The sequence below is a fragment of the Artemia franciscana genome, chromosome 2 (assembly GCF_032884065.1).
Source record: "Artemia franciscana chromosome 2, ASM3288406v1, whole genome shotgun sequence".
In the NCBI taxonomy this organism is placed as follows: domain Eukaryota; kingdom Metazoa; phylum Arthropoda; class Branchiopoda; order Anostraca; family Artemiidae; genus Artemia; species Artemia franciscana.
Genome location: NC_088864.1, coordinates 20,654,365 through 20,726,453, shown reverse-complemented (window position 1 = coordinate 20,726,453; position 72,089 = coordinate 20,654,365). Strand labels below are relative to the sequence as shown.

Genomic DNA, 72,089 nt, shown 5'->3' with positions numbered 1-72,089 from the left:
TAAAAACAGCGTAAAGAGCGAGGCGTTGAGGAGGAAACAACCCCTTTCATATACGGAACAATTTCTGTTCGTTTTCATTTTTAATGTCGCTCCTTACTTGCAGTTAAAAAACTTTTTTTTATTTGATTTCTGAAGGTTTTCTAATTAATGCATGTTTTGGTTTTGGCTCACCGTACATGAATAATTAAAACGAAATTTGCATATATATTTTTTTTTGGCTAAATGACTTTCTCATAGTTTTGATCGGACAATTTTGAAAAAAAAGGGTGGAGAGGAGGCCTGATTGCATTCCAATTATTGGTTCCTTAAAAGACAAATAAAAATTTTGTTTTTTTTTAACATTTTTATTAGTAATAAATATATGTAACTTAGGAATTAACTTTTGTAACGATCTTCTATATTTTTGTTGCGCATACGAGGGGGTTCGCCCCTTCGTCAGTGCCTCGCTCTTTACACTAAAGCTTTATGTTTGACCCAATTCTTTAAGAATGACCCCTGAATCACAAAGGCCATAGAATAAATAGTTGAAATTACTAAAAATACTTTAGCCTAAAGAGTGAGGTATTCTGCAGGAGATGAATCCCCTTATATACGTAATAATTTCTGTTCGTTTTAGGTTTTAATGCTGCTCCTTACTTCCAGCTGAAAACAACTTTTTTTATTTATTTTCTCATATTTTTTTTTAAATAATGCTAGAAAATCCTGCGGCCCCTTCGTGGAAATTTTCTTCCTCGTGACAAATTCTTACATGGAAAGATCCTCCCATGTAACCTCCTCCCCGGCCCCTCCCCCTTAACGTGAAAAAGTCCCCTGAAAAGGTCTGTACACTTCCCAATAACCATTGCTATATATGAACAATGGTCCAAGTTTGTAGCTTGCAGCCCCTCTCCGGGGGAAAGTGGGGGATTAAGTCGTCCCAAAAGACATAATTATAAAGTTTTTTGACTAAGCTGAACAAAATGGTTATTCCAAAATTTGATCCGATGATTTTGGGAAAAAATGAGCGCAGGAGGAGGCCCAGGAGCCCTCCAATTTTTTCGGTCACTAAAAAGGTCACTAGAACTTTTAATTTCTATTAGAATGAGACCTCTTGCAACATTCTAGGAGCACTGGGTCGATACGATCACCCCTAATAAAAATTAAATTAAAAAAAAAGTTTTTTTAAATGAAATTAAGGAGCAACATTAAAACTTAAGACGAACAGAAATTACTCCGTATATGAAAGGGGCTTTACCTCCTCGACGCCCCGCTCTTTACGCTAAAATTTGACTCTTTATCTTAACCCTACATTTTAAAACAGTAAAAAAATTTAGCCTAAAGAGCGGGGCGTTAAGGAGGAATAGCCCCTTTCATATACGGAGTAATTTCTGTTTGTTTTAAGTTTTAATGTTGCTCCTTACTTTCATTTAAAAAAACTTGTTTTTTTTTATTTAATTTCTGGACGTTTTTGAATTAATGCATGTTTTGATCTTGGCTCTCCGCACATACATAATTAAAATGAAATTTGTATATTAATTAATTGCAATTAATTGGAAGATTTTGAAAAAAAGGAGCGAGGGAGGAGGCCTAGTTGCCCTCCAATTTTTGATTACTTAAAAAGGCAACTAGAACTATTAATTTTTTACAAACGTTTTCATTGGTAAAAAATATATGTAACTTACGACTTAACTTACGTAACGAACTTCTATATTCGTAAGTTTTTATTGCGTATATGAGGGAACCCTCGTCGATACCTCGCTCTTTACACTAAAGCTTAAATTTTGTCCCAATTCCGTAAGAATGACCTCTGAATCACAAAGGCCATAGAATAAATAGTTGAAATTACTAAAAATACTTTAGCGTAAAGAGTGAGGTATAACAAGGAGGTAAACCCCTCATATGCGTACTAATTTTTGTTCTTTTTAATTTTTAATGCTGCTCCTTACTTTCAGTAGAAAAAACTTTTCATATTTATTTTTTCATTGTTTTTTCAAATAATGCTAGAAAATCCTGTGCTCCCTTCATTGAAATTCTCTTTCCCCATGAGAAATTCTTCCATGGAAATATCCTCCCACGTAACCCCCCCCTCAACTCTCCCCCTGAACAAAAAGAAATCCCCCTGAAAACTTCTGCACACTTCCAGTAACCATTACTATATGTAAACACAGGTTAAAGTTTGTAACTTGCAGCCCCTCCCATGGGGACTTCGGGGGAGTAAGTCGTCCCTAAAGACATAGTTATTAGGTTTTTCGACTATGATGAATAAAATGGCTATCTCAGAATTTTCATCCGGTGACTTTAGGGAAAAAATGAGCGTGGGAGGGGGCCTAGGTGCCCTCCAATTTTTTTGGCACTAAAACTTTAATTTCCGTTAGCATGACCCCTCTAGCGACATTCTAGGACCACTCAGTCGATAGGATCACCCCTGGGGAAAAAACAACAACAAAAAAACAAATAAACACGCATTCGTGATCTGTCGTCTGGCAAAAAACTGCAAAATTCCACATTTTTGTAGATAGGAGTTTGAAACTTCTACAATACGATTCTCTGATACGCTGAATCTGATGGTGTGATTTTTGTTAAGATTGTATGACTTTTAGGGGGTGTTCCCCCCTATTTTCTAAAATGAGGCAAATTTTCTCAGGCTTGTATCTTTTGATGGGTATAACTGATCTTGATGAAACTTATATATTTAAAATAAGCATTGAAATGCGATTCTTTTGATGTAACTATTGGTATCAAAATTCCAATTTTTAGAGCGCGGTTACTATTGAGCCGGGTCACTCCTTACTACAGTTCATTACTACGAACTGTTTGAAAACAAACAAAAAAACAAATAAACACACATCCGTGATCTTTGAGCTTTCAAATGATCTCGATGACTTAAATGTGAAAGACGTTTAATATATAGCGAATGAAGACATAAATAGCGAATGAAAAGATAGGGGGACCACTTTGTGCCAGCATCCGCGGTCATACAAGGCCCTAGAGCAAATATTTTAGGTGAACAGAGGAGCTTTGGCACAAGCATATTTTAGATTAATAAGAGTGAAATCTGTATTCATGCTCTATCTCTTTGAGTAAAGCACTTTTTGTATGTTCAAACAACTAGGATTAGATACCCTATTAGTTCATTCTTAATTAACCTGGGTAGTATTATCTAAACCTAAAGAATTTGGGGGTTTCTAAATTTACTAGAGGAACCTGCCCCGTAAACGACAATCCACGAAACAATCAACCCGTTCTTGTCAAACAGCTTATATACCGTCGTTTAGGGGATTAAACAAATAATTCCTCTCAATTACCTAGGCTAACAAATCGGATCAAGGTGTAGCTTATGTTCGGGAGAAGGTGGGTTACAATAAGAACTTATACGGAATTTCCATCTTATCATGGAGAAGAAGGTGGATTTAGAAATAAGGCTGTCGACCTGAAGGAGGCTCTGAGAAATGTACACATCGCCCGTCGCTCTCTTATGGGGGGGGGGGTTTATAAAAAACGCTGTGAAACCTATCTATTGCTCCTTGGGTTTTTGTGTCGAGCCGGGTCCGCCTAACACCGTTGGAGCTTGGAGCTGACCCTTCGGATTGCATTTGCAGAAAACCGGTTGTAGTTCGTATCTTTAGAAATTAAGACGACCGTTGGAAGTATGGCTGACCCAGATGAAATTACATTTACTCAAGAAAAAAATGTGTCTAAATTGCGTGCCTACCTGAAAGAGGCAATCAAAGAGCACAGAGTCAGTGGTGGTAAAAGAAATGCTTCCATTGCCTGTGATAGGATCGGTGAACTTTACACTTTTTTAATAGAAGAGAATCCAACATTACTGCGAAGAGATAATGACAGACTTTCAGACATTTTAAGGTTAGAGAAAGAGAACCTACTTATCAAATCCCATTCCTGTCTCATAACCCATTGCACCAATATCGCATATCACTTGATATACGAGCACTGTTGAAGGTTCAGAGAAGCATTCGGTCATCCTTGAGCCCCTGAGATGTAATACCAGTCAAAACCATCGTGGAAAAAAGAGTTGCGAAATGTGAGTTAAGAAAAATTGTTTCTGACCTGGGATAAAAGATCCAGGATAGTGGAAAAAACTTTTCTGTTATGAACGCTATGCCTGGAAGGAACTGAGATATAATTCTTGAACTGTCCCCGCAAGAGGATGCAAAAAACGCAGTTCAAGTACTTGAGGGAAATCGGGATTGACCAGATATAACCCCAAGCAACCAATAAAGAAAAGACCAAGGATGATAGTCAGAAATCTTTCTTGGTCAAAAGATATTGAACAAGTAAGAACCTGTCTTTTAAATAGCAACCCAAATATAGCCGAACTGGAAAGTCAAGGAGAATTTTCCAAAGTAATTACATTGCTTCGAAAAAGCGAAGACTCGTCCGACGTAGTGCTAGAAGTTTCTCCGAAGATAAGGAATAAAATAAAAAATCAAAGAGGTGTCAAAACCGGTTTTATGATAAATGATTGTACTGATTATATAGATTTGCAGAGATGTGGTAAGTGCTGCTTATATGGACATAAGGTGCCAAATGTAAATGAACTACTGTTTGTTCCAATTGTATGGGGAACCACGAGTACGGAACATACGATTCAACTCGTCCATACTGTCATTCTTGTCACGTGAAAGGTTTGAAAGTGGATAACCATGCATTCTATGATATAAAAAAATATCCCACTGCTTAAAAATTAAAAGAGATTTTGCAAAACCGCATAGACTATTCTCATGACTAACACTCTTTCGACAACAGTCCGTTTGAAGTTCTTGCAGATAAATCTGCAACATTCATATGCAGCACTTATAGAATTATATAATATCATCGATGAAATGGACCCCAATGTGGTGCTAATCCAAGAAACATATGTCAATAAGCAGTCCAAAGTTACTTCTGTGCCTATTAATTATATATGCTACGATAAAATATAGATTTAGCTAAAAAGTTTTTTTTTTAGTACCGCTATATTTTTTAAGAAAAATCTGATATTTGTGCCCAGTTATCTTCAAATGTATTTGTTATTGCGACGATATATTTTAGAAGCAAAAAATAACTGTGTTCTGCTTATTGTACTCCGTCAGGAGCCTCCCCCTGTGACAGCGTTTCATCAATTGACAAGTTGAAGAACCGTTCATCTTTAGTAATTGGTGCTGACATCAATACGCACAGCCCCTTGTGGCCGGAAGTTAACAGTGCCGATAAAAGGGGTAGAGATATGGAACAATTAGTCTGTAATAATTTGGTCGTGATAAATAATCCTTCTGTTGCTACGTATAGACGTACGGGTAGTACCAGTCCAGATATCACCGTATTAGGATCTCAACTATTGCCAAAACTGTATGATAGGAGTGTATTGAACTACCCCTCACTATCCGATCTTAGTTATATCACGTTCTCACTCAATTTCGGAGAAGCTGAGTTTCAACATAATTCGGGTCCTGTTCGCTATAATTAGTAAGTATCAGTAATAATCAGTAAGGAGCGACCCGGCTCAATAGTAACCGAAACTCTAAAAAACGGATTTTTTATACCAACAGTTACATCAAAAGAATCGCATTTTAATGCTGATTTTAAATATATAAGTTTAAGCCTGAGAAAATTTACCATATTTTAGAAAAAAAGAAGAAACACCCCTTGAAAGTCATACAATTTTAACGAAAATCACACCATCAGATTCAGCGTATCAGAGAACCCTACAGTAGAAGTTTCAAGCTACTATATATAAAAATGTGGAATTTTGTATTTTTTGCCACAAGACAGATTCCATGGAAGGATTTGTCATAGGGGAAATGAATTTACATGAAGGGGACGCAGGATTTTTTTGCATTATTTAAAAGAGCAATGAAAAAGAAATATGAAAAAGTTAATTCAACTGAAAGTGAGGAGCAACATTAAAACTTAAAACGAACAGAAATTATTACGCATATGAGGGGTTCGCCTCCTCTTAATACCTTGCTCTTTACGCTAAAGTAATTTTATTAATTTCAACTATTTAATCTACGGCCTTTGTGACTCAGGGGTCATTCTTAAGGAATTGGGACAAAATTTAAGCTTTAGTTTAAAGAGCGAGATATTGACGAGGGGGTGAACCCCCTCATATAGGTAATAAAAACATACGAATTTCGAAGTTCGTTAAGTAAGTTGATTCATAAGTTAAGTTGGAACCAAAAAATTGGAGGGTATCTAGGCCTACTCCCCCGCTCCTTTTTTCTCAAAATCGTCCGATCGAACCTATGAGGAAGCCATTTAGCCAAAAAAATAAATTTATATTCAAATTTCGTTTTAATTATTCATGTGCGGAGAGCTAAAATCAAAACATGCATTAATTCAAAAACGTTAAGTAATTAAATAAAAAAACAGGTTTTTTAACTGAAAGTAAGGAGCGACATTAAAACGACATAAAAAAACAAGTTTTTTTTTTAACTGAAAGTAAGGAGCGACATTAAAACTTAAAACGAACAGAAATTGCTCCGTATATGAAAGGTGCTGTTCCCTCCTCAACGCCCCGCTCTTTACGCTAAGGTTTTTTACTGTTTTAAAAGTGGAGTTGAGAGAAAAAGTCAAACTTTAGCGTAAAGAGCGGGGCCTTGAGGAGGGAACAGTCCCTTTCATTTACGGAGCAATTTCTGTTTGTCTTAAGTTTTCATGTCGCTCCTTACTTTCAGTTAAAAAAAACTTGTTTTTTTATTTGATTTTAAAAAGACTGATTGGAATATTTTTAGCACAGTATTATTACAAGATATGGATAGTATTTACAGTTTGCCCGTTTGTTCACGGGAAAACATAGACGTTATAGTTTCCAACCTGACAAATTTAACACAAAAATACCCTGAAAGTTCAAACCCCAGAAAGAGCTATTGTAAATTACCTGATTATAAACGATGGTGGAATTATGACCTAACCCAACTCCGTAGAAATAATCGTAGAGCAGATAGGGCTTACAAAAAATTTGAAGTCCCGAACTAGAAGTGAAAATGCAAAAAAAACATTATGGAAACGCAATCAAAAAAGCAAAATTTGATGATTGGAAACGATTTTGTGCCGAACAGGCCAGTGTAAATCCTTGGAATACTATTCATAAAGTTTGTAGCTCAAAGCCTACCCCTGTATTACCTATTTATATACAAACAAGAGCTAAGAGCTCATATGGCACTTGTGACGAGGTCGGAAGAGCCGAGAGCTCATATGGTACGAGGTCGGAAGAGCCAAGAGCTCATTTGGACGAGGTCGGAAGAGCCAAGAGCCAAGAGCTCATTTGGCACTTGTGAGAAGGTCAGAACCTAAAGTTAAACTTTATAGCACAAGATCCTTCTAAATATCAAATTTCATTAAGATCTGGTCACCCTTTCGTAAGTTACAAATACCTCAATTTTCAAAATTACCTCCCCCCTCCCAATTCCACCAAAGAGAGCAGATCCGGTCCAGTTATGTCAGTCGCGTATCTTAGACAGGTTTCTATTCTTCCCATCCAGTTTCATCCTGATCTCACCGCTTTAAGTATTTTCTAAGATTTCCGGTCCCCCCCAACTGCCCCCCCCCCAATTACGTTTGATCCGGTTGAGATTTAAAATAAGATATCAGAGTTACGAGGTCCTTCTAAATATGAAGTTTCATGAAGATCCGATCACTCCTTCGTAAGTTAAAAATACGTTATTTTTCTTATTTTTCAGAATTACCCCCCCCCCCCCCGCAATTGAGCGGATCCGTTCCAATTATGTAAATTACGTATGCAAGACTTTTGCTTATTTTTCCAACCAAGTTTCATCCCAATCCTTCCAATCTAAGGGTTTCCCATCATTTTAGGTCTCCCCACCCCAAACTTCCCCCAATGTCACCAGATCCGGTCAGGATTTAAAATAAGAGCTTTGAGCCACGATATCCTTCTAAAAATCAAATTTCATGGAGATCCAATCACCCATTCGTAAGTTAAAAATACCTCATTTTTTCTAATTTTTCAGAATTAACCCCCCCCCCCCCCAACTACCCAAAAGAGAGCGGATCCGTTCCGTTTATGTCAATCATCTATCTAGGACTTGTGTTTATTTTTCCCACCATGTTTCATCCCGATCCCTCCACTCTAAGTGTTTTCCAAGTTTTAGGTTTCCCCCTCCCAACTCCCCGCCCCCATCACCAGATCCGGTCGGGATTTAAAATAAGAGCTCTAAGACACGATATCCTTCTAAACATCAAATTTCATTGAGATCCGATCACCCGTTCGTAAGTTGAAAATACCTCATTTTTCTAATTTTTAAGACTTACTCCCCCCCTCCCAACTACCCCAAAGAGAGCAAATAAGTTCCGATTATGTCAATCATGTATCTGGGACTTGCGCTTATTTTTCCCATCAAGTTTCATCCCGATCCCTCTACTCTAAGTGTTTTCCAAGATTTTAGGTTTCCCCCCTCCAACTCCCCCCAATGTCATCAGACCCAGTCGGGATTTAAAATAAGAGCTCTGAGACACAATATCATTCCAAACATCAAATTTCATTAAGATCCAATCACCCGCTCATAAGTTAAAAATACTTCATTTTTTCTATTTTTCCGAATTAACCGGCCCATTCCCCCCCCCCCCCAGATGGTCAAATCGGGAAAACGACTATTTCTAATTTAATCTGGTTCGGTCCCTGATACGCTTGCCAAATTTCATCGTCCTAGCTTACCTGGAAGTGCCTAAAGTAGCAAAACCGGGACAGACCGACAGACAGACCGACAGAATTGGCGACTGCTATATGTCACTTGGTTAATACCAAGTGCCATAAAAAGTGACGGGTCTCAGACCGCGAAGAACTGTTATAATGCATGTTTGTCATTGAAGTATTTTCCAAGAGGGTGGAAAGAGGCGAATATAATCGTTCTTTTAAAAAGAGGAAAAATCAAACGATGGCATATCTTCATCGTATAGGCCTATTAACCTTTTGTCACACCTTGGAAAATTTTTAGAGAAAATAATACTGAATAGAGTTTTTGAAACAAACCTTGAGAGTGGATGGGTATCAAAAATGAACAGTTTGGATTTGTTTAAAGTAGATCAGCAATAGACGCTTTAGATAAACTGGTAACGATAGTTGAAAATGATCAAAATTCAAAGTGTTACACATTAAGTTTATTTTTTGATATTAAAGTTGCCTTTGACAACGCATGGCACCCTGGAATTTTGTATAAACTGGTTGAAAAAAGGTTATGATTTATCGTTGATGAAGATTATTGAAAGTCATTTGGGAGATAGGTGTGTTATTTATAGCAATAGTTCTGATTTTTTCAACACGTTTTTAGAAGAATCCTGTCCTCAGGGTGGGATTTTATCCCCTTTTTTGGTTAATTAATGTAGATTACCTACTGCGTTTTGATTTCGGGAGATATTGTGCAGTACAGGCTTATACCGATGACATCTGTGCTACAATTTCTGCAGATACTCCCCAGAAACTCATTCATATTGCAATAAGCAAAACAATAAGACAATAATAAGCAAAAGTTTGATGAAAATAAAACAGAAGTGCTGTTATTCACAGGAAAACATAAAGTATCCTAAATAACGCTAACGTACCTGTGTAGAAATTGAAGAAAAAGTCAGGTACCTCGGTGTTATTTTGGATCGAAAGCTGTCGTGGAGCGAACATTTCACTACCAGAGTTAATGCAGCTAAGCAGTATTCCTTGCGACTTATGTCAGCAGCAAAAACAACATGCAACAACAGAAAATTATATAAAGGTGTGATTGAAAGCACTATACTATACAACGCGTCTGTATAGGTAGTAGCCGTAAAGAAAAAAAAAATATTCAAAATACACTAAGATCCGTACAAAGAATGTCAATGATTGCCATTTCAAAAGGTTCCCGATCTGCGAAAACAGATACAGTGACAGCTGTCGCTGGATGTCTTCCTCTCGATCAACGTGCAATTGAAGTATCTTTGAGCAGATATTTTAAAAAAGGTAGACCAAATTATTGGCCTAGTCAAGAAAATAGGCATTCTGGCATTTGTTTTAGTTCAAATATGCATAATGTTTTTATAGACGACGAAGCATTATTATTATTTACGAATTGTGAAAATAAAAGTGACCAATTTATTAATTTTGACAGGAAAAAATTACATGATATAATTTAATCTCGATGGTTTTCAACCTTCAAAATCGCAGCCATGCCGTGAGCAAAACATTTTTTTAAAACAGTCAATGATTTTAATGCAGCAGCAAAGATAACCCCATTTTTTAAGTTTACACAAGTTATTACATGTCATTCTTGATTAAGTTTTTATGTAAAATTAAGAACATTGATTCACCTTTTTGGGTCTGTGGTAAAGAAGAAACTATAGATCATGTCGTTTTTGATTGTCCCTTGTACATACCAGCTAGATTTTCATTACAAGTAAATTTAAGTTTTTATAGTATAAGCTTCCCATTTGATCTAAACTTGGCGTGGCATATGAAAGATGTACGTCGTTTATTCATGAATTTTATCAACAAAATTGGTCGCCTAGATTTTTAGAATCATGGAATTTAGAACTCATATGTTTCGTGTGTTTTATATCTATATGTGGTAAAAGAATTATGGTGCTTTTATTTTTTTTTCTTGAATTTTCCATAGTGTTTAGCTTTGAAATAGAAAGTGAAATACTCTTTGTGAGACAAATCACTAAATAAATTCCTTCATTCATTCATCCGTGATCTGTCTTCTGGCAAAAAATAAAAAACTCCACCTTTTTGTATATAGGAGCTTGAAACTTCTACAAATGGATTCTCTGATACGCTGAATCTGATAATGTGATTTTCGTTAAGATTCTATGACTTTTAGGGGATGTTTTCCCTTTTTTCAAAAATGAGACAAATTTTCTCAGGCTCGTAACTTTTGATGCATATAATAACAATTCTTTTGATGTAGCTATTGGTATCAAAATTCCAATTTTTCAGTTTTTGGTTACTATTGAGCCGGGTCACTGCTTACTACAGTTCGTTACCACGAACTATTTGATGGTGTAGCTACGCCCCTGCATTTTAGGCATCTTAATAAGATAGAAATATGCATCATCTCAAAAGAATGCTTATTTAGATTAATTTAGATTTCTGAGAGACTAGAGTTTTATTCTTTTTCCTACGTTCCTTATGTTTAGTTTCTTGAAAGGATCTTGAACTGACAAATCAATGAATTATCTATTAATTAATTACATCAACTTGAAGTGATGGGTTTAATAGAAACAAAGTATGGATAAAAATCTACTGCATATCAGACTAATGAAACTAGGTTAACAGCTTGTGTTTGACCTTGTCACACATAAATAGGTCGAAATTAGAATTCAAGCGTTTAGCCAAACACTGGTCAATCAAATATTTAAAGTAACTGTTTAATGTTTCAGAATGAGTAAAACTGCAGCAAATATAATGAGGCCAATCAATGAAAATTTAGGGGATGGGTAGGCCAAAATGCATTTTTCAAAATCTAGGGAGAGGAAAATTTTTTTTTTTTCTGAATGAAAATTCCAGAATACCGGGAATCAATGAGAATACCGAGGAAATTTTTTCATCGGGGGGGGGGGCAAAATATAATATCTAGAATCTAGATATTTATATTTTTGGCATTAAAGCCCTACTTGAGTTTAAATTTTTAGTCTGCAAAGAAAAGGAGCATTTTTAATCGAAACATTATTTAATCGTGTAACATATGGGTCTAGGCGTCCCTTCCCCGGGAAATACACTCCCATCCAGGGAAAATTCCTCAACACGCGAAATTGAGCAGGCAAAGAGAAAGTACAAAATAGGTACCTCAATATATCGATGAGATGTTTTCGCTTTCCACTTATAAAGAAAGGACGAAAACTCTCAATTTTGGATCGAATGCACATCCTCCGAAGTTTCTACGAACATGAGACGGAGGTGGGGAAGAGAAAGGGGCAGTCCACCTCATACACGGAGTAAATTCTGCTCCTCTTGGGGTTTCTTGTTGCTCTTTACTTTAATAATAACAGCATAGACAAGAAATATTTCCAGAAATCAAGAGGGGTTAAATATCAATTTCTACCGTCCCCCCACCTCTTCTTAGAACTAATTATTTATTTACCGAAAGATTCATTGAGGGGCGGAAATCTTTGCCCGACTTGTAAAACGTAATAAAAATGCATAAAAAGACAATTTGATCAGTTGTTTAAAGTTTTTTGTATCTCTCCCCCTCCTCCCAAAAAAATTCCTCTCCCCTATGCCCAAACAAAAGTTATGGATAGGGCTCTCGGGATTATATATCAATTTCTACCTTTACGCTCCCATCGTCTCTCCCTTAGAACTAATTCTGTATTTATTTAAATTGAGTTAAACTTATAATATGACTCCCCAAATGCTGGCCATGTCAAACCGAGAATCCTTGAAGATCAGAAGAGATATTTGAACAAAAATTAAAAGTTTAACGGTCTTTTAGTGACCAAAGAGAATGAAGGGTAACTAGTGCTCTTTCCCCGTCCCCTTTTCCACCAAAGACATTGGAACAAAATTTTAAGATAGCCATTTGGTTGATACTAATTGAAAGGTCCAATAAATATACTTCTGGGGAGGAAAAGACCCCCGCAGCCCTTAGGGAAAGGGCCGTAAGTTTTGCAGTTTGTCAATTGCTTACAGACAATATTTGTTATTGGCAAAGATGCGGCCATTCTTTGAGAGCTCTAGTCCTTCTCCTAAAGTCATAAGTGATTGGAGACCAGCCAGCCCCTGTCCTAAATTTGTTCTTGATATCTGATCCTTTTGTTGCACAATTTTGAGTGAGAATTTTGTGAATTTCAGAGAAAGTGAGAATTTTGCAGCATTCTAATTATTTCTATTTTTCCTTAGAATTCCTAGAAATTTACAAACTTGGGAGGGGCTTTTCTTCTTGTTTAACGATCCCAGCACCAGCCGATTTCTTATCGTTATTATGGCAAGAAGAACTAACCACAAGAGCAGCTCCCCAATCGAAAAATATAGCAATATTACTAGAAAAATATAGCAGAAAATTATATTGATCTAATTAGAGTCTCGTCATCAAAACTACACTCGTCTGCTTCTTTTGTCGAAACTTCTCCAGCCCATATAGAACAGATCAGGTGTCGCATTTCACGCAAGGTTTAAATGAGATCTGATAACTCCTTTTGCTAGATGCTCTTATGACAAGAATTTACGGAAAAATATCCCCTTTCGTATCACGGAAGTTGGATTATTTATGACGGCCCAAAAACGCAAAAAGGGAACTTGCTCTAACTTACCATTTAGTTTAGTTGAGATCCACTAACACCCTTCCATTAGGTGTCCAGATGACAAGAATTTTGATGGCTCAGGTTATCTCACTTTCCATCTCACATAGATGTTGGTTGGTCTCTGATCCCCAAACTACCTACGTAATTAAGATACCAGCTCTAGCTCCCCAAATGAAGTGGGTCAAGATCTGCCAATCCCCTCTGGTATGCGCCCTAATGGAAAAAAATATAGTGTCCGCTTCAGGGGGAAGGAGAAAATTCACCAAAAAGGGGTAGATCAAAGAAAAGTAGAGCAAAAAAAAAAAAATGCAAAATCACTACCTTTGGGTAATCGTCGCGCATCCTTCCTCCCACCTCCTCCGTATATAAATGTTAGAAATACAGCAGCCATTTCAGAACTTTGTTTAGCACTATATGAAATAACATAAGACAGTATTGGCATTCCTGAATAATTGTTACTCTGCTTGTTTTATTTTTAGATTATGGATGCATTCGTAGGAGGAAGTGTCGGGACCACCCCTATTCATGGTGGCATTTCTCTCCCTGCTTCTTTAACAGAAGGGAAAATTCTTGACAATCAGATTAGCCATTTTCCTCTTCTAACCTTTCAAGACCCGCCGGAATTCACTGAAGAAGAAATAGACTTGATTCGAAGAGGTGGAGGTATTTTGCCAATACCTGGTATCTTAAAGCCGTACAAATCGCTAATAATACCTTTAGGCATTGTGGCATCAGGTGTAGTGGTCCTTGTAATTGTTATTATTGCTGGTATTGCAGCAGCGTTTGCATCTGACCTTACTATGGACTGCTGTGATGGACCAAAAGTTCTGTTTTTGGAAGAAGAGAAATACGAGAACTATGCTGATAAATTTAAAAGACAAGATAGCTCTGAACTTGAGGACAGTTTTAATACAGCACAAATGACGGAATTTTTTCTACCAGTTGGAACAGAAGAACCAACTTTGATGGAGTTTAAGAAAAATTGTGGGATTTTCGAATGTGATGATTTTTTAAAATAAATTTCTGGATTTAACCAGTTTCTCCTTTTTATTCATTCCAGGGCTGCAAAAGTGAAAGAGGACGATTACTACTTAGATTTTGAAAAAAAGTCTTACATTTGAAATTTTTATTGAAAAATATAATCACACCCTACATTTACTGACTGTTTTTTGGGTTTTAATTGAAGTTTTCTTTAAACCTTGACCCCAATTTTTTTGGGTCAATTGGTGTCCATGGTTCATTCTAGGTTTCAATTCATGTAGCAGGCTATATCATAGTTCCTTAATTCCGAGCAAAAGCTGTCTGGTAGCATAAATTCTATTCTTAAGTACCTTTTTAGACCCTGTTTTATTTCCATCAACTTGTTCATTTGCATATGAAATGAAAAAAATACGCGTTTTTTGTCAGCTGAAAGTAAGGAGGAACATTACCCAATAGACTCAAAACGAACAGAATTTATTCCGTATATGGAGGGGTTATCTCCCTCCTTAACATCTTGCCCTTCAAGGTAAAGCTTTTACAACTTTAAAAAAAGCTTCCTATTCTAATCAAATAACCCTCTATTCCAGCAATCATTCTTAAAAACTGGGAGAGACAGTCAAACTTTGGCGTAAAGAACAAGGTATTGGGGGCTGGGTCGTACTAAAAATACTTTAGTGTTAAGAGCGAGGTATTAGGAGGAGGTGAATCCTATATGAGTAATAATTTCTGTTCGTTTTAAGTTTTAATGCTGCTCCTTACTTTCAGTTGAAAAAACTTTTTCATATTTATTTTTCATTGTTTTTTTTTAAATAATGATAGAAAATCCTGCACGCCCTCCGTGGAAACTCTCTTCCTCCATGACGAATTTTTCCATGGAAAGATCCGTAATCCCTCCTCCTCCCAACCAAAAAAATCCCCCTTTAAACGTCTGTACACTTCCCAATAACCATTCCTACTTGTAAACACCATTCAAAAATTGTAACATGCAACCCCTCCCACGGGGACTGTGGGGGGTGTAAGTCGTCTCCAAAGAGATAGTTATTAGGTTTTTTGACCATGTTGAATAAAATAGCTATCTTAAAATTTTGATCCGGTGACTTCGGGAAAAAAGCGAGGGGGGGCCTAGGTGCCCTCTAATATTTTGGTCACTTAAAGGGGCACTAGAAATTTTAATTTTCGTTAGAATGAGCCCTCTCGCAACATTCTAGGACCACTGGGTTGATATGATCACCCCTGGGGAAAAAACAAACAAATAAACACGCATTCGTGATCTGTCTTCTGGCAAAAAAAAAAAAAAAATAAGGCTATGACTTTCAGTGGGTGTTTCCCCCTATTTTCAAAAATAAGGTATATTTCCTCAGTCTCGTAACTATTGATCGGTGTGACTAAACTTGATGAAACTTATATATTAAAATCAGCATTAAAATGCAATTCTTTTTATGTTACTATTGGTATCAAAATTCAGTTTTTTTTCTCCAAGACTCCATGACTTTTAAGGGGTGTTTCCCCCTATTTTCTAAAATAAAACAAATTGTCTCAGGCTCGTAACTTTTGATGGGTAATATGAAACTTACGTATTTAAATTAAACATTAAAATACGATTCTTTTGATGTAACTATTGGTATTAAAATTCCGTTTTTTAGAGTTTCGGTTACTTTTGAGCCGGGTCGCTCCTTACTACAGTTCGTTACACTCCTTGTTCGTTACCAAGAACTGTTTGATTATCGTACACTCCTTTAAAACTCCTAACTTGAGATTTTCAGTTTTGCTAATACTCCTACACCAAGCTATACTAGTCAAAAAAGCTATACTAGTCAAAAGACAATATTTCATTAGCTTCAAACATTATTTTTTCTTTTATTGCTCATTAACCATAGTTTGTATTTTCGCACACTCATCAAAGCTAAACTAATCAAAAGATATCGTTTTATTAGCTTCAAACATTTCTTTCTTTTGTTGCTCAATACCATTGTTTTATATTCTTGTACTCTCTTTTAAAATTAAATTTAAAAAACAACTTTTTCCAACTGAAAATAAGGAGCAACATCAAGACTTAAAACAAACAGAAATTGTTATGTATATGAGGGGAGAGGGATATACACTTGGTGTAAAAATCTCTCGAATTTTGGGGCGTTACATGCCGGAAAAAGGTGATGGGGCGTAGACTTTAGTTTGGTGCAGGAGTAATGGCAAAGTTGAAAAATCTAAAGTTAGGTCTTAAATGAGTGTACAAAAACGGAAAAAGATGGTTAATGACTAATAAAAGTGCATGGTTAATAACAGAAAAATGCAATAAAAAATCTTCGCACAAAAAACATTTTCTCTAACCATCAGTCCCCATCCAGATTACGCCCGCCTCGAGTTGTTTCTGAGCCTGTTCCTATCCCGTCCCCTGCTTTACCTCCGGATATGAAAAACAAGAGCTAAGAGCTCATATGGCACTTGTGACGAGGCCAGACAAGCCAAGAGCTAATATGGTATGAGCTCTAGCAAAATTCTAAGAATCAATAGATTGATTTAAAAGGAAAGTCGGAAGCTTATGCCGGTAGGGATTTAAAATAAGACCTCTGAGACATGAGTTCCTTCTAAATATCAAATTTCATTAAAATCCGGTCACCTGTTCTTAAGTTAAAAATTCCTCAATTTTTTTAATTTTTCCAAATCAACCCCCCAGCTCCTCCAAAGTGAACAGATCCGTTCCAATTATGTCAATGACGTATCTATAACTTGTAGTTAATATTCCATTCAAGTTTCATCACGATCTCTCCTCTAAGCGTTTTCCTAGATTTCTGTTTCCTCCCTCCAACCCCCTATGTCCCCAGACCCGTTTCGAATTGAAAATGGAGCATCTGAGACAGATCCTTCTATATATCAAGTTTCATTAAGATCCAATCACCCATTCGTAAGATAAAGATACCTCAATTTTCATATTTTCCAAGAATTCCGGTTTCCCCCTCCAACTCCTCCAAATATCACCGGATCTCGTCGGTATTTGAAATAAGAGCTCTAAAGTACAAGATCCTTCTAAATATCAAATTTCATTAAGATCTGATCCCGTTCGTAAGTTACAAATACCTAATTTTTCCAAATTACTCCCTTCCCCCCAGGACAAGATCCTTCTATATATCAAGTTTCATTAAGATCCAATCACCCATTCGTAAGATAAAGATACCTCAATTTTCATATTTTCCAAGAATTCCGGTTTCCCCCTCCAACTCCTCCAAATATCACCGGATCTCGTCGGTATTTGAAATAAGAGCTCTAAAGCACAAGATCCTTCTAAATATCAAATTTCATTAAGATCTGATCCCGTTCGTAAGTTACAAATACCTAATTTTTCCAAATTACTCCCTTCCCCCCCGCTAACTCCACCAAAGAGGGTGGATCCAGCCCAGTTATGTTAGTCACGTATCTTGGACATGTTTTTATTCCTCCCGCCAAGTTTCATCCTAATCTCTCCGCTTTAAGTGTTTTCCAAGATTTCCGCCCCCCCCCACATGACACTGGATCCTGTTGGGATTTAAAATGAGAGATCTGAGTTACGAGGTTCTTCTAAATATGAAATTTCATGATCATTCCTTTGTAAGTTAAAAATACCTCAGTTTTTCTAATTTTTTAGAATTAACCATCCCCCCCAACTTTCCAAATGGAGCGGATCTGTTCCAGTTATGTCAATCACGTATCTAGGATTTTCGCTTATTTTCCCCACCAAGTTTCATCCCAATCCCTCCACTCTAAGCGTTTTCCAAGATTTTAGGTCCCCCCATCAACTCCCCCATATGTCACCGGATCTGTTCTGGTTATGTCAGTCACGTATCTTGGACTTGTTTTTATTCTTCCCACCAAGTTTCATCCTGATCTGCTGTAAGTGATATCCAATATTTCCGGTTCCCCCAAATTCCCCTCCCCTTAATGACTCTGGATCCGGTCGGGATTTAAAGTAAGAGATCTGAGTTACGAGGTTATTCTTAACGTGAAATTTCATTAAGATCTGATCACTCCTTCGTAAGTTGAAAATACCTCAGTTTTTCTAATTTTTCAGAATTAACCCACCCAACTCCCCCAAACAGAGCAGATCCATTCCGGTTATGTCAATCATGTATCTAGGACTTCTGCTAATTTTCCCATCAAGCTCCATCCCAATCCCTACACTCTAAGCGTTTTCCAAGATTTTAGGTTCCCTCCCTCCAACCCCCCCCCCCCCCAATATCACCAGATCTGGTCGGGAATTAAGAAAAGGGCTCTGAGACACGATATCCTTCCAAACATTAAGTTTCTTTAAGATCCCATCACCCGTTCGTAAGTTAAAAATACTTCATTTTTTCTATTTTTTCCGAATTAACTGGCCCCCCACTCCCCCCTCCCCCCAGATGGTCAAATCGGGAAAATAACTATTTCTAATTTAATTTGGTCTGACCCCTGATATGCCTGCCAAATCTCATCGTCCTAGCTTACATGGAAGTGCCTAAAGTAGCAAAACCGGGACCGATAGACCAACAGAATTTACGATCGCTATGTGTCACTTGGTTAATACCAAGGGCCATAAAAACCTTTGGCCTCTTTACAACAGAAAAAAAAACTGAATACCTCGCTACTTTCTCTCTTTTGTTATCAGATAGCCTACTGGTGCTGCTCAAGTTTTGACTTGAATGTTTTTCTTGTTTTCGTTTTGGCATTTTTAGCCAGTGTTTCAGTTTTCTTACGATGTTTTGACTCTGAAACTCAATTCAGCTATTCGGGACCAGTTGTAACAGTCTTTTAAACTGAATATCCAATCTAACTGAACCCACGTATTGCCTAACCCCCATACAAGTCAACCCTCGTGCAACGGAACCCACGTGCATCTGAAACCCCGTACAACTCAACTCCATTCAACTGAAACCTCATACAACTGGACTCTCATTTAACTTAACCCTCATATAACTCGATCACTGTTTAAGTGAACCCTCGTTCTACCCAGCCGCCGTGCAACTCAACCCCATGCAGCTGAATCCTCAAGCAACTTCAACCCCGTGCAACTGAACAATCGTTGAGCTATTTATTAAATATAAGCAAAAACAAAAAAAGGGTAAATCTACCGTTAATTCTTACTGGCACCGCCCAGTTTGTTTTATAACAGCATAGAAAAGAATAACGGCCAATTTGATAAAAAAAAAAATAGTCTTTAACTATATTTTTTGTGATAATACCATTAACTTTAAATGGCAGGTTTTGGGAAAAATACACAACTTTTAATAAACACAGTTATTTTGGAAGCATCTAGATATTCAAAACTTTTTTTTAAATTCTTTTTACGGATGTTTAAAACAATTAAAACTTTCATATAAACTGTTTGTAAATATGAATTATAAAAATTATTTTCGAAAGAGGAACAATTCTAGCATTTGTTTTTCTGTATAAAGATAAGTAAAAATCGTAATGACTCTAAACCCAGAAAAGAAAGTAACCAAAAATGTTTTAGGGTTTGGCATATCCAAGTCAGAAAAGTCTACCGGTTTTTTTTTTCCAGAATTTGTAAAACTAGGTGTCATTTCCTGGTCGATCTTATGTGGAAAAACCCAAACAAAATACTTTAAGGTTATCCCTTAAATCTTTCCTTACAACATCCTTCTACCCCATTTCAGAATGAACTGCTTTTCCTTTGGACCTAGACGACTGGCCGACAAGGACTCTCTGACAAATTGCCATCCTTCGTCCACATAATGCGTCCTAGCCATCTTAACCTTTGTCTCACTTTAGCCCTAGAAAGCGGAACCTATTCACATTTTATGAGCCACATGAAAAGCTCATAGTTTACAATATATTAAAAAACGCCATCGGGCAAAAAAAAACTAAAAAAAAGCCTCGTAAAATTCCCAGTGTAAACTTTGCTCCCCGTGGAAATTCCTCCCCTCCCACAAAAATTTACTTTTATTTTAACATAAAAATATTGCTTATGAACAATGGCCAAATTGCGTAAATTACAACCCTCCCCTCAGGTGCTATGAGGGGTCTTTTCATCCCCAAAGGTATTATTATTGGACCTCACAACTATGCTGAAATAAATGGCTGTCATAAAGTTCAAGTCAGGTGTCTTTGGGGAAAAAAGGAAGTGGGAGTGTAGCTGACTTCCTACCTTTTTGTTCGCTAAAAAAGGACACTAAAACTTTCCGTTTGAATGAGCCCTCTCCCGATCTTCTAGGGGCACTGGTTCGATGTGATCGCGCCTGGACAAAACAAGAACAAACAAACACACAACGGTGATCAGATGCGTCATAAGAGCTTGAAATTTCAATAGTAAGGTTTTCCGAAAATTCATAACAAATTTTTCCCAAAAAAAATCGCCAAAAACCAAAAGGCAAGAAATAATAGCAACAATTCGGGGTTGTAACCCCAGCAACGCCAATGTTAAGGATGTCAGTTTTTCGAAGAGATACCTTTTAACACTTTTTACGATGATCCCAGAGGCCAGTGGCGCATCCACGATTTTTGGTTGAGGACAGGGGGTAAAGAAAACCCTACAAAACGCATCACAATTTTGATTATATGCATTTTTGTTACTTTTTTGCAAGACAGACCAAAATCTCAGGGAGAAGGGGGGCTCAAACCCAGTAAACCTCCCCCTGGACACGACCTTGCCTGAGGTATGTGATTTTTGCAAGCTGTGCGGTAACTCTAATACAAGCCCCCATGTTCAATATATTTTATTGCAATCGATAGCAATTAGCTGCATTGAACATGGAAGGGTGTTCCAGCAAAAATTGATTGACATCAACATCTTATCTCGAATAACTTTAGTGATTTATACAATTTAATATTCAAGCGAACAGCACACATTAATTAGCACACGACAAGATGAATAAAGGCAAAACTAATGAAACCATGGATTTACATACTTTTGCTTAAAATCCTAAAACAGATAAGGGTACTCGTTTGAATACAGGGTGTTTGAATTTGACACGGTCATGATGGACAGACTTTATGTAAAGGTTCAAGAGCAAAGATACTAATATACATAATAATACAATACGCAGAAAAGAAAAAAACGACAGCACATAATAAATCGACCAAATTCATCTGAATTGGCGGTTATACCCAAGCCACACCATAAACCCATCTGCCAATGAAAAAAGTTAAATGTTGTGAATGACATGGAGTTTAAAGAAAATTTGGTGGGGAAAAGTTTGAGCTATTTAAGGAGGATGAGGTAGCTCTAGAAAAAAGTTTTTGGTGGGGAAGGGGATAGAAACTCTTTATATCCAATTCAGTCGTATCTTCTTTCAAAAGTAAACGTTGAAGGCAGTTGAGCATGAACTCTGGAGTTTTTGGGGGAATATATTGGGAAGACAATATTAATAAAACAACAATAATAAAAACAACAATAAACAACAATAAGGTCTTATCAGACTGTAACTATAGAATATATCCGGAAAATTATGATATCTTAGCGGAATCCCAAGGTACCTGCCCGATAACCGACAACACAGATATTTCCAAGGAAAGGTTAGTTTTTAAAGGGTTTTGCAGACATAAATTGTATGTTTGGTTAGGCAATATCTTGGAATATTAAACACATTTCTCTCTATCAAAATATATACTTCCTAACAAGTAATTCCTTCAAACGGTTCGAAACCTAAATAATTCATCAACTTTTAGACCTAGATCGAAATATACATCAAATGCACATTTAGAAAAAAAAGAAAAATATATACTTGTTTATACCTTAATTTATTATTTTTGATGTATGGGAACAACACAAGAGATGTTTATGTTCAGTTTCTACCAAATCAAAACAGCGGTTGGCACCAATGACACATTACAGAACATACCAAAGAATATGGACAAACTTGAAATAGAAATATCTAACAATATCTGGCGTTTGGTGTTTTTTTTTTTATTCATAACTATTAATTGTATGTTTCTTATAAACTGGAATGGAACACTTGTAACCACAGAAATTTCGGTCAATACACCAATGACAATAATTTTCCTTTGTTATTACCAAAATTAGAAACACCAAACACTAAAAGGGGTTTTTATGTGTATTTACCTGTGTAAATATAAATACTATATACATACATAGATATATGTAAATAATCTAGAAACAAGACTCCGGTTAAAAATCATGCTGGGTTGAATACCGGGGTAATAAAACCCCAAAAAGTATTTTTTGGTTTAACCAAATTCAAAAAGTCGGTTTTCATAACTTCGTTCTTTTTACCAGAATCTGTATTGAAGCATCTCAAATTGCCCTAGTCAAATAAAGTTTTGAAATATGCTATTATTCGTCAGAAGGGGAGGGTGTAGAATCCCCTGTCCACTCTGCCCGTCTCCATGGCTGTACCAAAGACATACCTCATAGGTATGAATTTTGAGCAACTTCAATTAACATTGAAGTCAATTTCGTAACAAGCTTAAATTACCATGAATTAGGGGGCGTTGCCAGATCACAGACCCCACAAAAGGCTTGAGCATTGCCAAAAACGAACCTTGAAGTATTTCTGTGTTTGTGCATATTGTAAATAGTATTACATAGGTAGATGACCAAATGCTAGGAACTATCTTTCGTTGTCTTTACTGCATCAGCCGTTTGGTAATTAATCATGATAATTTAGTAATTATCAAATAGAAACATGCAAGGACGAGTCCGGGAGTAAAGGATTTGCACCTTCCTCCCCGAAACAAAAATTCCTAAAAAACAAATTTTTGAAGCGTTTTGTAAAATTTTGTTTTGTAACTCCCCCTGAAGAAAATAATCCTCAAGAACAAAAATCCCCCCACCCCGAACAAAAAGCTAGTCCATGGTGGAATGTTATTAGGAAAAAGAAATCAACATTTTGCATTACAATTGATCTAAACTATAACTATGATCATATAAATCATGAAGCAAGATCTTACAATTCGGATAATAAAACATCTTTTTTTGATTTTTCTCAATTCAAAAAGTAGTTTTTACAAGAACTGGGCAGGAGTAAGGAGGATTAGACGCACAAAAATTCGTGGGAATTGCTTTACTTTTTTTCGTTCTTGCGACGGGTTAAGTAATCGAATCAACTTATTGCTATATTTAATGAATAGTGATTCGAAAAAAAGGATTCAAAACTTACCATTAAAACATTATCAGTGAAGTATAATGTGTGCGTTACTTTTTGCTGTTTTTGGTTTTCGTCAACAAAAATATAAAACATCATAGTTCCTAAAACATGATTCCCTCCCAGCAATATTGATACTTTTGAATATGCAAAGCAGGCAGGGCAAATGTGCAAAATAGCCCTGCTTTGCACGTCTTTTCTTTATAAACAGCATACACCTTATGTAAAGGCTAAAAGCCAAGTCATTATTCGTTTATCAAAATGGATAAAGATTCTGCACCTTAGAAAGCTTAGAGAAAAATTTCATAATGCGTGTTTTTTTGTTAATTCATTAGGAGAAAGCCAATCTCCCTTAGACAAGGCATCCTTATTGTTGTTATTTATCAACATAGACAATGGATTCTGCCCAATTAAGTGGTTTTTAGCCCTTTCCAAGGAACAAAATTAGAGAATTACGATAGATAATCCACATAGTAAATATATGCACCGATTTCTGTTTACAAGAAATCTTAATCCTTTCAGGTTTTCAAATGCAATTCTACCTGCATTTGGAGTTGTCTAAGATATTGTCTTTAATTGTTACACTAGGGATAACTCTGACTAATCAAGTTAGTCACACAAATGATAATTCTAGACTATTTGTAGTTCTAGGTAATATAAATCTAGGTAATTTATATGGCAGTATGCACTCAAAATCTATAAATAAAAAAAAAAACGGTTCATATCAACTTTTGATCTGGTGACATTTCATATGTGTAAACAAGTTCGATTTTTGAGAGAAGCACTTTCCACAATCCTGGCATGAAAACGGTTTTTCACCCGTGTGAACACGAACATGTGCTATGAGGTTCGAATTTTGCGCAAAGGATTTGTCGCAGATGTCACAGGTGAATGTTCGTTCACCAGAGTGAACACGCAGATGGTTGGCTAAATTAGTTCTTTGTGTGAAGCTGCTGCCACATACATCACATACAAATGGCTTCTGTCCTGTGTGGATTCGAACATGTTGATCCAAGCTGGACCTCTGTACAAAAGTCCTACTACATTTAGGGCAAGAGAATGGCTTCTGACCTTTAGTCGTATTTAGATGATTTCGCAGGCCAGAATGCGTAGCAAAAGATTTATTACAGTGATTGCATGGATATGGCCTCTCACCAGTGTGTACACGCTTATGCACATGTAAATGAGCTTTTTGCTTAAAACTTTTATCACAGATACTACAAGAGAAAGGTTTCTCTCCGGTGTGAATTCGTCTATGTTTTTCCATTTCTGATAACGCTTTAAAAATTTTACCACAAACTGGACAAGTACTTCCATTTTTTCTTAGTTGATGCTCTGGCTCTGAGCTTGACCCTTGATCGGTGGATGAATCAGAAATTAATGAAGGTTTATTAACAGGCCTCATTTTACCCAGAGATTCTGGTTCTGCTTTAGTTTTTTTCTCAAAATGTTTATTACTTTTTCGATTAAGTCCTGGCTTAGGACTTACCCGTAAATCCAAAACAAAATTTTCATCCATGTTTTCATCAAAACTTTCATCAAGTGAAGGACTAGGAGTGTTACTTGGTTCATGCTTTGAGTTACTATTTGGCGTCAATGCACAAAGAGTAGGCATTTCATCAAAGTTTATGGTAAGAAATTCATCTTGCCTTGCATCAAAATCATAAATAGAACTTTTTTTCAATTTTGGGCTAGTTTCTCCATATATTTCATTAAGTTTGATTTTCTCTCGATATAAAGGAAGGTTCTTCTTTCTTTTGTCATGGGCTAAAAATTGTCTCTGTTGACACTTCCCTCCAAACGAAAAAAATTGCTGCCCATCTTCTTCATCGCTGTTTTCAGAGGCTAGCATGTCCTCTAGTTCACCGCAAGCATGCTGATCAAACTCCAACTTGTTCGTAAAACGATTGCCGCATGTCTCACATGTTAATGGCTCCCCATCTACATGAAGTCGTTTATGGGCTGTCAATGCTGACTCTCGATTGAACGTCCTGTTACATACTTCACAAATATACATTTTAACTCTTCAATGGTATTCGGGGTAATAATATCTGAAATTAAGAGAAAACATACATTAAACCTGAATACGACCCTGTGTAAAGTGTAAGTCGAATAAGATACAGACTACAGAGTGCTCATAATAAATTTCTCATTTCGTTAAACTTCAAGTAAAGATAAAATTACATTGCAAACTTGAGACGATTTAGAATCCTAAAGAGCGGAATATTTTTCGAAACAAAAACTTATTTTCCCCTGGTTGTTTGCACATACAGATAAGTTTGACTCTTTCTCTCAATTCTCTTTATTAAACAGTAACAAAACTTTAACGTAAAGAGCGGAGTGTTGAGAAGAGAACAGCCCCTTTCATACATGGAATGATTTCTGTTAGTTTTAAGTTTTAATGTCGCTCCTTACTTTCAGTTAAAAAAAACATTTCTTTTTATTTAATTTCTGAATGTTTTTGAATTAATGCATGTTTGATTTTGGCTCTCCGCACATAAATTATTAAAATGGCATTGTATATTAATTCCTTTTGATTCCGCCTTGGCTCAACATTTGTACAACAATCCACACTTTTCATTTTAGTTTACAACACCTCCATTATTGCCTCCGTTAAATGTCTCATGCAAGTTTTCAGTGATGCACTTGTGATAAAAAAAAAAGCACATGCACCGAAAGGTAGCTCTCATAGAGACACTGGAAAAACCTTAAACCCCATTTATGGGGTTTAAAGTCCCACTAATGATGAAATTAAAATCAAAAGTCCCATTTATGATGAAATTATTAATTCTGATCGTTTTCGCATACATCCACAAGATTATGTTCTGAAATCAAATAGAATATCTGATAACAATCTACCTGGAAAGCGATCAGCCTTTAAGAGTGCTTTAGGTAAGATCAAATTGTGAAATACCATTTAGACTTAGGGTTTTTATTCAGTTACACTTTCACCATTACACAGAAAGGGTCATCCTATTTTAGTTTTGCGTTTTGTTTTTAGGTCGTTTTAATTCAGTTTTGATTTGCATTGAAGAAAGTCAAGCAGAGGTCTGGACCGAAATATTTGCGAAATTTTTCAACTTTTTTACTGGCTGTTTATTTTCATCGTTTTCTTCCTTTCTTTGCGATTTTATTTTTTATCATTATTAGCCAGTGTAGTCTCAGGAACTGATTATGACGTAATATTGAAAAAAAATAGTTAACAAATAATAAAATATAAAAATTTGCCTTGATTTGACCTCAATAGTGTTTCAGTTCTCTGATAGCAACAAAGAAACAAAAATCAGAATGAAAAAGAAAAAAAAATCAGTTCTATGCCACCTATGCAAAAATGTCACTTTTTATTTTTAAGGGGCTTTGGGCTCTTTGTAGAAATTCCTGCAAATTTGCTTTTGAAATAATATTTCAGTATTAATATTAATCGAAATAATAAGTAATATTCCTGGATCAGGTGCAAATGACAATTTCTTTTTCACTCAATCTTTTGTGAAAATGCATTTTTAAATTCTGGGTTCCTATGGGCTGTTTTAGGCTACATTAAGAGCTTTAAAAAGAAGTTGTCCCTGAAACGATTTTATAATTTCAAAGAGCATGAAAAAAACATCAAGTGACGTACCATAATTACTTCGTTCCAAGCTAAATTATTCTTTATTGCACACATAATTTTACTGTTTGCAAATATATAATTCAGGGTATATATTTGACCTTTGGGGAGGAGGGTTAGGTTAATTGGTACACCTTAACTAATAATATAAGTGAGTATTCCAACAGTATTGGTGCAAAATTAGCCCTCATTAATAGTCAACACAGTGCTATACCAACTTCCATTCAAAATGAATGTGACATCAACTATACAATTAATATAGCCTATATTGTTCTCCAATTCCTATAAAGTGTTGATTACAATTTTAGAAGATACTCATTGTTTTAAGTTAGGCAATATTAGCAAGTATTCTACAAAAATAGAAAGAAAACAATGTTATACATTGTCACAAATACATCTGACATATATGAAAAGTAATACATTGTTTCATTGCAAACTGTTCCTACTTGCCTTCAGAAACTTAAAGTATGCTTGAATCTTTCATCTAAGGCAAAACTTTAAAAATAATTTATTTGCTATTAAATATTGTTTCAACCATAAAATACAAACGCAAATGAAAAAAAGCATCAAGTGATGTGCCATAATCGCTTTGTTCCTAGCTAAATTGTTCTTTACTGCACACATAATTTTACTGTTCTTTGCAAATACATAATTCAGGGTATATATTTGACCTATGGGGAGGAGGGTTAGGTTAATTGGTACACCTTAACTAATAATATAAGTGAGTATCCCAATGGTACTGGTGCAGAATTAATCCTCATTAATAATCAAGACAGTGTTATATCAACTTCCATTCAAAGTGAGTGCCACATAAACGATAAAATTAATATAGCCTACATTGTTCTCCAATTCCTGTAAAATACTGGTGACAATTTCAGCAGATACTCACAGTTTTAAGTTTGGCAACATTAACAAGTCTTCTTCAAAAATAGAGAGAAAACAATGTTACAAATAGTCACAAATGCAATCTGACATAAGACAATATGTAATACATTGTTTCATTGCAAACTGTTTTTACTTGCCTTAAGAAACCTAAAGTATGCTTGAATCTTTCGTCAAAGATAAAACTTTTAAAATAATTTATTTGCTATTAAATATTGTTTTATCCATAAAATACAAATACAAATAAAAAAGGCATCATGTGATGTACCATAATTACTTTGTTCCTAGCTAAATTGTTCTTTATTGCACACATAATTTTATAGTTTTTTGCAAACATATAATTCAGGGTATATATTTGACTCTTTGCAATGAAACAATGCATAAAACACAAATACATTGTTTGTGTAGTCTTCAAAAAATTAACCCATTCTTTAATTTGATACTAATCTTAAGAGCTGGTTTTGAAATTAGAGCCATATCCCCTGGATAAAAACATTCAGTGTTTAGAGTCAAATTCTTTTTACTCTAGTATTTCTTGGTTTAGGTATTACAAAATATATGACAGTGTACTGCTATACTATTGGTTAATAAATTTCTACCCAACTAGATAGGACAATCTAAACCATGTCAGTCTTATATTTCCAAATAAAATAGCTAAGCTTTCTTTCACATTCTTTCAAATGAAAATAAAAAATACTTCTATTTAATAATAATAATAATTAAATACATTGTCATACATTGTTTTCAACCAACTCCAAGGGACATTTAACTTTATGAAATCATTTACCAAGCTTCTATGTAATATTTGATAAGACCTGATTGAAACAGAAGCAAAGAGGGTGGGGGAGGGGTACTAGAGAATTTTTATAAGGACCTGAAATGTTGAAAAAAGGCTTTGCAACATAGAAGTAAATAAATGTCTGTGTCTCTACTCTGACACTTTTTGTCAAATTGTGAAAACTAAGTTATACATTGTTTCAATAGTTTACAATAAGTAGCCTACAGAGTGGGAGGCATATATAGGGTAGTCAATTCTTTTTGTTATTTTTAATGTCTATTTAGATCAAAATTGATAAAGTACTTTTTTACCTGGCATATAGGCTACCAATCTTAGGTCTTTAACTAGGCTACCACTGTAATACTATTAAAAAAATTGTCAAACATTTTACCTACCTGCACATTTTCTTTATAGCCTTGCTTCTAGAAATCTTCTAAAGAGAATGACCCTCCCCCCTGAAGAAAACTTATATGGCTTTCTCCCTTGAAATACAATCATCAAATTTGTTTTGATCAAGATAATTCATCTCTGAAAAGTGAAACAAAGTTATACATTGTTTCTAAAAGTCTCAAGTAGTTAGTTTCAAGGTAATGTCTCATTTAGGCTGACCTGCCCTGATGAAAATTTTATCTAATCTAAATTGTTACAGCTACTATCAAAAGGGAATACTGAGGGGGGGGGATTCAAAACTGCTAGTCTTCAGACTAAACAGTAGACTGATCTAGCATTCTACTACATTGGTATAAAACCTTAGGCCAGTAGAACTTTTCATATTTGAATAAATATGAAAAAAATTATTTTTCTGAAATTACAGGGTTACCTTTTTTGAGTTTTCACTTTCAATAACTAGGTCAGGCAATAATGTACCTATGCGAATTAGAAATTCAGTAACAAAGTTAATGAAGGACCAAGCAGAATAGAATTAGCATGCTTAATTATAAAAAAAAAATGCTGTAAAGGTCAAAATGATGCAAATAAGACGCTCACGACCTGATGTAACAGACTTATGACAGAAGTAGCCTATTAGTATTCAATTCCAATTTATAGAGAAGTCCTCTGACGAAAACAAAAATAGTTCATCTTCCCTGTAGAAACAACGATACTTCATAATAAAAAGAGTATTTTAAAAATATATGACCTGCTAGGAATCAAAATAGGCCAACAAAGAATTTAGTAAACACTAAATTAAGGAGGTTGGTTATTTTTTTTATATTAGGCGTCTAGACTGCTCCAAATTTAGAAGAAAAGAAGAAGATAAAGAGTATCAGAGAAAGCAAGGAAATTATCTCTGCAAAACTGCCCAGCACCATCTAGCGTTGTAAAAATTTCACAGCACTACTTAGAACAAAACTGAATCGGAATATTACTTATTTGCATTCATTTATCTTAATTGTAGTTTTAGGAGAAGAAAAGTCTGGCTTTAGGAAGGAGAGAGGATGGGTCGGGCAAACTTTCACTTTAGATTAATAATTAAGAAAATGCTTAAGTTATCCGACCCCCCTTTCCTCTGTTTTAGAAATTATGAGTACGTACTTGATTAGGCCGATAGAAGATCTTTGGCATAGGTTCTATCCTTGCAAGGTACACAAGATAAATATATTACTGTGATTAGGGCTGTGTACGAGAATAACATTGTTGTGGTTAAGGATATAGTATTTGATTTCGTATTGAATAAGGAGTTAAGCAGGGCTAGGTTGTATCCCCATTCATACGAATCATTATGATGGACTTTGTCCTATGGAGCACAGCAAAGGTAATAAGATAGCACGGAATCAAATGGGGAAGCAGAACTCTGATAGTCTTAGATTTTCCTGATGATTTGAGCGATGAAAATCTTAAAAAAACAAACGAATTCTTAGACGTTTCGAGAGTTAAGAGTGCAAAAATAGTTTTGACAATTAATGTTAAGAAAGCTAAGTCACTCCGATTGGGAATAAGAGAAAGTAATGAAATGATGTTAGTAACAAAAAGATTGATCAAGTGGATAGCTTCATTTACCCAAGTAGTATTATCAATAAGGATGATGGTGTAGTTGCGATATTGAAAAAAAACAATAGTGAAGGCCCAGGGTGCTCTTTCACAGTTACAAAAATGTGTGGAAGAACAGTAAGATATATTTGCGAATTAAGATTTGCATATAGAAATCTACTGTTATGATTGTGATTAAGGTATTGTCTAGAAGTCTAGAATGGCTCTGGAATGCGGACGCTCCGAAAGACAGAGGAGGATTTGCTATATTTTTTCCAGAGAAATTTTAAACAGATTGTTTTAGGTGCACGTCTGACTGACGGTATTCGAAACAGTCGGATGCACGAAAAATAGGGCTTAATTCGGCTTTCTAGGGCTATAATTAGAAAAAGGTTGAGATACCTAGATCACGTTTTGTGGATGCAGGATTACAAACGGCCGAAGATCGTCCCTGTCGACGAGCCATTTAGGGCCAAACAAAGAAACGTTCGTCCCCATATAGGATGGAAGAAGTCACAAGGAAAGATTTAAAGGAAAATTGAAATTCTTGAATGGGTGTTAAGAGGGAGCCATTGGATAGAGTAGGACGGAGGGGGAGTGCGCGCACCTATGTTATCCTTAGGTAGCTGGATCCTGCAATTATTCATTAATAGTAGCAGTAGTATATTCTTCTTGACGGTTAAACAGCAACTTACATTTATCAATGATAACTTTACATAATTTAAAACATGATTACTTGGCTAATGGATTGGTTATAATTTTTGTGCTGGGTGATTGGATAGATGGGTAAGGATGTATGACCTTGTTCAAGTGCTTGTTTATCGCAATTACATAAATAGGAAGTTAGTTTTATTATTATTATTACTATTTTAACCAAATAATTACCCGTAATATATTATAGAAGGACAGGTATAAGATTCAAGCTGATCTGTAAAAATAGCCAATTTTTCTGAGAAACGAATTTGCCATTTAAGTTTGCCCGAGGCACTATATTCCCCTCTATCCAGGGAACTTCAAGTTTCCTTGATCTTTTTTTTTTATTTCAGCCCGTTTCTATTGTTTTTTGAGGGGTGGCAAACCCCCAAAGCCAAGACTTGTGTGCATTATTTAAAACTGATAGGGCTAGGAGCTTCAGTTTTTTTTTAGGTGACCTTACATCGTTACCTACGATTAGAAACAGGTGGCCTGCTTGGCCTAGAAAGTGGATGTTTACATGTTTTGAGTCAATCATAAACCCAAAACAAAGAAACCCCTGCTCCTTTTCACCCACTATAAAACGGGCCTGTAAACAATCACCGATTTGTATTATTTACAGTCCTTGTTCCTGGGTTTTGAGGACCATGTCATCTTTACAAGCAAATTTAACGAGTCTTTCACCTTTTTGAAGCAAAATCACTATCCCAAGATGTTGACCCTAAAACAGAAGGCAAAAAGGGCACGGAAAGAGGGTTGAATGCCCTCTTTTTACTTATGAGTTTCAAAAAGCACACTAGGTCCATTAGTTTTTAATCGAATGAATGCCCTTTCAATTTTGTGAGACCAACTACTCTATATGGAGCAGCCAGGAAAAAAGGAAAAAAAAATAGGATTAGTGTTTTGCTTGTTTTGTCATGACAATATTTGGACTACAAATATTTGAGTTTTTTTCCTGCTCGTGTTTTATTTTAATATCTGTATATTGTTCTTATGATAATAGTAAGTGCATGCATTGGTTTCCATACCATGCTTTTTTATCTTTACTCCATCTTGTTACATCATTTGAATAATGGGTATAAAGAAATAAATATTAACTTAAATGTACACAGAGTCTTTTGGTTTAGCTCTACGCTAACTTTTAATTATAATGGCTTGTCTCTTTCTCCCTGTAAATTCTTTGAGAATACCCGAAACGGCTCCTAAGATGTTGCAGATACGCCATTTTGACACCCTTATAGTACTAAGTGTCTTTTGACTTGCGTTAGTGCTTAAACGTGTCTAAATAATAGGTTCCTTAGAAATTTATAGTGCAAAATGTCTTTTTAGCTTCAACGGAGACAAACAGAATATTGTCCTCTTCCCTTCCAAACACTAAATTTGATTTTCATCGTTTTCCCCATCCTCTCTCTAATACTTCCTGAAAGTTTCAACTTTGTCCTGTGACCCATACTAGACATATTGCTGACATGCTATTTAAATGACCTGGGAACAAACACTGTCGCTTGAATTTCGTCCGCGTCCACAAGTCAAATTTAAAGTTTACTTGACCGTTCTACCCTCCAACACTCCACCCCGTAAAGTCAATCCCATAAGTAATTCTCGAAAAACTGAAAATAATTTAAAAGATCAGGTGTATACAGTTTCTTTTGATTAAACATTTTTAGTTCCTTTTAATATTCCATTTTTAGTTCCTTCTAGAGCCCTTTTTAATTGTCGAAAGGGATTGGAGGTTAACAAGCCCCCCTCCTCCAGGCCCATCATTTCCCAAAGTACATTCAATAGAAATTTTGGGGTAACCATTATGTCCAACGTAGTTGATAAGTATGGAAATTATGTGTTTGACGATCACAACCCCCCCCCTTCACAGCCCTTAGCGTAACGGTTGTAAGTTATACCCTGAGGGCGTTTAATGCTTTTATGGAAAATGTAGTCTTAGAGACTCGGATAAGGCAAATTGGATCAGAAATCAGAAGCTCTAGTGCCCTTTTTAAGAGTCAAAGTGATCGGAGGGTAGTCATAAGCCGCGTTCCCTACTTCTCATTTTCCCCGATTGCATTCTTTAGAAAATTTGAGATGGCCATTTGTCGTCGTAGAAACTTTGAAAAGGGTCCATTTGATTGGAAATTGAAGGGGCTAGTGCCCTTTTTAATAATCAAAAGTGATTGGGAGGCAACAGGCGCCCCCTCCCAGCGCATGGTCAACATTTTCTCAAATACATCCAACCAAATTTTGAGAGAGCTATTTTGTTCAGTGTAGTTGAAAGGTCTGGATATTATGTCTTTGAGGATGACCCCCCCCCACAGCCCTCAGCGCAAGGGTTTGTAAGTCCATTCACCAAGAGCATACAAAATTATTATGGAAAGGGTGGTCGTATAGACTTTGGAAGAGGCTCATTGGATCGAAAATCATAAGTTCGAGTGCCCTTTTCGATATTCAAATTGATCAAAGGGTAGCCCCCCCCCCACGTATGCATCCGATATAAACTTTGAGACAACCATTTGGGTTAACGGAATATCCCAGCGTCCGAGGTTAAGCGTTGTAAGTTAAGCCCCGGGGGCATATAAGGTATTTACGGAATGGGCGGTAGTGTTAACTTTAGAAAAGGCTCATTTGATTGGAAACGTATAGTTCTAGTTTTCTTTTAAGAGTCAAAAGTAATCGAGGGCAACTAGTCCCCACTCCCTTACATCCTTTTTTCCCGAAACGCACTCAATTGATATTGTGCGATAGCCATTTTGTTGTTTATAGTCTAAAAATAATATAAAAATGTCTATATGATGGCCACAGACCCCAAGAACCCAGGGACAAGGGTTATGGGTTATGCCCCAGGCATATAATGCTCTTATGGAACGGTCGGTCGCATAAACTTTGGGTCAGATGAAGCTCATTTGATTGAAAGTCGGAAGTTTTAGTACCCTTTGTAAGGGTCAAAATTGAATGGAGGGTAACCCCCCTCCCAAGCCTATAATTCCCCAAAACACATCCGATCAAAATTTTAAGAGGCTTATTTTGTTAATTTTCTCGAAAGGTCCATTAATTATGTCTTAGGGGATGTCAACCTTCCCAGAGCCCTCAGGGTAAGGGCTGTAAGTTAGGCAATTCGTTCATTGTTTACATATAGTACAGGTTATTGAAAAAGGTATGCTGGTTTGAGCTTTGATTTTCAAAAAGATGAAGGGCATTCAGGTGAGTCTTTCAGAGAATGCTGAGGGGAGTGTTGACTAAATAAAAAGACGTTATCTCTACAAGAATTGTCAAAAGGGAGTAGCTCAGGAATAACTGAGTATATTCATTTGTGGGGGCTAGTTGCCCTGCATAAATTTTGACTCTTAAAATGTAGCTAGAACTATACTTTTCTAGTAAAATTAGCTTCCCCTAAAGTTTACACAACCATCCATTTATAAAAAGTTTATACGCCCCTGGGGCATAGCTTACAACACTGGCTCCTAGGCTCTGGGGTTTGTGTCAATCCCAAAGGCCTTATTATTTGATCTATGTACTCCTTTTGAACAAATGGCTACCTCAAAATTTCCATAAAATACATTTGGGAAAAATAGACCTGGAGGAGGGGGTGGGGGCAAGTTGCCCACCGATCATTTTGACTCTTAAGAAGGGCACAATAATTTCTTATTTCCAATCCAATGAGCCCTAAACAAATTTTACATGGCCACCCTTTCCATTTAAACCAAATATGCCTCCGGGGAATAGCTTAAAAACCTTATCCTGGGGGCTGTGGGGTTACTATCTTGAACTACGCTATTGGACCACTCAACCACACTGAACGAAATGGTTATCTCAAAATTTTTATTGGATGTATTTGAGGGAATGAAAGGCTGGGGGAGGAGTTACCACCCTCCTATCATTTTGATTCTTAAAAAGGACACTAGCTCCTTCAATTTTCCAATTGAATGATCCCTTTTCGAAGTTTCAACGACAACTCTTTCTATGCGAGATGCCCTGGTCTAAAAAAAAACAAGAATAAATAATATTTTGCTCCCAGATCGCACTTTACTTAGACAGCGCTATTGCGCTGTCTAAACTTTTTCACAAATCAAATTTTTCCAAAAAACTAAAGAACTCCATGAAGCCAAAAATGATCAGAAATAAAGTCAAATAGTTTTACAAGCGTTAAGCTACCACAAACCACCATAAATAAACAAATAAAATGATTTTAGACCAGGGCACTTCGTATAGAAACAGTTGACATAAAAACTTCGGAAAAGGCTCATTCGATTGCAAATTGAAAGAGCTAGTGCTCTTTTTAACGGTCAAAGTGATTGGAGGACAACCAGCCCTCCTCCCACGCCCTTCATTCCCCCACAGACATCCAATCAAAATTTTGAGCTAATCATTATGTCCAGCGTAGTTAAAAGGTCCATAAATTATTCCTTTGAGGATGAACCTCGCTATAAACTTCAGAGGGTGCTCATTGGAATGGAAATCAAAAATTATATTGCCCTTCATAAGAGTCAAAATGATCGGTCTACTTTGCCCTTACAGCAAATTTTGCCGAAATACATCCAATGGAAATTTTGACAAAGTCATTTGTTCAAAAGCAGTCCAAAGATAACATAATAATGCCTTTGGCGTTGCCATAAACTCCAAAATCTGGGGGCAAGAGTTGTCTCCCCGGGGGCATGTAAGATTTTTATCGAAGGGGGTGGTTGTGTGAACTTTAGAGGAAACTCATTTGATTGGAAATTCATAGTTCTAGTTCCCTTTTCAGAATTAAAATTGATGGAAAGCAACTAGCCCCTCCTGACACCCTCTTTTCTCCAAACATACCCGATCAAAATTGCGAGACAACCATTTTGCCCAAAAAACATATAACAATGGTTTCAGGGTAGACACAACCCTCCAGAGAGCAGTAGGAAGGGTTGTAAGTTATGCCCCGGGCACATAAAATTTTTATGGAACGGATGATCGTATAAACTTAGGATCGAATGTGATTCATTCGATTAGAAGTTGTAAGAAATAGTACTCTTTTAAAATCCATAAATAGAAGCCTGCCGCGTGCCATGCTGGGGCCCGGCGGCGAAGCCACCGTATCCCAGCTAGTACACAATAAAAATGCACCTAAGTCAGTTAATTTGTAAGGTACGTATGCTTATTACTAACAAAAATGTTCGTAAAAAAAAAACAAATCTAGTTGCAATTTTAAGTAACTAAAAATTGGAGGGCAACTAGGCCTCCTTTCTAACCCCATTTATTTTTTCTGTCAAAATCGTCTAGTCAAAACTATGAGAAAGCCATTAAGCAAAAAATTAATATGCAAATTTCGTTTTAATTATTCATGTTGCAAGTAAGGAGCGACATTAAAATTTAAAACGAACAAAATTATTCCGTATATGAAAGGGGCTGTCCCCTCCTCAACGCCTCGCTCGTTGCAATAAATTTTATTGTTTTAAAAAGTAGAGTTGTGAGAAAGATTAAAACTTAAGCGTAAATAGAGATTCACTGAGGACGGGACAACCCTTTTCATATACGGAATAATTTCTGTTTGTTTTAAGTTTTAATGTCGCTCCTTACTTGCAGTTAAATAAAAACCTTTTTTTATTTAATTGTGTAAAGTGTGAGGTATTGTTGAGTAGACGAACCACCTTGTAAACGTAATAATTTCTATTCGTTTTAGGTTTTAATGCGGCTCCTTACTTCCAGCTGAAAAAATTCGTTTCTTCTCTCATTGTTTTTTTTTAAATAACACTAGAAAATCCTAGGGCCCCTTCTTGGAAATTCTCTTCCCTCGTGATGAATTCCTCCGTTGAAAGATTCTCCCACGTAACGCCCTCCCCTGACCTGCCCCAACTCCCCTCAATGCAAAAAATCCCACAGAAAACATCTCTGCACTTCCCAATAGCCATTACTTTATGTAAACAATGGCCAAAGTTTGTAACTTGCAGCCCCTCCCCCGTGGACTGTAATGGATTATGTAGTCGCGACAGATATAATTATTAATTTTTCGACTATGCTGAACAAAATGGCTATCTCAAAATTTCAATCCGTTGACTTTTGAAAAAATAAGCCTTGGAGGGGGCCTAAATGCCCTTCAACTTTTTTGATTACTTAAAGAGAGCGCTAAAATCATTAATTACCGTTCGAGTGAGCCATCTTCCAATATTCCGAGACCATTGGTTTGATGCAATTACCCATGAGAAAAAAAGGCATCCGTGATCTTTCTTCGGGCAAAAAATACAAAATTCCACATTTTTGAAGATGGGAGCTTGCAACCTCTGCAGTAGGGTTCTCTGATACGCTCAATCTGATAGTGTGATTTTCATTAAGATTCTTTGACTTTTAGGGGGTGTTTTCTGCTATTTTCTAAAGTAAGGCAAATTTTCTCAGGCTCGTAACTTGTGATGGGTAAACCTAACTTGATCAAACTTATATATTTAAAATCAGCATAAAAATGCAATTCTTTTGATGTAACTATTGGTATCAAAATTCCATTTTTTGAGTTTCGATTACTATTGAGCCGGGTCACTCCCTAATACAGTTCGTTACCACGACCTGTTTGACAGTTGTAATCGCTATGGTTGAAATCTCTAAAAAGTAAACTTACAGCGCTTTACGGAAAACAATATATATTTTAAGCAATTTCTCTTTTATTATCATAACATTGAAAATCAATAGAATAGCGAAAGCTCTCAAAATGATTACGATTACGTTTTTGTAATATCAGTCTAATCCCATCAGGCTGATATGCAATAAATAAAAAAAACAAGTTTTTTTAACTGAAAGTAAGGAGCGACATTAAAACTTTAAACGCACAGAAATTACTTCGTATATGAAAGAGGCTGCTTCCTCATCAACGCCCCGCTCTTTACGCTAAAGTTTTTTACTGTTTTAAAAAGAAGAATTGAGAGAAAGAGTCAAACTTTAGCGTAAAGAGCGGGGTGTTGATGAGGAAGCAGCCTCTTTCATATACGAAGTAATTTCTATGCGTTTAAAGTTTTAATGTCGCTTCTTACTTTCAGTTAAAAAAAACTTGTTTTTTTTATTTAATGTGGTACAGAGGCGACAAGTAAATAAAGGATGCCTGATGACGCCACTAAATACAAGAGCAAGACCATACCTATTTACACTTTACTTACAACCAGTGTACATCATAAACTCTTGAAATGAAATAATTATTCACCTTGTGCCAGCGTAGTGGAACGGGCCGAGTCTTCGTGTTGAGAAGTTCTCCGGTTCAATCCCTTGTGGCGCAAGGAATCTGATTGGTATAGTCAAAACTTATAATTTTTCCTCTTTTAAAAATTGCAAGGAGAAATTACGTCATCAGTTTTTTCTTATACTGGTCAGATTACGTATTTTATACTTTCCCTATTCACAGACATGCTCTAGTCCATGTAATCTTGATTTCACAGTAAGTCGGTAATGGCGTTCTCTTTTTTGTTGAATCAGATTGAAATTCATAATGAAATTAATGTAAATAGAATCTTTAAAGAGAGTCAATTCTTGTCACTCATTAAGTAACAAAAAATTAACCGAAGGTAAGGATCAAAACCCAAAACGGACAGAAGCCAGTCCGCATGTGAAGGGGCTAATCCCCTCCCCAAACACCTTGCTCCCCTTGCAAAACTATTTTTTAGCACTTTAAAAAAATATTCTTATTTTTATTAAACGACCCTTGTATTTAAGAGTCATTCTGAAGATAAAAAAAACTAAAAAGAACGGGACAAACAGTCAAACTGTAGTGTAAAGCGCAAAGTATCGAGGAGGGGTATTATACTGCTACTAATGTAGCCATAATACATTGGCACATTAGTAGCATACTGCTACTAATGCTAAAGATGTCAAAGAGCATAGATAGGATTTTTCACGAATGGCATTAAGTTCTATTTTTCAGTTCAACTAGAAGAGGCTTAAAGCTAAATTAAACACAACAATTTGTGTCTGGATATGTAAAAGGGTGCTCTCCAGCACAAAAATAGCAGGCCAAACTATATATTCCTGAAGAAAAACCGAAAATATTTAAACTAATATTTTCTTTTTCCTGAAAAAGACTATGTCAGTATGAATCAAACAGAAATTAACTAAAAAAAAAAGTTTTCGACGAAACAAGTTTTTCTTGTTTCGAACTCCATTAAACCAAAAATGAGAAAAAATAGAATCAAATGATCTACCAAGCGTAAAACTGCCATAAATCAGCATCGAAAAATAAATGAAACTCAAAACAAACACAAATTACAATAAATAACCTAGTCAAACTCAAAGCGAGCAGAAATTAACATGAGTAGGGCTCAAAACCCCTTATGCCTTCCCAAGGCAAGAACATAATTTTCACATTGCTGAAAAACTGCAGATGAATGTGTATTGTCAGTTTAATGTATATATGCTTATATTTATTCCTTAAATGTAAATAATATTATATTTATTAAAGTTCTAAGAGTGAACACATTTAGGGTTTTCAGTAAACTTCAAATCATGTTCTGGCCTTAGGGAGACATAGCGGGTTTGAATAATGCTAAATAAAATAGTTCCCTTAAAATTCTGATTGAGTGTGTTTTAGGGAATGATAGGCTTGTGAAGAGGGGCTGGTTACCCTCCATTTACTTTTGAATTTTAAAAAGAGCACTAGATCTTCCAAATTCCAATTGAATGAGCCAATCCGATCCGAAGTTCATACGAACAACCATTTCAAATTAAAACCTTATATGCCTAGGGCATAACTTACAACCCTTGCCCCTAGGCTCTGGAGGGTTGTAACCACCCTAAAGGCATTGTTATATGCTGTTTGAACTGTTGCAAATAAAATGGCTATCTCACAGTTTTGATGAAATGCGTTTAGGGAAAAGAGGGTGTCAGGGGGGGGGGACTAGTTGCTCCCATCAAGTTGGACTCTTTGAAAGAAACTAGAACCTTAAATTTCCGATCAAATGAACCTCCTCTAAAGTTCTCACAACCAACCCTTCCATAAAAAACTTATATATCCCGGGGCGTAACTTACAACCCTTACTCCTAGACTCTGTTTTTTTTTTTTTCAACCCCAAAAGTCTTGTTATGTCATATTTAGACAATTTTTGAATAAATTGCTATCTCAAAGTTCCCATTGGATGGATTTGGAAAAATATACTGAAAGGGGGAGGGGTGGTTACCCTCTGATCACTTTGACTCTTAAATTGGGCACTAGAACTTCTGGTTTTCAATCCAATGAGTCACCTCCCAAGATCACCCTTTCCATTAAACCTTATATACCCTGAGGCATTACTTACAACCCTTGCCGTGAGGGCTGTGGGAGGGCGTTATCATTTTCAAATACATTGTTATTGGACCTTCAAACTACTCTTGAAAAAATGGCCGTTCCAAAATGTTTTTTAGATGTGTTAGGGAAAATGATGAGCGTAGAGGTGGGGGGCTAGTTGCCCTTCAATCACTTTTGATAATTAAAAAGATCACTAGGTGTTGTAGTTTGTTATCGAATGAGCCTCTTTCAAAGTTTCTACGACAACTCCTTCACGAAAGGTCTTGCTTTAATACCAAAAAAAGAGTTGATGTAGTTGCCCTCCGATTACTTTAACTCTAATGAAAGGTACAAGAACTTCTTATTGCCAGTCTAATGGGCCCCCTTTGAAGTTAACAACCTTATATTCTGCCAGGACATAACTTACAACTATTGTCCTTAGGTCCTTAGGGGAGGGGATCTCATCCTCGAAGACATAATTTCCGGGTCTTTCAACCACTTGAACAAAATCTATCTCAAAATTTTGCTTGGATGTGTTTGGAAAAATGACGAGGGGAAGGACAGTTTGCCCTTTTATCGCTTTCGACTGCTAAAATGGGCACTAGCCCTTTCAATCTCCAACAAATGAGCCAATTCTGAAGTTTCTACGACGATTTCTTCTATACAAAGTGCTCTGGTCTAAAAGAAAAAAAATACCTTTTGCCCTCATCGTGCCATTGTGCCACATTGTATGCTATTGTTCTAACTTCGATAATCTCGGTTCGTTTTTAGTTTGAATGCTGCTTAATACTCTCAGTTGAAAAAAAATGGGTACTTGTTCTGAACACACTCAATAAGTGAAGTTACGTTATTTCGTGAAACAAACTACAATGCAGGTACATTGTGTAAGAAAATCCGGTTTCATAGCCACAAAGACAAAACCAAAAGACAAAAGGTTCGGTTAGGGTAGGTTACAATTCTAAGTTGTAATCTTACAATTTTCCTAATATATATAAATATATATATATATATATATATATATATATATATATATATATATATATATATATATATATATATATATATATATATACTGCTATATATGTAGCCATAATACATTGGCACATTAGTAGCATACTGCTACTAATGCTAAAGATGTCAAAGAGCATAGATAGGATTTTTCACGAATGGCATTAAGTTCTATTTTTCAGTTCAACTAGAAGAGGCTTAAAGCTAAATTAAACACTACAATTTGTGTCTGGATTTGTAAAAGGGTGCTGTCCAGCACAAAAATAGCAGGCCAAACTATATATTCCTGAAGAAAAACCGAAAATATTTAAACTAATATTTTCTTTTTCCTGAAAAAGACTATGTCAGTATGAATCAAACAGAAATTAACTAAAAAAAAAGTTTTCGACGAAACAAGTTTTTCTTGTTTCGAACTCCATTAAACCAAAAATGAGAAAAAATAGAATCAAATGATCTACCAAGCGTAAAACTGCCATAAATCAGCATCGAAAAATAAATGAAACTCAAAACAAACACAAATTACAATAAATAACCTAGTCAAACTCAAAGCGAGCAGAAATTAACATGAGTAGGGCTCAAAACCCCTTATGCCTTCCCAAGGCAAGAACATAATTTTCACATTGCTGAAAAACTGCAGATGAATGTGTATTGTCAGTTTAATGTATATATGCTTATATTTATTCCTTAAATGCAAATAATATTATATTTATTAAAGTTCTAAGAGTGAACACATTTAGGGTTTTCAGTAAACTTCAAATCATGTTCTGGCCTTAGGGAGACATTAAATAAAAAAAACTAATTTTTTTAGCTGAAAGTAAGGAGCGACATTAAAACTTAAAACGAACAGAAATTACTCCGTATATGAAATGAGTTGTCCCCTCCGCAATCCCTCGCTCTTTACGCTAAAGCTTTAAATTGTTTTAAAAAGTAGAATTGTGGCAGAGTCAAACTTTAGCGTAAAGAGCGAGGGATTGCGGAGGGGACAACTCATTTCATATACGGAGTAATTTCTGTTCGTTTTAAGTTTTAATGTCGCTCCTTACTTTCAGCTAAAAAAATTGGTTTTTTTTTATTTAATTTCTGAACGTTTTTGAATTAATGCATGTTTGGTTTTGGCTCTCCGCACATAAATTATTAAAATGAAATTTGTATATTAATTCTTTTTTTGGCTAAATGGCTTTCTCTTAGTTTTGATCAGACGATTTTGAGAAATAAGGGGTGGAGAAGGAGGCCTAGTTGCCCTCCAATGTTTCGGTTACTTAAAAAGGCAACTAGAACTTTTAATTTTTAACGAACGTTTTTATTAGTAAAAAATATACGTAACTTAAGAATTAACTTACGTAACAAACTTTCATAACCTTATATTTTTATTATGTATACGAGGGGGTTTGTACCCTCGTTAATACCTCGCTCTTTACACTAAATCGTAAGTTTTGTCCCAATTCTTTAAGAATGACCCCTGAATCAGAAAGGCCGTAGAATAAATAGTTGAAATTACTAAAAATACTTTAGCATAAAGAGCAAGGTATTTATCTCCTCCTAAATACCTCGCTCTTTATGCTAAAGTATTTTTAGAACCCCTCATATGCGTAATAATCTCTGTTCGTTTTAAGTTTCAATGCTACTTCTTCCTTTCATTTGAAAAAACGTTTTCATGTTTATTTTTCATTGTTTTCTTATAGTAATGCTAGAGAATCCTGCGCCCTTGTCATTGAATTTTTCTTCCCCCATGACAGATTCCTCCAAAGAAAGATCCTCCAACATAGCCCCCTCTCCTCAGCCCCACCCCCAAACAAAATAAAATTCCCCTGAAAACGTCTGTACAACTACCCAATAACCATTACTATATGTAAACAATGGTCAAAGTTTTTAACTTGCAGCCCCTCCCCCAGGGATTGTGGGGGAGTGAGTCATCCCCAAAGACATATTTATTATGGTTTTCGACTATGCTGAACAAAATGGCTATCTCAAAATTTTGATCCGTTGACTTTGGGAAAAAAATGAGCACGGGAGGGGGCCTAGATGCCCTCCAATTTTTTTGGTCACTTAAAAAAGGGCACTAGAACTTTTCATTTCCGTTAGAATGATTCCTCTTGCGACATTATAGGACCACTTGGTCGATACGATGACCCCTGGGAAAAAAAAAACAAAAAAAAACAAACAAATAAACACGCACCCGTGATTTGTCTTCTGGCAAAAAATACAAAATTCCACATTTTTGTAGATAGGAGCTTGAAACTTCTACAGTAGGGTTCTCTGATACGCTGAATCTGATGGTGTCATTTTTGTTAAGATCCTACGACTTTTAGGGGGTTTTCCCCCTATTTTCCTAAATAAGGCAAATTTTCTCAGGCTCGTAACTTTTGATCGGTAAGACTAAACTTGATGAAACTTATATATTTAAAATCAGCATTAAAATGCGATTCTTTTGATGTAGCTATTGATATCAAAATTCAATTTTTTAGAGTTTTGGTTACTATTGAGCCGGGTCGCTCCTTACTACAGTTCGTTACCACGAACTGTTTGATTAAGTTCCATTCATATTTCTTCATGCCAAATATATTTCTTTGAAATAAATAAAAGACCCAAATATATTCGTTAATGCTAAACTTCACTTCAAAGGATAAAATAGATTTCTTCAAAAGTAAACCTATTCATTTTCTAAAGGGAATTGAGGCACCATTGCTCTGTATGTTTAAATGAAATAAAACTAAAAGAAGAATTTAGACAATTTTTTTTTTTTTTACTTGAAAATTTCCTTTGGAGTGATATCGAATTTTTGGAATTTTAAATAAAAATATTGGAATTTTAGGTTTTACTTATTGTATTCTAATTAAAAAGTAATTCAAAAGCTAATCTAGTTTTGATCTGTTATAACATTAACAACAACACAACAAAGAAAAATGATGTCCCGGGACCTTTCTGTTTTTGCAAAAACAGGTGCTTCCTTTCGCTTTTTTCCGTTTTACGGAAAAAATTAGTCCCTGTAGTCCCGTTTTACAGGGACTAATCAATTATAAATAAAAAAAAGGGTGCTTTCTTTTGCTGTTCTTTCGTTTTACAAACTCTAAAATGTATTTCATTGAAAACAATAGCCTATGTATTTTTAACATTTTAGTTTTTATATGGATATATATAGAATTATTTTCGATGGGGGGGGGATGCGATTTTATGAGGGAGGTGTTAACAAAAAAAGCATCAAAATTTATTTATTTGCATTTTTATAGCGTTGTTTACGAGTAGAATTGAACCTTTGAGCGAGGGGTGGGGGGGGGGTGAAGCCCGGTAACACCCTTCACTCTGGATGCTTTGTTTTGGATGTTTTGTTCGAGGGTGGTTACAGAAAAACCTGTAAAATGTATCAAAATTAGTTCAGTTGCATTTTGTAGTATTTTTAACCAGAAATTTAACCTCTAGTCGATTGGGGGGTAGTTAGCTGAAGCCAGGTAAACCCTTCACTCAGGATGCAGCCATGAGTTTTATTTCTGACAAAATCCATTTTTTTTATTTCACTGTTGCTTTGAAATCGCTTAAAACATATATTAAAGCGCGAATGACAATCGCGTTATAATTGGTGTGCAAAGGGGAAAATTTACCGCTTCATATATTTAGTAGTTTCTATTCGTTTTGAGTTTGAGCGGAACATTAATTTTATTTTTCGTACTTTCTAAGTTTATTATTGGTTTCATTTCTTATTAAGTCTAATACCTGTTTCTTTCAACTTCAATATCTGTTCTTTTAAAATTATAATTGGGTAACAACAAAGACGACTTCCTCGTTAATTTTCCTAGTAATTTCTTTTTGTTTCGAGTTTAGGTTGAGTGTGATTTTTTTTTTTGTAAACTATAAATTCATGATAGGTTTCGCTCTTTTTTTAAGAAAAATTAGTTGTTTTTTTTAATTTCTATTCGATTCAGTTCATTTTTGTAAGAAAAAAGGAGAAAAATAAAATAAAAATTTACATTTAATAAACTATAACTTCAGAATTAAAATTTAAATTGACAACGAACTTTTGATTATTAAAAAAAGTTGTTTTTGCAATAATAATCACCATATTAGTTTTTGAGTTTTTTTGTACATTTGACTCTTTAGAAGACTAACAGAAGTTTCAATTTTGGTATTAGGTGCATTTACCCTGAAAATTGACCGTCGAAAATGCTATACATGGAAAAATTCCCTCCGCAGTATATTTCAGCCGCAAAAACTTCTACAAGACCACTCCCCCTAATCATCTTACGAAATAATAACAGCCTTAGTCTAATAACTTCCTGTCATTGGATATCATTTTTCATACCATAGAAATTTTAATTCGTAATTATTTTATCGTGTATCAAGGAGTGGACAAAAGTGTTATCTAGATTACTTTATGGGATTCCTGAAGACCCATAAAAATCTATTACGCCCCCTTTCAACTCAAATATTAGTAAAAAAGTCGAATCAAAATGAAACATTTGATAAAAGTGGGTCCCCACAACTCTAGGGATGCTTATGACATTTGTGTTATAATCACGGAATATCTAATACCAACCACTAGGTGTAGGCAATATGATTTCTGACCATTTACACCTCCTCACAACAAACACACAAGATTTTAGATAGCGTTAGATATATTTTATTTTAAAAAAGTGACAATATGATCAATCTACAGATCTTCTCCAATGGGATGAAGGGAGTCAGGTCACCCTAGATTAAAGATCAATAACATATACTACTTGTAAGCAATGAACGAATTGCCCAACTTTCAGGCCTTAACCCGAAGACTCTGGGGAGGGTGAGATCTCCAAAGACATGATTACAGGACTTTCAATAATGCTGAACAAATAGTTCTCTTAAAATTTTGATTGGATGTGTTTGAGGGAATGATAGGATTGTGGGAAGGGGTTGTTTGCCCTCCATTGACTTTTGAATTTTAAAAAGGGTGCTATTTCTTCCAACTTCCGATCGAATGAATCCCATTTGATCCTAAGTTTATACGACCATCCGTTCCATAAAATTTTATATGCCCGGGGCATAACCTACAACCCTTCCTCCTGCGCTCTGGAGGGTTGCGTCTGCCCTGAAACCATTGTTATATGTTTTTTGGGCAAAATGGTCCCTTGTGTTCGGGGTCCCCGCAACTCTATGTCATTTTTGGATCGAATTGATGACGTAAATTGGACATTCCTAATCTGGCCCTTTCTCTTTGAGCCGCAAGCCTGGTTTTGCGTTGCGAACATGACGTCACTTATAGATTTTTATTTTTTATTATAGTTTTCTTTTCCTTTTTTTATTTTAATTTTTTTTATTTTTTTGACGTCTTATTTTAGTTTTTTATTTTTAGTTTTTCTTTTTTAGTTTTTTCTTTTTTTTAGTTTCTTTTTGTTCTTTTTTAGTTTTTTTTCTTTTTTTTTAGTTTTTTTCTTTTTTTTCCTTTTTTTTTAGTCTTACCTAATTTAGGTTTTTAAATTTTTCTTTTTTTAGTTTTTTTTTCTTTTTTCTTTTTCTTTAGTTTTTGTCTTTTTGTCGTAGTTATTTTAGTTTTTTTTAGTTCTTTTCTTTTATTTTTTTTTCTGTTTTAATTGTTTTCTCTATTTTAGTTTTTCAGTTTTTCTTTTATTTTTTCTTTTTTCTTTTTAGTTTTCTAGTTTTTTTTCCTTTTTATTTTTTTTTATTTTTTCATTTTTTTTATAGAAGATAGTTTTTAATTCTCTTAAGTTTTTTAAAGCTAGTTTTTTTATATATTGACGTCATACTTAGTGACAGACAGACGGACGGATAACCAGACAGCACATTTATATATATATATATTAATATATATATATAATATATATTATATATATATGAGGGGTTTTGCCCCCTCGTCAATACCTCGCTCTTTACACTAAAGCTTGAATTTTGTCCCAAATCCTTAAGAATAACCCCTGAATCACAAAGGCCGTAGAATAAACAGTTGAAATTACTAAAAATGCTTTAGCGTAAAGAGCAAGGTATTGTGGAGGAGACGAACCCCCTTATATACGTAATATTTTATGTTCGTTTTAAGTTTTAATGCTGCTCATTACTTCCAGTTAAAAAAAAAGTATTTTCTCATTGTTTTTTTTTATTTTGCTAGACAATCCTGCGCCCCCTTCATGGAAATTCTCTTCCCTCATGATAAATTCCTCAATGAAAAGATCCCCCTCCTCGACGCACCTCCAACCCAAAGCGAAAAAGTTACCCCTGAAAACGTCTGTACACTTCATAATAACCATTACTATATGTAAACAATGGTCAAAGTTTGTAACTTGCAGCCCCTCCCTTGGGGACTGCAGGGGATTAAGTCATCCCCAAAGAAATATTTAATACGTTTTCGACTATGCTGAACAGAATATATATCTCAAAATTTTGATCTGGTGACTTTGAGAAAAAAGAGCGTGGGAGGGGGCCAAGGTGCCCTCCAATTTTTTTAGTCACTTAAAAAGGGCACTAGAACTTTTAATTTTCATTAGAATGAGCCCTCTCGCAACATTCTAGGACCACTGCGTCAGTACGATCACCCCTGGAGAAAAAAAAACAACAAAAAAACAAACAAATAAACACGCATCCGTGATCTGTCTTTTGGCAAAAAATACAAAATTTCACACTTTTGTAGAATGAATGACTGTATTTAAAGCCATTTTTCAGGCCGCATACATACATATATAACAACAAACAAACTATATTTTGTAACAATCGACTTTCGAATAACAAGATCCTTATGGACAAAATTTGCCACTGCTACTATATTTATTTTCGACGTCGATTTCAAAGTTCCAAGAAGGGGCTCACGACCACCCACCCCAAGAAAGCTCCCTCTTAGCTCATTTAGCCCCTGACGCCTGAAAAGAAAATGGTCTAGCCCATCAAGATCACCGCAAATTGGGCAAGTATACCGCATTTCCGGGTGACACCTATTTTTCTAAATACTGGGAAGAGGGAGACAGTTTGCTCGCACCTGCATCCAAGACCTCAGGGATTCTTTTGGAATCCCTAATTTAAAATATAACTGTTCACCAAAATTTTTTGGCCTTCCAACCTTGTTTGGATCTCTGACAGAAAGGCTTTTGATCTGAGATTGGGCCCTCCCCTCCATTCCATGCATACGATAGACGTGTGCTGTCCAGTAGTTTTTTGACATTTGTTCATGTGCGGTGAGCCAAAAACAAAAGATGCATTAATTCAAAAACGTTCAGAAATTGGATAAAAAAAGTTTTTAACTGCAAGTAAGGAGCAACATTACTAGATAGGAGCTTGAAACTTCTACAGTAGGGTCCTTTGATACGCTGAATCTGATGGCGTTATTTTCAAGATTCTATGACTTTTAGGAAGTGTTTCTCCCTATTTTCTAAAATAAGGCAAATTTTCTCTGGCTCGTAACTTTCGATGGGTAAAACTAAACTTGATGAAACTTATATATTTAAAATTAGCATTAAAACGCAATTCTGTTGATGTAACTATTGGTATTAAAATTTCGTTTTTTAGAGTTTCGGTTACTATTGAGCCGGGTCGCTCCCTACTACAGTTCGTTACCACGAACTGTTTAAAAGTATTTTTAATAATTTCAACTATTTATTCTATGGCCTTTGTGATTTAGGGGTCATTCTTAAAGAATTGTGACAAAATTAAAGCTTTACTGTAAAGAGCGAGGCATTGACGGGGGGGGGGCGTACCCCCTGATATACGCAATAAAAATATACAAATATAGAAGTTCGTTACGCAAGTTAATTCATAAGTTACGTATATTCATTACTAATAAAACCGTTCATAAAAAAAAAAATAAAAAGCTCTAGTTACCTTTTTAAGTAACCAAAAATTGGAGGACAGCTAGGCCTCCTCCCCCGCACCTTTTTTTTTTATCAAAATCGTCCGTTCAAAAATATGAGAAATCCATTTAGCCAAAAAAATTAATATACAAATTTGTTCTTTAATTATTCATGTGCGGTGAGCCAAAAACAAAAGATGCATTAATTCAAAAACGTTCAGAAATTTGATAAAAAAAAGTTTTTAACTGCAAGTAAGGAGCAAGATTAAAACTTAATTCGAACAGAGATTATTCCCTGTATGAAAGGATTTGCCCCCTTCTCAACGCCTTGCTCTTTACGCTAAAGTTTTTATTGTTTTAAAAAGTAGAGTTGTGAGAAAGAGTCAACTTTGGTGCAAAGACCGAGGCGTCGAAAAGGGGGCAACCCCTTTCAACAACAGAATAATTTCTGTTCGTTTTAAGTTTTGATGTTGCTCCTTACTTGCAATTAAAAAAAAAAGTTTTTATGGCACTTGGTATTTACCAAGTGACATATAGCGACCAGAAATTCTTTCGGTCCCGGTAATGCTAGTTTTGGCACTTCCAGATAAGCTAGGACGATGAAGTTTAGCAGGCGTATCAGGGACCAGACCAGATTGAATTAGAAATAGTCGTTTCCCCGATTCGACTATTTGGGAGGGATTGGGGGACGGTTAATTCGGAAAATTAGAAAAAAATGAGGTATTTTTATCTTACGACTTGTGATCGGATCTTAACGAAATTGGATATTTAATAGGATCTTGTGCTTCAAAGCTCTTATTTCAAATCCTGACAAGACCTGGTGACATTGGGGGGAGTTCGGGGGGGGGGGGATCGGAAATCTTGAAAAACATGAAAATTGAGGTATCTTTATCTTACGAATGGATGATCAGATCTTAATGAAACTTGATGCATAGAAAGATCTTATGTCTCAAATGCTCTAATTTCAATTCGAATCAGATCCTGGGACATAGGGGTTGGACGGGGGAAACAAATATCTTGGAGACTGGAAATCTTGGAAAAAGCTTAGAGTGGAGAAATCAGGATGAAACTTGATGGGAAGAATAAGCACAAGTTCTAGATGCATGATTGACATAATTGGAACGGATCCGCTCTCTTGAGGGGAGTTGGGGGACTAATAACCATAAGCGTTGGAAAACGCTTGGAGTGGGTAGATCGGGATGAAACTTGGTGGGAAGAAAAAGCACAAGTCTTAGATACGTTATTGACATAACCGGACTGAATCCGCTCTCTTTGGGGGATTTGGGGGGGGGGGGTTGTTCATTCGGAAAAATTAGAAAAATTGTGCTATTTTTAACTTAAGAACGGGTGACCGGATCTTTATGAAATTTGATATTTAGAAGGAACTCATGTCTCAGAGCTCTTATTTTAAATCCTGACCAGACCTGGTGACATTGGGAGAGGGGAGCTGGAGGGAGGAGCTCGAGGAGGAAACCGGAAATCTTGGAAAACGCTTAGAGTGGAGAGATTGGGATGAAACATGGTGGGTAGAAGAATCAAATGTCGTAGGTTCGTGATTGACGTGACCGGACTGGATTTGCCCTCTTTGGGGGAGTTAGGGGGGTTCCAGAACTTTGGCGAGTCCGGTGCTTCTAGACGTGCTAGGGCGAAAAATATTGGTAAGCGTGTCAGGGACGTGCATAAATTGACTTTATAAAGTCATTTTCCCCAATTCGACCATCTGGGGGGCTGAAGGGAGAGGAACAATTAAAAAATGAAGCATTTTAACTTACGAGTGGGTGATTGGATCCTAATGAATTTTGGTATTTAGAAGGACTTCTTAGAGCTCTTATTTTAAATTCAGACCTACAATAAGCCTCTGATTTTCCTTTTAAATCAATCTATTGATTCTTAGAATTTTGCTAGAGCTCATGCCATGAGCTCTTGGCTCTTCCAACCTCGTCACAAGTGTCATATGAGCTCTTAGCTCTTGTTTTATTTAATCGATGTAAAGAGTTGGAAAAACGAACATCAGGGATACGCAATTGCAAGCAAGGCTTTAATAACCATGGTTTCTTTGTGGGATAATGTTCTTCGCTTTAATATTGACGAAGCAAGAAAAATTTAGATATTTTACAGTTAGTTTTTGGTGTATTTATTACAGTTTGTATTATTGAGCATTATCTAAACTCTGATAGCTCGAGAAGGTCAGAATTTTCGACAGATCACCTGGCTAGATCCACCTTAGGTCAGCCCTCTGGCTATATTTTGTCAGTAGTTCCTAAGAAGCATCAATGCAAGCTTCTTGCTATTACTAATTTTGTTTTGCAGCTGATCTTAGGAACATGGTGCTTATTTGTATTTAAATGCCGATAGATCACGACAATTCTTCCCAGAAATATACCATGCCTTGCGTATCGCTGTCAAAGATTACCCACCAAATATGGTCTGCTGGGAAAAGTTGACGCTTTATGACGATTTTGATAGTGATCTTTCAAAAGCTAAGTCCCCTTTCTTGAAGCGGTTTACTAGTTATTTGCCACCGTATACATCTATTGTTCCGGAGGATAGAAATTTCCCTTATATCTATGATTCTGGGTCACTTCTATTTAAACTTTGTGGTTACTGACTCACATCAAGTAACGAGTCGATCAGCACATGTCTCGACTAATTTTTTGCTCAGAAATCATTCTTACCTTGAATTCGAGGGAGCAGTATTAATCCCATCGATCCATACTGCCCCCTGATGTCAAACCAAATGGAGAAAGACCCGCAAGAACAGTGGCAGAAGCTATACCTCGTATACAGCCAATCAATTTGTCTCGAAACAGATATTTGAAAAGCTTTGTTCCCTCATATGTAAAGTTTTATAACGTTACTGCTAGTAAGTAAGAATAGCTACAGCTTTAGTTCGTTAGTTACATTATATTTTGACTAGTCAGTTATTGCGTACTGATTTTAAGTAGACGATTGGATTTATTTAAGTGTTAACTATGGATTGTACATCTATTTGTGTTTTGACGACTAAAACGAAAATTTGGCTTGTCCGCTGCCTATTTTTTAACTAAATTGAATTGAATTTCCTTGCAGGTTTCGGCAACAAGAGGTGAACTTTCAAGAAATAAAATTGTTCCAAGAAGATGTGCTGGAACAATGTACATAGAGACTTGTATCATCACGTTCTCGATTAAATCCTTTCGAAAATTAAGATTTCTATCTTCTGTGTCTAAATGTAATTCTTTCGATTATTAACAATCTAGATTGCTGTCTTACTGAGGTATTAAATTCCTTAAAAACTTCCCGATCTCTGGCAGTACCTTCAGTTCCTGTTAGAAAAAACAATCAGAAAAAAAGTTGGTCGGATTTTCTTCCACCTAAAGAGGCAGAGCTCTGACATAGTCCCTGGTATCATACGTATATAATTGGATTGTGGCAGATTCCGTTCAAGAGTAGCCTAGTAACCTACGAAACGTGTATTCCACAAGTTTTTTTGGAAAATGGCAAACCAACAACAAGTATATGACATATCTTATCCTGTCCAAAATAATCCTCAAATTCTATCGAAAAAAGTTTCTAAAATTACTCGTTTGTGCTCTCTTGAGCTTGATTGGATTTCTATTTCTGATTGGCATGCTCATTTCTGGTCATTTTTTCAGCTGTCCCGCCACCTCTTGAGTCTTTTTACGATATATTATTTAGAATGACTTTTTGGAAAAGCAGTTTTTCAAAGAAAAGTAAAGGTCATAGTAAACTTAAGATCAGAAGAAATAGAAACCTACAGTAACTCAAACTCAAAACGACTAGAAATAACTATGAAAGAATAAATGAAACCCAAAACGAACAGAAATTAAATAAACAATCATAAAAAAAACACACGATAGGTACTAATATAAATGAGTAAATAAATCTTCAAAAGAGTAAAGCTTAAACTGAATATGCAAATCAAGTTTAAATAAACAAAAATATTTTGCTATTGAAGTATAAATGCAACCCAAAACCGATAGAAATTAAATAAACAATCATGGCAAACAAAAATACATAGGGTATTAATATAAATGAATAAATAAACCTTAAAACGAGTTAAACTTAAATTGAATATGCAAATCAAGCTTGAAATAAAAAAAAAAACTACAAACCAGAGTTTGGGTATTGCCTCCTTTTCTCACTGTTCAGCAATTAATAATATTAAATATCAAATATACAGATTAATTCTATTAGTTCTTTCCAAGATTGTTCAAGACAAATATAGTTTCACTACAAACAAGAGTTTAGATACTGCCACCTTCCTATCAGATCTTTGAACTATTTTAAAAACCCTCACATAAAAACCTTATGCCCCTAGGGCATAACTTACAACACTTTTCCCCAGGCTTTTGGGGGCTGTGTCGACTCTGAAGTTTTTGTAATCTGATCTTTGAACTTGTTTTAACAAAATGGCTATCTTAGAAAATTCGATCGGGTGGATTCGGAGAAAGAGGCTAGGAGGGGCAAGTTACCCTCAAGTCCAACTTTACTCTTAAAAAAGGAACTAGAATTTTCAATTTCCATTCGAATGAGCTCCCTCTGAAGTTTATACGGCCACTCCTTCCGCAAAAATCTTATATGCCCCCAGGGTATAATTTACAGCACTTTCACCAAGGTTCTGGAGGGTTGTGAAATCCCCGGAGTTTTGTTACATGATCTTTGGTCTATTTTGGAAAAAAGATTATTTCAGAAATTTGATCGGAAACACTTTGGGAAAACAGAGTGACGGGACTAACTGCCATTCGATCATTTTTTATTCTTAAAAAGGAAACTAGAAATTTCAATTTCTAATCATTTGAGTTCCCTCCAAAGCTTGTACGACCACCTATAGTAAAAACTTTATATTCCCTGGGGCATAAAGTTAAAACCCTTTCCCCTGGCCCAGGGGGTTATGTTGATTCCTAACTTCTTGTTATCTGACCGTTGGAATATTTCGAACACAATGGATGTTTTTGGGGAAAAGGGATGGTTCCATGTCTTCCACCATTTTTGTCTCTTAAAAAAGAACTAGAAATTTCGATTTCCAATCAAATGAGTGCCCTCTGAAGTTTACACGACCATCCCTTCCATAAAAATCTTGTGTGCCCACGGGGCATAGCTTACAATATCTGTCCCCTGCCACTGGGGGGGTTGTGTCAACCCCAGAGTTAGTATTATCAGATACATGAACTATTTTTAAAAAAACGGCTATTCCATAATTTCGATCGGATGCATTTTCAGGGAAATAGGTGGGGGGGGGGCTAGTTGCTCTCCGATCTCTTTCGACTCTTATCTTTTAACTATTTTTAACAAAATGGCTATCTTAAAGTTTTAATCAGATACATTTGGGAAAACAAGGGCGTTGAGGGGAGGGCTAGTAGCCCTCTGATCCCTTTTAACTTTTAAAAAAAGCCATAGAACTTCAAATTTCCAATCGCTTAATCGATTGGAAATTCGATTGGCCCCTCCGAAGCTTATACAACCATCCCTTCCATACTAAGTGCTTTTGGAAAAAAATAAACATTGGATTCTTATGGCTTTTATTACAGGCAACGCTATAGCGTTGCCTGTAGCTCAGCTAGAGTCGTAACCCAGCTCTAAATAGGCACCTAAAGAAATCTGGGGAAGGTGAACAGGAAGGATATGCGAAAGCCCAGGATGGCAAGGCCCTCAATAGAATTACAGGAAGAGATATAGACAAATGTAAAAAAGTTTGTGACACTTTGGATGTGAGAGAAGAGCATCATCTATGTTTACATTTTCAAAATGAAAATTAGTGTTGCTTTCTCACTGATTTTTTATTTTAGGCAAATATATAACACAAGACATAATAATGAAGCATACTAAGGCAATTTATTGGCCTGTCTCATCCATTATCTTATGACAGTAAAACAGGGATACAATTTTGAAAGTATTCCCGCATAAGCTCTCTTGATTGGCTAGAAATGGCATTGGAGAAGAACAACTAGTAACAGCACTAAAAGGAATAAGTTTCCAGGTCCTGATAGCGCGATAAATGAGTTTTTTAATATGGTGGTTATGAGGTTAGAAATAAGCTACAAAAGATTATGTATGTGATTCTTGAAAAAGGAGAACTATATAGCAATTTTAGAAAAATCTAATTAAATCCGTCTATAAAAAAGGTAAAAAGAATGAGTGGTATTAGCCTAGTTTATGTAGGAATCAAATCACTTTGCATGATGATAATTTTTAGGTTAATCTTTATAGATCCTGTAGACAAAGTTTTAGGGACTTTTTACAGACATTGCTGCGGTTAAGGTAAGAAATGAAGTTAGTAGCTGGTTTCATATTTAATTAGAACCATTCTTGACAGTGGTTAAGGATGGTTCTAATGCGTTGGCTTCGCTTTTTTTTATGCTGATGGTGTATTTTTGTTTGTGTTTTTATCTATTTTCTCTTTTCCTTTACTTACTCCTCTATACTAGCATTTTTTATTTTTGTAAACATGGTAAAAATAAATAATTATTTTTGTGATAGCCCTTCCATCTTGGAAAAGCTTTGTGGGCAAGTATTGTAATAGTCCCAAAAGCTCTTTCTCGTTGTGTTATTTTCCAGACTATAATTTGGAGGTGAAGAACCGTGAGCAACTCTACAGAGAGGCAATCGCATGTTTGATAAAAAAGTACCTAACCCATATTGACCAAAACTTTAAAAACATTAAAAAAAAACAAAAAAACTGTCAAGCGAAAAAGAATTCCCATTTCAACAAGATTCAGGATATGGCAACTATTATTTTTGATTATTCTTAATGATAAAATATGGTTGCGAAAACAAATTTATGAATTTCGAAAAATAGCTTGAAATCCCCTCAAAAATGGTGTCAGATAGAAATAAAAACTGTATCTTGGAAACCAGCATAACTCAAAACCCCATTTAGAAGAATTGCAGTCCTCTATCTTGAGCAACGAGGAAAACCATTTTTTTCGCATTGGAAGCAGAGGTGTCTCCTTTTCTTTAATCCTGCTTTTTGTTTTCTGCAACAGCTTGTGGGGAGCTAAAACATCATACAGATGTTAGAGAGGGCATATTCAAAAGAAAATAGCTATATCTAGGGCTTTTTGTACTTAACAAAAATAGTATCTAAATACAACGTAATTTTTGACAATCACTGCATCTTCATATATATTAAATTAAAAAAACAAACAAGTTTTGCAACTGAAACAAAGGATCAGCATTAAAACTTAAAACGAACAGAAATTATTACGTATGAGTAGGGTTGCCCACTCCTTACTTTTAGCTGAAGAAACTTGTTTTTATATTTAATTTCTGATCGTTTTTTAAATAATGCCGGAAAATACAGCTCCTCCTCCATGGAAATTTCCCTCTTCCACGAAAAATCCCTCTATGGAAAGTTTCTCCAACACAAAATACCCTGCCCCCGCCAGAGGAATTACTCCCAGACGATTCTATTATCGCTAAAAAATTCTCTGAAAAATCTCGCAGACGATTCTCCCGAAAAATTCTTCGGAGCACACTTTCACTTGAAAAATACTTTAATTACTGGCTGTTTTTCAAGTCATACAGGAAATTCCTCCCTCTATGGAAATTTTTTCCCAGAGCCACCCCCCCCCCCGGATATATCCTTAAGAACAATTCGAATCCAGTGAAAATTTCCCCCAGACAATTACCCTTAATATACCCACAGGTAAGATTGAGTCGACAAAGGAGAAAGAAAGAAAAATGAAAAGAATTACGTATAGGAAATCTGGCACATTCCCCCAGTGTAAAATTTTCTCAGGAATGTTCACCGTCTGAAAACTTTCTTCAACACGGAAAATTCCCCCAGCAGAAAGTAAACCTTCATCCCCAGAAAAAATGTCTGTGTACTTGCCAGTAAAAAATACTTTACGTAAACAATGAGCAGATTTTAAAACATAGACCCTTTCCTCGGGACAGTGGGGGTCATGTTATCCCCAAAGGCACAGTTATAAGACCTTTCAACTATTTGAAGCAAAATGGCTATCTCAAAATTTGCCCGGACGACTTTGAGAAAAAGAGGTGTGGGAGAAGGGCTAGCTCCCCTCTAATCTTTTTGGCCGCTTAAAAAGAGTGCTAGAACCATCAATTACCGTTCGAGTCCTCTTCCAATATTCCAGGACCATTGGTTGGATGGGATTGCTCATGAGAAAAAAAGGCATTCGGGATCTTTCTTCGGGCAAAATAATAAAAATTTCACATTTTTGCAGACGGGAACTTGAAACCTCTACAGTAGGGTTGTCTGATATGCTGAATCTGATGGTGTGATTTTCATTCGTTGACTCCTTGAGAGATTCCATGGGACACTAAGTTTAGGACACTTGAGTCCATGGGAATAACAGTTCTTTATTAAGGTTTGGAGGCGTTTGCACTTCGAGAAGTGGAAAAAAAAGAAGCCACCTCTTTTCCGTCACAATTGCCCACGAGTAGTTAAGATGCTCGTTCCAACTACATTACAAAAATATGGTTTGATTCCACTGCCAAGGTCGGTAATAAAACATGAAGGTCTAACCATGTTGGTGAAGGGAGGGCTTGTGCATCTGTGCAAAAAGTCCCTTTATATCACAATGTGCTTTTTAGAAGTAGTAGAAGTCAAGCTCTTTAGTTCTGGTATAATTGCGTGCAAAATAATGAGTCTCATCCCATGTCCCTTTAGAAAAATGAAAGGCAAGAGAGACGAAAAGAGAGAGGGAGAAGAATAGAAAAAAAGAGCTGTAGAGAGAAAAAAGACAAATAAAGGAGATACAGAGAAGGAAGAAAGAGAGGTACAGGTTAGGGAAGAAGTTTCTGTTTGCATATTTCATCTCGAATCAACTGTCCGGCATATTACAAATTTACTGACACTTGCAATTACTATTTACAATGTTGCTTCTTTTATCACAATAAAATCAGGCAGATCTTCGCTTAATTCCTTTCATGCATCTTCGCCATGATCTTCTCCATAGCAAGGATGTAAAGGGTATTAGTTGGAATAACACTCTTATATACCTGAAAAACACAAAATGAAACATTAAAGTTAGTTAAGACCTATCATCCAACAATCCTATGTAAAACCTTGTGCAGTATGATTTTGTATTTGAAAAATCCTCAGATTATCTTCTGAAAACAGATTCCAGTAAAAGTTTTCTCGAAAAAAACAAACGAACAGTACTAGTAAAAGAGACCAGCTTAGTAAAATTTCAATTTTAGTAAAATTCAATTTCGTTAATTCAATTTAGTAAAATTCAGTAAAAATTAGTAAAAATTCAATTTCAAGTTTTTATATTTTAAAGTAGGTTCCAGTAATAATATCGTGGGTTTAAATGCGGTTTCTCAGTGATTAATTTTATATCCATTCACCGATTTCGAAATTGGTGACTCTTCATAAACTTAAGAACTATTGTTTACATAGAAAGTATTTTTACCTGTCTTAAATTTGGAATGAAACAGTTTGACTTGATATCCAGCTCAATTACCATAAACCACCTTAACAAGCCCTACAGTCCAAGATAAGTTGACTTTAAACAAGAAATATATGTTTTTTATGCTTAAAATTTTAGTTAAGTTTTTACAAAATTTTTCACACTTTCCAACTAGGAGAAGAAGGCAATTGGTGACATCACAAAATAAACCTAATTTCGACTGCCTAAAGTTTCAACTTCTGGAAATTTCCTGCATTTACCTGTCACATAGGCTATTGCAAATAGTAGGATACAATGATCTACATACAACGTAGCAAGAACATGAAAAATAAATTGATATTAGACTTCTCTCACGGCTATCCAGGCCTTGTTTTGGTTGTCTCAAAGTTATAAATATCATAGTTCCACATTTTATTCAGTGTTGCCATGTTGAACCGAGAAAATAAATCAGTAAAGCAAATTAGTCAAATTTGAAACCATTTGATGTTTTCAAATTTCATACATTAACTACTTGTTGAGTCCCAAAGACATCTACAGCTTCAAAGGAAAGCTAAGTCTTCTTAAGCAGTTGGACATACAAAGATTATAACCTTTTATATTCGTAGCTTTAAGTATATGAGGCTTGAAGCTTTAAGCCAAAGAAAAAGTCAAGTTTTTGCTTTCTTTTTCAGTAAACACGCTAAGCGGGTTGAGTCACCATTTTTATCTTTAATTTAAACACTTTTTACACAAGACAAGTTTTCAAAGAAAAGTAAAGAGCTCCATTAAGCCAAGAATGAGCAAAAATTAAGTCAAAGAATCTTCCGAGCATAAAACTACCACAAATCACTATCAATAAATCAAATGAAACTCAAAATGAACAGAAATTATAATAAATAGCCGAGCCAAACCCAAACAAGATAAATTAAATGAGTAGGGCTGATAACCCCCATGCAGTTTCAAAACCAGAACAAAATTTGCGCTTAAACTGAAAAAAAAAACAACAACAAACAAATGACCGTGGGTTGTCAGTTTAATTGACATATACTCACATTTGTTCCTTAAGGTTTTGATATTTTTTTTATTTATGAAATTAAGAAAAGTGAAAATATTTCAAACGTATTTTGTTTATGGAAGTTATACGCCTGGAAGATTATTTGACTTAATTTTTGCTCATTCTTAGCTTAATGGAGCTCTTTACTTGTCTTTGAAAAACTTTTCTTGTGGAAAAACTTTTTAAAATTAATTTCTGTTCGTTTTTTATTGACATAATGTTTTTCATGAAAAAATAAATATTGTATATCTTTTCAGTTTTTTTTTCTATAAGAATCCATAGTATGGGTTGCTATTTGCATGTTGGAAAAACTCTCAACAATTTTTAATTCTAACACAAACAGTATAATTTTTAATTTAATTTTATAGCTTCTGAAGTTGACCTGAAAAATAGAATTTAATGTCATTCCCGAAAGATTCTATTCATGATCTTTGAAAACCTGGATAAACTTACACTCTTTTTATTTATTTAAATTGTAAGAGCAGAAGTAGTAATAGTAGTATCCCCAGAAGTTCCAACTTAATGTCCCCAGTCGTTCTAGCACTAGAACTTCTGATTGCCAATCCATTGAGCCCCCTCCGAAGTTTATATGATCAACCTTTCTATGTGTACCTTATATACCCCAAAGCAAATCTTTTAGCCTTTTCCCTGAGGGCTGCGAGGGGGGGGGGGCGTATCATCCTCAAAGACATAATTTTCGGACCTTACAATTACTTTGAACAGAATGGCTATTTCGGAATTTTGATTAGATGGGTCTGGGAAATGGCAAAGAATATTAAAAGGAGCACTGGCCCTTTCAATTGTCAATCGAATGAGCTGTTTTCAAAGTTTCTATGGCAAAAATGGCCTTCTCAAAATTTCTATTACATGAATTTCAGGAAAATACGAGGTGAGGGGGGGATATCCACCCTCCGATAACTGAATCTTAAAAAAGGCACTAGAAGTTCTGATCAATAATCCAATGAGCCCCCCTCCGAATTTTATACGATCATCCTTTCTATCTGTACCTTATATGCCCCCAGGGCATAACTTACAACCCTCACCCTGAGAGCTCTAAGGGGTTTTCATCCTCAAAGACATAATTTCTGGACTTTTTGATTTTGCTGAGCAAAATGGCTATCTTGAAATTTTGATTGGATGTGTTCGGAGAAAGGGTGGGCGAGGAAGGGGATTTAGTTGTCCTCCAATCAGTTTTGACTATTAAAAAGGGCACAAGCCCTTTTTATTTCTATTAGATGCATCTCGGGAAAAAACAAGGCGTGGGGGAGGGTATCCCCCGTAGGATCACGCTGGATCTTAAAAAGGGCACTAGAACTTTTGATTTTACCAATCCAATGAGCCCCCTCTGAAGTTTACACGATTACCCTTTCTATATGTACCTTACATGCCCCCAGGACACAGCTTAAAACCCTTGCCCTGAGGGTATTGGGGGTGTTGAGGGTTGTCATCCTCAAAGACATAAATTCCAGACCTTTCAATAACGTTGAAAAAAATGGCTATTTAAAAATTTTGATTAGATGTGTTTGGTGAAATCGTAGGCGTGGGAGGGCGGTTTTCGCCCTCCAATCACTTTCGAATGTTAAAAAGGGCCCTAGCCCTTTCAATTTCCAATCGAATGAATTGTTTTCGAAGTTTCTACGACAACGAATGGCCATCTCAAAACTTCTATCAGATGCATTTCGGGAAAATCCGAGGTGTGGGGGGAGAGTGTAACCACCCACCAATCACTCTGAGCCTTAAAAAGGGCACTAGAAGCTCTGACTACCAATCCAATGAGCCCCCTCCGAAGTTTATACGATCATCCTTTCTATATAATATATGTCCCCAGGGCATAACTTACAACCCTTGCCCAAAGGGCTCGGTGGGGGTGTCATCCTCAAAGACATAATATCTGCACCTTTCAATTACGTCAAACAAAATGACTAACTCAAAATTTTGATTGGATGGGTTTGGGGAAATGATGGGCGTGGGAAGGGGGTTTGTTGCTCTCCAGTCACTTTCGACTATTAAAAAGGGCACTCGCTCTTTCAGTTTCCAATCGAATGAGCTGTTTTCGAAGTTTCTACGACAACAAGTGGCCATCTCCAAATTTCTACCTGATGCATTTCGGGAAAACACGGGGTGTGGGGGGGTATCCACCTTCCGATCACTCTGAGTCTTAAAAAAATGCACTAGTACCGCAGATCACCAATCTAATGAACCCCCTCCGAAATTTATACAATCACCCTTTCTCTATGTACCTTATATGCCCCCCAGGGCATAACTTGCATCCTTTGCCCCGAGGGCTCTCGGGAGATATCATCCTCAAAGACATAATTTCCGGTGTCTGGGGACATTGTGGGCGTGGGAGAGATATTAGTTGCCCTCCATTCACTTTCGACTATTAAATTTGCTCCTTCAATTTCCAATCGAATGAGCTGTTTTCGAAGTTTCTACAACAACAAATGACCAGCACAAAATTTCTATCAGATTCTTTTCAAGAAAATACGAGGCGTGTGGGGATATCCAGCCTCCGGTCACTCTGAGTCTTAAAAAATGTACTAGAACTTTTAATTACCCATCTAACCAGCCCCCTCCGAAATTTATACGACCAACCTTTCTATATAAAATAAAAAAACGAACAGAAATTACTTCGTATATGAAAGGGGCTACTTCCTCATCAACGCCCCGCTCTTTACGCTAAAGTTTGACTCTTTCTCTCAACTCTACTTTTTAAAATAGGAAAAAAACTTCAGTGTAAAGAGCGGGCATTGATGAGGAAGCAGCCCCTTTCATAAACGAAGTAATTTCTGTTCGTTTTAAGTTTTAATGTCGCTCCTTACTTTCAGTTAAAAAAACTTGTTTTTTTTTTATTTAATTTCAGAACGTTTTTAAATCAATGCATGTTTTGATTTTGGCTCTCCGCAGAGGAATAATTAAAACGAAATTTGCATATTTATTTTTTGGCTTAATGGCTTTCTCATAGTTTTGACCGAATGGTTTTGAGAAAAAAGGAGCGGGGGAGGAAGCCTAGTTGCCCTCCAATTTTTTGGTTACTTAAAAAGGCAACTAGAACTTTTATTTTTTTTAACGACTGTTTTTATTAGTAAAAGATGTACATAACTTATAAATTAGCTTACGTAAAGAACTTTTGTATTCTCATGTTTTTATTACATATATGAGGGGGTTATAAATTAGCTTACGTAAAGAACTTTTGTATTCTCATGTTTTTATTACATATATGAGGGGGTTCTCCCCGTCGTCAGTACCTCGCTCTTTACACTAAAGCTTAAATTTTGTCCCAATTCATTAAGAATGGCCCCTGAATCACAAAAGCCATAGAATAAATAGTTGAAATTACTAAAAATACTTTAGCGTAAAGAACGAGGTATTAGGAGGAGGTGAGCCCCTCATATGCGTAATAATTTCTGTTCGTTTTAAGTTTTAATGCTGCTCCTTATTTCCAGTTGAAAAAACTTTTTCATATTTATTTTTTCATTGTTTTTTTTTAATAATGCTAGAAAATCCTGCGCTCCCTTCATAGAAATTTTCTTCCCCCATGACAAATTCCTCAATGGAAAGTTCCCCCAACATATCCCCCTCTTCTCAACTCCTTTCTACGACAACTCATTCGACAGGAAGTGCCCTAGTCTAGCTTATGAATTATAACAATGAATCTTAAGGTGGGCACTACCATCTTCTGGTGGACACTGGAGCAACTCAGAGGTAGTGGTGGTGGCTACAATATGGTTATTGCGATTCTGGAACACAGATTTATTGCAAATAGTTAATTGCAGTGAGCTATGACTGCTGGGACTGAAAATAGACACTAGAACGATTTGTCTATATGCAGGACATAGGTTAGTCCGACTCAGTAAGATGATTTCTAATTTTTAAACATCTAGTTGTTTTACCTTTCTAATCTAGGTCAAACAAACTGTTTCATTATTTCAAAAATCAATTGCGTGGAATTTGTACTTTTCTTTACTATATTTCATAGATAGGGTAGAGAAATTAATACATATAGTTTTATCTAATTGCCATAAAATTTGAAATGAATCTATTTTCAGGGTGTACTGGGTAAAAAAATTTCTGGAAAGGGGTGATTTGCTAGATAACTTTGGGAAAGATTAATTTACATTATCTATAATCTATATCTATATCAGATATGGAATATATGCTTGTTCTCTGCACATATTTCATTATCTATAGGGGAGAGGGGGGCGAAACCGTACGTTTGTGAGTTTTTGACCCCTATAAGATGTTCTTCTAAAGATACAAACTTTGTTTTTACATGAACAGAAAGCTTAAATATTCATCTTTCTTAGGATTTTTTTTCAATGACTTCCATCAAGTCGTTTCTCAGTGAGACCCAAAAACATATGACGTCTTAAAGTGTCCGAAATCGCCCCTACCGTGGGGCGACTTCGGACACATGAGGGGCATTTTCGGACATCTATTAGTTAACGATTCAAACAGTGCATTCAGATAATACAAAAGTAGCAGAATTAACTGGAATATCAAAAGAGCTCTAAGGGTATTTCACATTATTATTTTATGGCATAGCGAGACAAGTCACACCCAAATACAAGGCCTACATCAAGGGGCTGAATGCGATGAGAGCAATGGAGAGGAAATGTCAGAAGATGAATGCCATTATCTTTGCACAAGGAAACTACTTCAATTGAAATATGTCTTTCATGATTGTCGAACAAGAGCAAAGCAGGATTCTCTTTGCTAGGTTTAACTTCATTCTGGAAGTGCTACAATGAACAAACGAAATTTTCCGAGGTCATCCATCCACTGCGATGGGCTAAGCCAATGCATCCTGGTGGTCCATCTTGATACATTCTCTCAGGAGCCTTGACTCTTGGAAAAACAAACACTGATGGAATAGTCTGACCAGTTGCAGACACAATGCACAGCATTGTGGTATTTTCCCCTCTTTCTGCCGACACGGTCTGTGCCACCTGTTTTGCCCCCTTTTTAGCAATCACCTTTGGAGCCTGAAAAACTGTGGGTACACCTGTTTCGTCGCAATTCCAAATCCTACCAGGACGAAATTGTAACTTGCTATACAGTCCCTGAAGATTACGAAAGAAGGCACCAATTACAGTGGGATTGAAGCCGGCAGCACAAGCCTGGCTTGTATTTTACGGTTTTCTAATGGACAAAGTGGCATTACGCTTAATAAATACTTTAAACTAGTCAAATCTTGCTCCTTCATTCAGCTCCCAACTTGGTGGGAATTTGAGCTTCAGAGTTGTTGCCCATTGTTAGGCTAACTTTCTCGTTGCATTTTAATTTAGTCCGTGTTTCAATATTGAGCAGTTTTCGAGGTATATAGCAAGATCTCTCTCTTGTTTGGGAGTAAAAACGAACTTGGAACTCTCCCGAACACTATCATTATCATTGTGTTTCACGGCATCCACAAGGGTAGACTTCTTCAAAGAAAATTCTTCCGCGGCTGATCGGAAAGATGAATTCTCATTTAAGACTTGTTGAGAAAACATACTTCAAAAATAGTTCTTTGCCTGGGTGTCTGGATTGATGAATAATAGATTTTAATATATAGTTTGTTGTGGGATTCTCGCGCTGGGGTGACCTCCTCTGTTAACTCGTATGTTGTATGTTTTTTTTTATGACGAGATGTTGTGTTTTTTCTATGCATTTATACTGTCCCAGCCTTACGAGCTCTGCTCTCTATTGGGGCATAATATTGTTTTTGTTTTTTGAAAGTTGAATTTAATAAGTTCCTATTCCTAGTGTATAATAAAATTGAAATATTTGGTAATTTCCTAGCCCTAGCTACTTCCAATTCCAGACTCGGAGATACTTCCATCAGCAAGGGGTGAAACCGGACACCTCGAAATGTGTCCGGAGTCGCCCCCAAAAAACTGTCCGGAGTCACCCCTTATTGACGCCATTTTGAAAATTTACCTTTTTTTGGAAACCGCCAGACATTTCTTGATGAAAATTACGAGGAAAATACCGGAAACATACCTCTTATGATCCTTCTAACTTACAAACCTGTAGGTAAAATAGCTTGGAAAATGTTTGACGAGGACTTTAGGTGTCAAAATTTCCAGAGAGTATATAAAAACTTCTTTACCTCTTATCTCAGTTGTCTTTGGCATCAAATATTCAAAACTTCCGCCTAATGTGCGCTACATGAATGGCATCTAGCAGCGATTTTCTGAATGTATTAGTTAAAAGACTTTGGACGAGAGGTCCAACGGACGGTATCGCCCCCGTGTGGTTTCGCCCCCCTCTCCCCTACCAGATAATGTGAAGTTTGTATTAGACCTGAAAATCATGAATCTATATTATCTATACATCTACCAAATATACAATGTACATATATTCTCGGTACCCTACATATTACATATTTTGTTATCTATACCATATAATGTAATAACAAACTGAAGAACGACCTGAAAAGTACAGATCTCTTTTATCTGAATTCTATACCTATATCAGATATCAAATCTACACTGTTCTCCATACACATTCGTTATCATTATCAGATAACGTGAAGTTTATTTTAGACCTACGAACTGACCTCAAAACCACTAATTTATATTACCTATGTTCTTTACTTATCCCAGATGTAGAATATACTTGTATTCTATGCACATATTTTATAATTCATTCCAGATAATGTTCAACTTCATGTTAGACCAGAAAATTGAAGACGCCCAATTAATATCCTAACTTAAGGTTTACAGAAAAAAGGCTAAATACGGCACCATATCTGACTTAAAGTCTAGCGAACAAAATATTCATAAAAGTGAACATAAAGTTTTAACCAAAGCTGTCAAAATTGATGGTTTTGATAGCTTTGGCCAGTGGTCAAAACTGGAGCATGATGGCTTTACCAGTTGACAAGTGAATCGAACGTTAAAATAGTAGGAATAAAATAACAGATAGGAGTGAATCAAAAACTAACAAAAATTAGAGTGAGGACTTAAACAAAACCTCTAAAGGTCTAAAAGCTTGACTCGACTGCACCAACTAAAGGTCTAAGGTCTAAAGGTCCAAAATCTCTAAAGGTCTAAAAACTTGACTCGACTGCACCATAGTTGAAATTAAATTTATTGATTCTACTGTTACAAAATCGTGTTCCTAGAAGTTATATTTAACTATTCAACTATCCCTAAATTTGAAAGGACTGAGCTGAAAAGGAGGCAATATATATATCGAAAACTAGGGTTTTATTAAAATAGCAAAACCAAATTGATTGCGGGGAATATATTTCAACTGGTATAGAATTTTCCCCCTTGAAGTTAGACTGTGCATTATGCATAACTAAAACTAAATAGGTGGCTTCAAATATTACTTAGCTGTCAATTTTCTATGCATTACAAGAATACAAGATTTGCAAAAACAGTGTCGCATTAAAACTAAAAATAAACTGAATGTTATGAATATATTTAAACTGAAAAACAGTTTATTTTCGCGGAATTTCAACTAGTACTTAGATATTTTAAAATATTAAAATACTAACAAGGAAACACATTTCAAAATATGTCCCGTTTTCAGTAAAGAAAAATAACACATAAGCCTTAAGAGAAGAATTAAGGGGGGAGGGTACCTTAAGCCTCATTATGATAATTTCTGTTCATTTATTTCGATTTACCAATTTTTAGACCAATATCAGTTATTCAATTATCATTTTCTTAGGAATTCTTTTTTAGTAATCAAGTTTTAAGTATTTTTTTTAATATTTTTGTAATACCAATTTTAGACAAGCATCAGTTATTCAATTGTCATTTTATTAAGAATTTTTTTTAGTAATTAAGTTTAAATTTTTTTGTAATACAGTTTTCAGACCAACATCAGTTATTTAATATTATTGTTTTAAGAATTGTTACTACTAATTAAGTTTAAAGTCTTATTTTAAATAATCTTGTAATACCTATTTTTAGACAAACATCAGTTATTCAATTATCATTAAAAAAATTTTTTTTTTTACTAATTAAGTTTAAAGTCTTTTTTTTAAGTATTTTTGTAATACATATTTTAGACCAACATCAGTTAGTCAATTATCATTTTTTTTAAGAATTTTTGTTTTAGTAATTAAGTTTAAAGCCCCTAAAATAAAGTTTGTCCATAAACAGGTAACAGGTCTAGAAATGCATTGTATAAGTTTCATCACACTTTAAAAAGCTTTTGGCCTCAAAACTATTACATTATGACGCATTTAAAATCTATTTTATCAAGCAATTGTAACGAATTCATTATGAAATAATTACAAAATACAATTTTAATTTTGTTAGTCAATGATTAAATCATCAACTAATTTAGAGCATCAAATTTTTATTTCATAAATTATAATCTGATAATTAAATAGAACGGCAACTAAGACGGTTGCTAGCTATTTGCTAACAAATAATTTGATATCATAATTATTTTACTACAAATATGATATCATTATTTTTATAAAATCGGAATGTATAATAGTTTTTAACATATCTATTTTGAGGTTTAACAGGCATAAATTTGTTGTAGTTTATGACAAAGAATTTCTCCTCGAAATAGATATAGTAACGAATAATATTTTCTATCAGGGGCACTAATTCACAAAATGTAGCGGCGGCTAGGATTTTTATTTATTTTTTCTTTTACAAAGAAACAAAAAAATTCACAATCTAGAGAATATCTTTTTTTTAATGAAAATCCCGGAAAAGATGTTGTTTTTTCTTAAATCTACCCCCTTTGCTTTTTATTTGATTTAAAAAACAAGAAATAAAACCTTTAAAGCTTCAAGAAAGTCGAACAACGAGGCACGAGGTAGGACACGGCGATCCAAATTTGATGCACATGCTTCTTTATAGGCAGCAGTTTGTTCAGCTGCTTCTTCTATCATTCTGATAGATGGTCCCAAGCAACTTTCATTACTGCTGGATTCAACGATACTCACAATAGACCTAGAAAAAGTTACATTATAAATTTTTACATGTTTTTGTTGACACTCGATAGAGAGACAACGATGGATAATAAGCAATTTTTTTTCATTTCAACTAAAATCGAAGGGCTTGCTTAAAATACGACTAATTAATTAAATCACACAGAGCCAGAGCGCTTAGTCGTAGAATATCGTGGCTCAAACCCTTTTCGTTCTTTCTATTGTCTTAAAAATTTCAAAGAGGAGAACCAATAAGGCTGAATTTAACTTTTCGTTCATTTCAAAGGCTTAAAAGGTCACACGGGGGCCACTTATACCTGAAGGACGGATCATTGATCTCTTTACCCAATCCTACTCCAACCTTCGGACAAAAGCCGTCTTATCCACATAATGCGCTCAGGGCAAGAGAACAGGGACAACACAGACTTTCAGACAAGAAACATTTTAAGTCTCATCTACCTTCCAAACTAAAATACCCAGATTCGCATTAAACACATTAAATTATTGATGGTCAAATATGCACTGTCAGGCTTCAAAAACTCAAAAGACAGGCTTTCCCATGAGGGTTCGAAGCCTGCTATCAACCCATATCCAAACAGTATATCTTATATCCCACACGAATCGAATCACATATCCTACACACGAAACCTATATTCCAGAATTATTACCATGGCAAAATAACCAGAAAACAACCATACATGTTACCAATCTCAGTCACTCACTCCAAGGCTAACAACCATAATTTCCTTTTTTACTCCAGCTTTTGTCTATCACACTAGGGTCTGCAACCAGCTAATTAGGCGGCTTTGCTGTCTTGGGCTTCTTGGTTGCCTATGTGTATCTTTTTTGATAGGGTTTCTTTAAAATTTCTATTGCAGAATTAGAGGCACAACAATGGTCGTTGACTAAACCCAATACCAACAGTCCCATTTTTTTGGAGGAGAATCCTAAATAAATTGTAAGTTTCTCTTAACGCAAAAACTTGTTTTAATCGCGAGTGACATTTTTAATTTGCACCCCATAACAACTTAGATTAGGTCTACTCGGCAAAACAAATTACCGAAGCACACTTTGGTCAAATCTGCCGACAAAAGTGTTGCAGGAGCTACCTTAGCGAGGTGTTTTCGAAACAGCTCTACACTTTAGCAGTCAACTTGAAAACAATGTTCCAAGAATAAACTTGTCTTCTGGAAGAAATGATGCAGACATATCTCGAACACTCAATAAAGACAGTCTCAAAATATTCTGTTTCTGATTATAACTGTCTATTCTCTAATTGATAGAACTAAACTAAATTGCTTTAAAAAAAAAACCTACAAATAACAGTTCCATAGAGACAAATTCTTTTATTTGACAATGAAACAACAAATTTTTTTTTGGATATTTCGGTAACATATACAATGGCCGTCCACAGCAGATAAACTCTGCTGAAGACGGTCACTGTATACGTGACGGAAATATCCAGAGACTTTCGTTGCCGTTTCACCGTCAAATAAAAGGATTTGTCTCTATTGAACTGTTATTTGTACGCCATGGAAAGGCATTATGGTCTTCGAAAATACTTAAAAAAAAAAAAAAAAAAAAAAAAAAATACACCATGCCTACCGAAACCTAAAAGCAATCCCTAGTTTCCAATATTTTGATGGAAAGAATAATTTGATTCAAGAAACAAATTTGTATTACCCTCAAACACACTAAAGGTCAATGTACTTAACACACGTGATTAAGAATTCTGAATGTGCTCATATTTTTTTACAAGTGACTCCCCGTCATAGAAAGGGAAAAAAAATCGTAGTCTCAAATGTAAGGCAGACGCCACCATCAGCGCCTAAAATGACAATGGTTTAACAGCCAATTTTAACATTTCAAAACATAAAGCCTATTGATGACAGTTTGCCAAAGATCGTCCTTGTCAGGCAAATGTCTAGGGGCCAAAAAAAGCAGGTCGTCCCGAATGGGATGGGAGGATGTTGTAAGAAAAGATTTAAGGGTAATGTAAACTTCTTAGGAGGGTCTAAAGAACGAGGTTTTGTATAGATTGGGATGGAGAAGGGGCGTGCGTGGCTCTGTTAGCCTCAGGCAGCTTGGTGCTGAAGCAAGTTGTTGGCAGTAGTGCTATCCCAACGCTGATACTTTTCAAGGATGCTCTTCAGCCTTTGAGTTTCTGCATGAAGAGTACGAACACATTGGTTTGAGCTTTAATATCGATCAAACAGTTGTTCTACCATTCAACTATAAAGGGAATAGAAATTCAATAAGTCCATCCGGCTCTGAGGTTTCTTCTGCTAGCAGCCTTACTTACCTTGGCATGCCTATTGGAGCAAACCTGAAAGAAACTGTAAACCTGGCAATTAAAAATTATGCCAGTAAGACATTGGCTGCGTATGTATCCCAGGCTTCAAATGTTTCGTATCTAAGTAGAATTCCCTGTTCTCACTTATATAATAGCCTAACGGTTCCTCACTTACTTGCCCTTGCTCCTGTTTGGTCTTTCCTTAATTACGGCAAAAAAAAAGTTCATTTCCTTTACTTTAAATTGGCAAAATATTTAATGGAACTTCCAACATGGACAAACAATTCTTTTCTGCAAAGAAAGTATCATTTGGTAAACCCAGATGAAGTTATTTAGAGGCGTATTTGTGATTTATCTACTGAATGCCAGAAGTCTTCCCATCTTTGGTCATTTCTGTTTGTCCCTAGTTTGTAGTTGTCAAAGTGTGTTTTATTTCTGTTGTCTCTTTTTTGTTTTGTTTTTCTTCTTTTCTTGATTTTTACTCTGTCTTTTTCTGGGCTTTCTGCCCAGTTTTTTTTTTGTGATGGGTTATAAATAAAATGATGATGATGATGATGATACTGTAAATCTTGAAAGCCGCAATTAGATGAAAGACTAAACATTACAATGAGGAAAGTCAAACATGATACTGCGAAACAATGCAAAGACTTATTGTAATACTCGTCACTGTTAATTGTAAAATTTAGAATCCTGGTAGTGGCTGTACCGTAAAGCTAAGTTGTCTAAGACTTCTTGGACATCTGCTTGGTTGTTGGCTCATTGTTATATTGATTTTAGACTTAATTCAGTTTCTTTTCCAAGATACATCTAAAATATAACCGCTCTAAATTCTCAAAATGGGTGTATCTCACGTACGAATTTTAGTAGTAAAGTCTGATATCACATATTTTGATCCAGGAAGAATTACTGACCAGCGCTAAAAACAATCTTAGTTCAAGGGTTCATCTTCTTGTTTAGGGCCAACTTTTGCCTATTAGAAAATGAGAGAACGATAAGCTGCGGTTTTTCCTACTAATAAGAAAACTACTAAAATTCACGAGGTACTTGTGCTGCAGTTCCTTTACCTGAATCCCAAACTTAGAAAATAAAACAGCCAAACTAAGATCAGGAACAGAAATAACAAGTTACAGTAGTTGGCAGTACTTTTGGACACGTGGGAAAGTGTTTCTTATCACGGATTTAGCTTTTTTTTTCTGATTATTCATTATGAGAAGATATTTTAGGGATGTACCCAGGAGACCATCTTATATTTTTGGATTTGGCTCTAACCTCAACTTGAAGCTAGTGCCTACTTGAATTGAGGTTTGTATTCGAAAGTAAATGCATGGCTTGAAGAAAAGAAAACCTGGCAGGACAACTTCA

The 72,089-nt window shown here is 35.6% G+C and overlaps 2 protein-coding genes and 1 long non-coding RNA gene across 5 annotated transcripts in view; 1 reads left to right on the top strand and 2 right to left on the bottom strand.

The window, feature by feature from the left end:
• Positions 1-20,942: 20,942 nt before the first annotated feature.
• Positions 20,943-29,759, bottom strand: LOC136038560 (zinc finger protein 234-like). Of its 3 annotated transcripts, XM_065721741.1 has the most exons (3): positions 29,658-29,749; positions 28,915-29,047; positions 20,943-25,306 (listed from the first exon to the last, which is right to left on the bottom strand). In XM_065721741.1, exon 3 carries the CDS (start codon positions 25,270-25,272, stop codon positions 23,980-23,982), a length of 1,293 nt encoding a protein of 430 aa, XP_065577813.1. In that variant the 5' UTR covers positions 25,273-25,306; positions 28,915-29,047; positions 29,658-29,749; the 3' UTR covers positions 20,943-23,979. The 3 variants fall into 3 exon arrangements, with proteins under 3 accessions (XP_065577813.1, XP_065577806.1, XP_065577822.1); XM_065721734.1 differs by lacking the exon at positions 28,915-29,047 and having other exon boundaries at positions 29,658-29,759; XM_065721750.1 differs by lacking the exons at positions 28,915-29,047; positions 29,658-29,749 and adding an exon at positions 29,510-29,579.
• Positions 29,760-30,099: 340 nt separating this feature from the next.
• On the top strand, positions 30,100-52,412 carry LOC136038577 (uncharacterized). The gene is made up of 2 exons (XR_010620250.1): positions 30,100-30,272; positions 52,204-52,412. It is a non-coding gene; the product is annotated as an uncharacterized LOC136038577 (long non-coding RNA).
• Positions 52,413-57,930: 5,518 nt separating this feature from the next.
• LOC136038552 (transcriptional adapter 1-like) overlaps positions 57,931-72,089 on the bottom strand; it is an 80,244-nt gene continuing 66,085 nt past the window's right edge. The window contains exons 6-7 of the mRNA XM_065721722.1: positions 68,282-68,456; positions 57,931-58,101 (exon numbers count right to left, since the gene is read on the bottom strand). Coding sequence (XP_065577794.1) covers positions 58,018-58,101; positions 68,282-68,456 — 259 coding nt within the window. The 3' untranslated portion in view covers positions 57,931-58,017. The remainder of the gene's footprint in view (positions 58,102-68,281; positions 68,457-72,089) is intronic.

Bases quoted from the DNA above. Each gene is read 5' to 3' on its own strand.
- LOC136038560 (XM_065721734.1), bottom strand. From the start codon at position 25,272: ATGTATATTTGTGAAGTATGTAACAGGACGTTCAATCGAGAGTCAGCA.